This window comes from Ranitomeya imitator, chromosome 4 (assembly GCF_032444005.1).
Source record: "Ranitomeya imitator isolate aRanImi1 chromosome 4, aRanImi1.pri, whole genome shotgun sequence".
NCBI classification, from domain to species: Eukaryota; Metazoa; Chordata; class Amphibia; order Anura; family Dendrobatidae; genus Ranitomeya; species Ranitomeya imitator.
The window spans coordinates 687899003-687971091 of NC_091285.1; the positions used below are offsets into that span (position 1 = coordinate 687899003).

General features: G+C 45.8%; 2 protein-coding genes across 2 annotated transcripts in view; both read left to right on the forward strand.

Moving 5' to 3' along the window:
- Positions 1-3201: 3201 nt before the first annotated feature.
- Positions 3202-20894, forward strand: LOC138674716 (extracellular calcium-sensing receptor-like). Its single transcript, XM_069762533.1, has 9 exons — positions 3202-3328; positions 7001-7268; positions 10229-10352; positions 10913-11734; positions 11782-11868; positions 12798-13044; positions 18282-18481; positions 19754-19877; positions 19963-20894. The coding sequence occupies exons 1-9, from the start codon at positions 3202-3204 to the stop codon at positions 20892-20894; spliced, it is 2931 nt and encodes a 976-aa protein (XP_069618634.1).
- A 39223-nt stretch (positions 20895-60117) lies between these two features.
- LOC138674717 (extracellular calcium-sensing receptor-like) overlaps positions 60118-72089 on the forward strand; it is a 12064-nt gene continuing 92 nt past the window's right edge. The window contains exons 1-7 of the mRNA XM_069762534.1: positions 60118-60247; positions 62671-62755; positions 67844-68135; positions 68542-69363; positions 70045-70278; positions 71057-71180; positions 71262-72089. The exon at positions 71262-72089 is cut by the window's right edge and continues 92 nt beyond it. Coding sequence (XP_069618635.1) covers positions 60118-60247; positions 62671-62755; positions 67844-68135; positions 68542-69363; positions 70045-70278; positions 71057-71180; positions 71262-72089 — 2515 coding nt within the window. The remainder of the gene's footprint in view (positions 60248-62670; positions 62756-67843; positions 68136-68541; positions 69364-70044; positions 70279-71056; positions 71181-71261) is intronic.

Consider the following 72089-nt stretch of genomic DNA (forward strand, 5'->3'; position numbering starts at 1 on the left):
ACGATGGGAGGGTATGACAAATATGTCCCAGAACTTTGCCATTGTTCTCCTGCCTGAGCTGGATTGTAGTTCTGTATCTTTCGCTTGGACTCCTTGGTTGTAAAACAAACCCTGACGTCTGCTGCCAGCGTTTCCACGTGGGAATTTTCTAAGTAATTCCATTACAAGGGCCCTCTGGTACTGCAACATTTTAGTACACATCTCTGCCTCTGGTAGAAGAGATTGAAAGTCCTTCTTGTAGCGTGGATCTAGAAGTATCACAACCAGTAATGAGTGTCACCAAACATTTTTATAATGCGAGGACCACGTGAAACGCAACGCAACATAAAGTCAGCCATGCGTGCCAGACTGCTAACAGGTAAGACTTCCGTGTCCTCACCAACAGGACAACAGACCATGCTGTCCTGCTCCCCCTCATCCTCCTCCTCCCTGTCCTCAGGCCATCCCTACTGAACAGATGGTATGACAGCTGTGCTTGTAGTATCGTCTATAGCGCATGAAAGTAGCTCCTGTTCTTCCTCCTCCTCCTCCTCATTGCCTACCAATCCATGTTGGTAAGACATGAGGCTGGGCTGATCCTCTTTAATAGTGAGCAGAGAGATTTTCAGAATGCAGAGAAGTGGGATGGTGATGCTAATTATGGCATCATCGCCGCTCACCATCTTGGTGCAGTCCTCAAACTTTTGTAAGATGGTGCATATGTCTGACATCCATGTCCGCTCCTGAGGTCTTATGTCTGGAGTCTGAACTGAATATCGACCGCCTTGTTAATGTTGGTAGTCAACAACTGCACTCTTCTGCTCACAAATCATTTCCAACATATACAACATTGAGTTCCAAGGTGTGGGGACATCATACACCTGTCGGTGAGCCGGAAGCTGCAAACGCGGCTGAAGCACGGCAAGGGCGGATGAAGCTGTAGCTGAATTTCTAAAATGGGCAGACAGACGGCGTACTTTTACTAGCAGATCCAGCTGCTCCGGGTAGCTTTTCAGAAAATGTTTAACAACGAGGTTAAGCACAGGGGCCAGGGAAGGTATATACCATCCCTGCCCACAAACACTTGTGCACATGTCCGTGGTTAGGTGGACTTTCGCAGTAACAGCATTGTTGAGGGCACGGGTAATGTTGTAGGGCACATGCTGGTGTAATGCGGGGACAGCACACCGGGAGAAATAGTGGCGACTGGGGACCGAGTACCTTGGGACAGCTGCCACCATCAGGTTGCGGAAAGCCTCCGTCTCAACGAGCCTCAAAGGCAACATTTCAAGCAGAAGAGAAATGTTAGAATTTAATACTGCGGCCTGTGGGGCATTGGCTGGGTATTTCCGCTTGCGTTCCAATGACTGGGGTATAGACAACTGAAGACTGTGCTGGGACAAGGACGTAGACGGGCTGGATGATGGTGCTGCTTGACTGTGTGCAACAACAGGTGCAGGGCTAGAGGTATCTTCACATGCACAGTGGACTGGGGATTGGCTTCTATGCAAAACAGTGGAAGAAGCAGTGGTGTCACCTGCAGACAGTGTTCCTGGAGCCTGGGGATCGGCCAACAAAGTCGGGTGCTTTGCTGCCAGGTGCCTGATCATGCTGGTGGTGGTCAGGCTGGTTGTTTTGATACCCCTGCTGATGCGGTCATGGCAGGTGCTGCAAATGGCCTGTTTGGGGTTATCAGCAGAGTCTTTAAAAAATAACCAGACTCGGGAAGATCTAACAGTTGGAATGGCAACTTCCCTCATGTTGGTATTACGGGGAACGGATGCACACCTTCTGTCTGTGGCCACCACACTGCTTCTTCATGCCTGTTGGGGTGATATGCCTCCTTCCCCATATGTGCTGCTGTCCTCGCTCTGCATGTCCTCCTGCCAGGTTGGGTCAGTCACTATGTCATCCACCACCTCATCTTCCACATCCGCACCCTGCTCCTCCTCCTGACTTTCTGGCAATTGTGTCTCATCATCGTCCACCTCTTGTGACACTTTCTCACCATTGCATTCATGTGACCTTGGCTTTTCAAAGCTTTGAGCATCACTACATGCGATCTCATCTGGCCTCACTTCAAGTTGACCAGCCGAGTGTCTGGAATCTTGAAAGGAAAAACTTAACAGCTCTTCAGAGTGTCCAAGTGTGGGATCAGTTGTATCAGGGCACTCGGCATCGTGGGAGGATCAGGGTGAGGAATATCTATGATAATGTGTGCAAAACTGTAAAGCGCTGCGGAATATGTTAGCGCTATATAAAAATAAAGATTATTATTATTATATCTGGTCCACATTCACAGCTACTCAGACTTGACCGTGTGGAAGACATGGTGGTGGTTTTGGTGGCTAAGTGACTGGAAGCATTATCCACTATCCAACCAACAACCGTTTCACACTGCTTCAGTAGTGGTGTGTTGCGATCCCCTAGAAACTGGGACAGGAAGGTCGAGCAAGAAGATGTAGGTCTTTGTTGTGACCCACTTTTAGCTTGGCCAAGGCCTTGTCCTCTGCATGCACCATCAGCATCACGTCCACTTCCCCGTCCCTTGCCCCTTGCCTTGCCCATTTTAAATGGACTACTGAACTATTTTAAAAGCCCAACACAAATGTATTTATTTGGAGAAAAATTATATCTGATCAGTATGCCTTCAAAGCTATGATTTTTCCACCACAGATACTACAGGTTGCAGACACAGATAACAGACTGTATAATTATTTGTTCTGTTGTATGTGAAATTTTGAGAAAAAAAAAAGAGTAGAAGGCGGCTAGCACACAGAAGTATGCTACGTATGCCTGCAAGACTATGATTTTTCCACCACAGATATACCAGGCCTCAGCCTGACATAACAGACTGTATAAAAAAGACAGACAGGAGTGTCCACCTGGCTCGGAGAACATAGTCATCGTCTGCAGACACTACATCTGCTTGGTGCATCCAGAGACAGCTCCTCTTCGAGGGACAGCTCTCCAAGCCGGAGACCGAGTGTTGGTCCGAGATAAGCGTCCGAAGGACAAACTTGAATACCGGTGGGAAAAAATCCTGTATCGAGTGAAGCTCGGTGGGGCCTGTCTATGAAATCCAACCTGAAGAGGAAGAAGATGCCCCCACTCGAGTAGTCCACCAGAATATGCTGCGTCCCTGTTTATCTCGGACCAACACTGCGTTCCTGTTTGTCGAGAAATCCCGACCAAACTGAAGAGGAGAAAAGTGCTCCTGAAATGTCCCCTCTGCCCGTTGCTGATTGCGAAGACGAAGAGTCACCTGAGCTGCTGCCTGTAAATCTGGATGATGGACAGGTTCCTGAAGCTCCTGAGGTTCCCAAAGTGATAGCTCAGTTGGGAATGGGTGAATTCCCGCACTCGTCTGTTCAACCCGACTCGACTACCCAACCTGATTTGACTACCCCTTCTGACTTGAGGCGTTCTGAGCGGGCCACAGCTGGGATACCCCCCAACAGATAAAATCAGGACCATTTTCTTTTGCAACAAATCATTCAAAGCCTAGAAGAATGCCAAAGCAAACTACAAGAACTCTCGCCCGTGGAATGGCAAGCAAAAGGAGAGGGGGAGTGTAAGAAGTGAGACAGGGGGTACCTTTTTCGCGCCGGGGCCAAAACTGTCGGGACTGTCACCTTTGTTATCTGGGGAAAAGCTTAGTGACCCGATACGACCTTTACACTTGACAGCGGGGGGGCGTAGCTAGGACAAAAAGAGCAAAGCGCGTGAAACAGGAGGGAGACTTGGCAGAAACATGCAGCGCGCAGCAGGGGAAGTTTAGTACTCCATCCTCTGAGCACCGTGACAGTGCAGGTCCGCGCTACATTGTCCCTGCTGCCACTTACAAAGACTATGACCGAGAACCGTATTTTGCCCGTTGGCTCTCACTGCTCAAGGTACTCAACGCCATGGGCCAGTGTATAACGCACTCATGCCGCCTAACAGATACTGGGTGACTTACCGAGAACTTTACCCTTTCTCACCCGCATACTTCTGCTGAGCTCTGTCAAGCCCCGACAGTGTTAGAGACTGCTCTTCACTCTGCAACCCAGGACCCCGTGCCAGATGTTGAGGACTCATCATCACCATCAGGAACCGGACCATCAATGCCTGCAGGACGACACCGGATTCATCATGTGCTGACCGTGTCAGCACCACCGTGAGAATCTAAGACTCTGCCCTCGGGAAGCCATCAGACTAATAAGTTTACTCTTAGTGAACAGTTGTTATACATTTTGCCCTCATTACCTCTCTCAGCACACCTATTGTGCTAGTATCACCTGCCTATACTTTCCCTCCCTGCATGGAGTATACACCTATTTCAGTAAAGTTAAATTTAACCCTTGCTCTGCCTCTAGTGATGAGCAAGTAAACTCGTTGCTTGGGTTTTCCCGAGCACGCTCAGGTGGTCTCTGAGTATTTATGACTGCTTGGAGATTTAGTTTTCCTTGCCGCAGCTGGATGATTTACGGCTGCTACCCAGCCTGAGTACATGTGGGGTTGCCTGGAATCCCCACATGTAATCAAGCTGTCTAGTAGCCGCAAATCATCCAGCTGCTGCGATGAAAACTAAATCTCTGAGCAGTCATAAATACTTGGAGACCACCCAAGCAAGCTCGGGAATGCCTGAGCAACGAGTATACTCTCCGCAGTCAGGCACTGTTCAAATGAATATGCCTTGGGGATCACAGTCACACAGCTCGAGTTGTGGACAGCTAACCAGGGCGAGTTAGAGCAATGGCTGCATCCACTGAACATGGAGCCAGGGAAGCCCATGTGCAATAACGGTGCAAATCTGGTGCCGGCCCTACACCGGGGCAATCTGGAGGCACTGCAACCATGGGAGCAGGTTTAGGCCATGCAAGCTGCTCACAGGAGCATGAGTAACTCACAGACTGGAGTTCAAAAACGGATCCTGGGACACTTTAGAAAAATAGCTGAACCAATGGTGCCAGCACCAAATAAGTTTAACAGCGAGCTGTTAATGGACCTGGAATGAAGACAAGAAGGGTTCAGCTGCCATTCATTATAGCAAACCTCAACATAATCCCAAGGAGTAGGACCAACGTGATGTTCCCTTGCGAAGACACAAATGGCAGAAGTCAAGCAAGTAAAATGGGAAAAGCCTTGGTACAGGGATAACACATTGATGAAGTTGGTGTTGCTGAGACCTGGATGGACTCTTCTCACGAGGTCAAGATTATTACATTTAGCACGTTGGCCTTCCTCAGTGTTTGGGTGTCCTGTATGCTGGCATCAATCAGCTCACAGGAAAAGTATGAAATAGCCATGAAAATGTCACAAAAGAATGGCCATACAGAAAGCTGAAATGCCAAAGGCCACTGAGATGCTCTGATGGATTCGGCTATGATTTGATAGTGGATGCGTGCAAAAACAGTTCTTATGAAGTTTGACAGAATGAATGATGTAAGTAAAACAGATATATATTCACGCTGTGCGGGTGGAGGCTGGACCACCAGTCACTTCTCCTCTGGAGGTCTTGATGCAGTCTAGTCTGATCCCGGTATATTTGAAGAATTAATTCAAGAATTCTGGCAAAATTGTGGTTTAATTTATTTATAAGATTTACAATGACCAAGATCGTCTCCATCAAAAATGTTTCCATGATTCCAAGTTTGTTTTTTAAAAGATCTCACCTAATGCCTCCTAGCAGGTCAACATTTCTAATATTTGTTTTATTATAGTTGGACAGTTGCATTATGAACCAGCTGTAAATTGTATTAATGGAAGATGATGACAAGTCACTTGGGATGGTTAATTGTACTGAAATCGTCCTTTCCTTTTGCAGCCGGTTACAATAATTGCACTCCAGCCCCACTGGACTTAAGCATCCTTAAAGAATATAAACCCCCGTCCTGACTAATCCTCTCGCTATCTCTGAGATGGCATTGTGTGTGTGTCGTGGGTGCATGAAATACTTTTCCAAATGTGACTGAGACTGAGCTGCACTAAAGTGCCTGGGATTTGGGGTGTTATAGATATTTTCTAGATTAAAATATATTTTTGGAGGGATTAAATATTGGTGGAATATATGGTTCTCGGACAGTAAAAAAATAACACAAGGATTACTGACTTTTTGTGGCACTAAAAAGACATTTTGTGAGTGACCGGACATAGAGAATCTCATTGGTTTTGTGGCTCTAAGTTTTCCAAAACTGGTAAGAAGCAAAGAGAAGGGAGGAGAAGGGAAGGCGAGATAGAAAAGGAATGAAAGAAAAGGTTATGGAGATAGAAAAGGGGAATGAATGAAAAAGTGAAGGGGACATAAAAGGAAGAAAAGGGTAAGGGAGACAAAGGTAGAGAGGAGTGGAAAAGCTCAGAGAAGAAAGGGGAAGGGAAGGGACGGTAATGGCGTAACGAGTGAAGGAAGGGAGAAGAAGGGCAGAGGAGAACAAAAGACGAGGATAGGGGAAAGGGAGTGAGCAAAAGAGGAGAGGAGAAAAAGGAATAGTATGTAGGAAACAAAATCAGAGTTGGAGAAAGAAAGGGAAGGGAGACAAGAGTACACAAAGAAGGGGAAAGAAGGAAAGGGTGAGAAGAAAAAGTCAAAATAGGAAGGAGAAGAACAGTAGGAAGAGAGAGGAAAAAGGAAAGAAGAGAGATAGGGCGAGAAGGAAAAGGGAAGAGGATAGTAAGGAAAGGAAGGAAAGAGAAAAAGGAAAAGAGGAAAGAAAGATAAGGAAAAAAAAGGTGATGGGACTGGTGGTATAAGATAGTGCAAACAAAAGAGTAAATATAGAGGGAGAAAGAAGGGGAAAGAAGAAAAAAGGAAAAGGAAAGGATAAATTTACATGAATGTGCCTGGTTTCTCTAAGACAGATCTCTTACTATCTATTTCAGACTAAGACTAATCTCATACTGGAAGATTTTCCACCAATTGCGTAGATGATAGACCTGATTGTGGCTCTCTGGATGATCTGCTTCACCTTATCAACTTTCGAGTCCCATATCTCTATGTAAAACCCAATCATGACATATTATCTGACTGTTCATCTGCTAGATCTGATTGTAACCTTACGACATATGCAGTGCCTATATGAGATCACATCCCTGTTGCTTTGTGAAGTTTGGCTTCTGTCTACCTGCGCTGTGCAAGGATGTGAAGGTGTGACGTCCACTGTAGGCTGCCAAATACCTGGTGGCAATATCAGCGGGTATCTAGGTCAGTTTGGGGACCTGGTCATAGGAGGCACGTTTGCCATTCATGCGAAAAGGATTTATTCAGAAACTCATTTTACAAGCAAACCAGAAGATCTCAAATGTCAAATGTAAGTCTATCAAAATCTACAAGGCTTATATTTGTTTTGATTTGGCAGTAGGTAGATATCAAGTCCGGCACTGGTGTGGAGGGCTCATTAATACCTAATATCCGATACTAGGATGTTATATGATTGTAATTGTCACAGCGAAACCAGGACACAAGGACCAGGTATGGTTCCTCATAGTAGACACCGTATATATGGAAAGCACAATGACTTATGCCAATGGCCAATATGTAGACAATCTAAGGGAGAGCAGTAAATTATAGCATTGATGAATCATGGCACATAGACCGCTATACAGATATTCCATATGTGATCACTTTAGATTGTATGTATGCATGTCTTAATTTTTTACATAGTAAGTTTCATTGACCAAACAGTGGCCGAACGATCAGTTAATCTTGTACCACGGAGGCCATGTATCACTATTATTGTAAAGTGAAATGCCCTGCTAACCATAAAACCTGAGTAATCTGTGGGCAGTGCCAACTATGATACATAGGTCAGCATTACCAAATGTTGTGGTCTTAACATCGTTGGACACCAAGTAATCTCCTGCTTCACCAGGACGATAGAGATAAGCGGATATTTTGAAATTCGAAATTGCTGGCTTTGCCGAATTTTCCCAAAACATTACATTTGCGGAGAAAAAATTCTCATGAGTCTCAATCCTGGAAAGCTGGCAATAAAAAGAGAGAACCACTCTGACCAAAAGAGCTAACACTTTACAGGATAAAGAGGACCTCACTGACCATAAGAGCTTACACTCTACAGGAGAGAGAGGAACCCACTGACCATAAGAGCTTACACTCTACAGGAGAGAGAGGACCCCACTGACCATAAGAACTTACACTCTACAGGAGAGAGAGGAACCCACTGACCATAAGAGCTTACACTCTACAGGAGAGAGAGAGGACCCCACTGACCATAAGAGCTTACACTCTACAGGAGAGAGAGGAACCCACTGACCATAAGAGCTTACACTCTACAGGAGAGAGAGAGAGGACCCCACTGACCATAAGATCTTACACTCTACAGGAGAGAGAGGAATCCACTGACCATAAGTGCTTACACTCTACAGGAGAGAGAGGACCCCACTGACCATAAGAACTTACACTCTACAGGAGAGAGAGAAGACCCCACTGACCATAAGAGCTTACACTCTACAGTAGAATGAGGACCCCACTGACCATAAGAGCTTACACTCTACAGGAGAGAGAGGACCCCACTGACCATAAGTGCTTACACTCTACAGGAGATAGAGAGGACTCCACTGACCATAAGAGCTTACACTCTACAGGAGAGAGAGGACCCCACTGACCATAAGAGCTTACACTCTACAGGAGAGAGAGGACCCCACTGCCTATAAGTGCTTACACTCTACAGGAGAGAGAGGACCCCACTGACCTTAAGAGCTTACACTCTACAGGAGAGAGAGGAACCCACTGATCATAAGAGCTTACACTCTACAGGATAAAGAGGACCTCACTGACCATAAGAGCTTACACCCTACAGGAGAGAGAGGACTCCACTGACCATAAGAGCTTACATTCTACAGGAGGGAGAGGACCCCACTGACCATAAGAGCTTCTGATCATAAGAGCTTACACTCTACAGGAGAGAGAGAGGAGCTCACTGACCATAACAGCTCACACTCTACAGGAGAGAGAGAGGAGCCCACTGACCATAAGAGCTTACACTCTACAGGAGAGAGAGAAGACCCCACTGACCATAAGAGCTTACACTCTACAGAAGAGAGAGGACCCCACTGACCATAAGAGCTTACACTTTACAGGAGAGAGAGGACTCCACTGACCATAAGATCTTACACTCTACAGGAGAGAGATAACACCACTGACCATAAGAGCTTACACTCTACAGGAGAGAGAGGACCCCACTGACCATAAGAACTTACACTCTACAGGAGAGAGAGAGACTTACCCCATGACTAGAGATAGAAAACGTGGTATAGAAGATGTAAAGCACAGCCTAAGAGGGAGGTGCACAGTCAATAGGTGCCCAAACCTTGACGTGTAGATTATAAGTGACTAGCACACTCCAAGAGATTGTGATGCAAAAAAAGGGGGGTTTATTACATACAAAGATCACAAACGTTTCGGTCAACTCTGGACCTTCATCAGTGTGCTAAGTACACTTGTATGCTTGCATTAGCCCAGAATTGGATATTTTATTTTGCATCAATATAATGGATCTGGTAGAAATAAACCAGATTGGATAGCAGAAGGCTGTCCGAAAGCAGGTAAGCCAAAAAGTCTACGGCTGTAAAACATAAACAGCCAATCAGCGCACAGGAGAAGATGTGGGTATACGCGGTATCCACCGCAAGTAAGATGCATCTTACTTGCGGTGGATACCGCGTATACCCACATCTTCTCCTTTCGGACAGCCTTCTGCTATCCAATCTGGTTTATTTCTATCAGATCCATTATATTGATGCAAAATAAAATATCCAATTCTGGGGCTAATGCAAGCATACAAGTGTACTTAGCACACTGATGAAGGTCCAGAGTTGACCGAAACGTTTGTGATCTTTGTATGTAATAAACCCCCCTTTTTTTGCATCACAATCTCTTGGAGTGTGCTAGTCACTTATAATCTAGAGATAGAAAACGACTCAGCCATACAAAAACTGGGCTCCACAAGGAACCAGTAATCTGGGATGGCCCAGATACTGACCACCACTGTGCTAGGTGTGATAATCCGCTAGATGTCATAGCTGCAGAGCAATATAGAAGCCGTGCAGCCTTTTAAAAAGTTATTAGCCTTCTCTGTGTTGGAGTGAATGATTAATTTCCGAAATTTGAAATGAAAAGATCCATTGAAACAATATTTAAAATAGGCATTTTCTCGTAGCTCTATAAGTTTGGAGAGGGGGATTAAAGAACATAGATACAGATATATGGAGAGAAAAAAAACTTACAACCTTCTACATTTTACTCCATTAGACTTGAAGCTCGATCCTACCAGATCATGCAGGCCCTTATATTCGCTGTGGAGGAGATCAATAAAAATCCAGATCTTCTTCCCAATATCACTCTGGGATTCCAGATTTATGACGCTTGTAATGCCGTGAGAAGAGCAGCAGAAGGCACCTTGTGGATGTTATCGGGACGAGAACCGAGTGTCCCAAATTATCATTGTGGTGAAGGAACACTGGCTGGGATTGTTGGTGATTCTGGGTCTACATGCTCAATCCTCATGGCTCAAATCTTGGGTTTATACAGGTATCCTCAGGTACATTGCCCTATTTTTTGAGAAGTAGTTTATGCCCCAGAATTGTTATTTCTAGACTAAATAAGTCATTGTACACTTATCCCGCATTCCTCACCACATGTTGTATCTAAGCTACTATAATCTTTACACCTCTGAGTTTTTATATGAACATATATGAATTGATTCGCACATATTTCAAGAGCCAAATGACAACCTACATCTAGCAAAAATCAAATTTTTCCAGTGCCCGACAGTCCAGATTTGAATAGTTGATGTGACCATAGTCATTTATTAAGTAATCACTATGGCCATCATATTGAGCCAAGCCTGGACAAAACAAAATCTTGATGGTCCACAAGTATGAGCGGTCAACATTGCATTTATTAAGACAGTTCTCTTTTTCAATTTCTCTACAGATAAGTTATTTTGCTACCAGTCCGCTCCTCAGCAATAGGAACTTGTTCCCCTCATTTTTCCGCACAATACCAAGTGATATGTTCCAAACTAGAGGTCTAGCTGAGCTAATTTTGTACTTTGGATGGACATGGGTCGGGTTACTGGCTTCCGATAACGATTATGGTCAAATTGGCATTCAGATAATAACGCAAGAAATTGTCCAAGCTGGAGCTTGTGTGGCCTTCATTGAGAATATCATGACTGGACAACCCAACAGTGGTGCTCCACATATCGTTAATGTTATCAAAGACTCATCAGCCAAAGTGGTGCTAGTCTTGTCTTCAAATGCTGATTTCATGCCTGTGGTGGAAGAGTTGGTCAGAGAAAACATAACTGGGAAAATCTGGATATCTAGTGAATCATGGTCAACTTCTATCCTTCTTAACAAACAACACTTCCAACCAGTCTTGATGGGCACTATAGGTTTTGCTATTCACTGGGGGCAGATGGACGGATTTGTAGAACATCTAAACAGTTTACAACCATCAAGGTTTCCTAATGATCACTTTTTACTTGACTTTTGGGAGGAGACATTTTCTTGTAAGTGGATCGACTTCCATACTGAAACTGATATCATGCTCAACCAAACCATCAATGAATGTAACAGGAATGAAAAATTAGAAAGTGCCATGGCTAACGTGGACCTTAGAGTAACATTTAACGTCTACACAGCAGTTTATGCCTTTGCATGGGCCATACATAACTTGCTGCAATGTAAACCAGGAAAGGGACCTTTCCTTAATGGTACATGTGCCAACATCTCATCCTTACGTCCTTGGCAGGTAAAGAAGTTGTATATTTATATTTCTGACTTCTAACGACTTCTTAGCTCCAGCAAATGAGCAAAGATGAGCTCTCGCAATGGCGTGCTGTCATTCCAGAAGGTAGAGAAGGTATCGATTACACCCAGGCCCTGGTATATGGGGAGAAAGGTTTTGCATAAAATAAGAAGGCAAACAATGTTTTGGCATCTATATCAGTCACCACTCCAATACCAAGGAGAACCAAGTGTTCCAGTGTTTTCCATGAGAGAGATGTTTCCAGACATCTCTGGCAGCGGCGTATCTCTGGAGAACTTAAGTATGAAGAGTCCAAAATCAGATATGCCGGATAATTAACTCCACCAACAATCATCTGTCAGGGGCCCTCATACACATTAGCCTAAAAGCCAAACGCATTGATATCAGTAGGTTCAGACAACATTAGTCTAGCGTTATGGGTGTTTTTAGACATTTTCTACGGGAGCACAAGAGCTTCAGTTGTGCCTCCAGGATATTTGTAAGGTTTAGAGACTCCAGCAGAGACTTCTGACTCGGAGAGATGGAGAAAAGGTTGGGTAATCCTCTCTAGATATTTGCTTGAGCTCTTCTTTGTGGTACTTGCTTGAAGAGAAGATGATCTCAGGCTTTAAAAATGTTACGTTTGATGAAATAGAAAATAAATGTTTTGGGGGGCGTGGCCTGTCTGCCGATGGAGTAGGTCGCACAGAGCGGGAGCTCCTCAGCCAGGAACCTTAAAGCGGCACATTTCTACCTCTCCAGCGTCCTCGTTTGCCTCTACGACATCGGTACTGGTCCCCGGTGCGGCGGTGAGTGTATGGGGAAATCCAGAGCTGGCGCCCGTGACCCCACCAGGAGAATTCCTGACTTCTTTGCGGCCACCCCGCAGCCACCGCCGGAATCCAAGATGGCGCCGCCCTCCCCCAGACCTTCCCGCTCTTCACAACGCAATGCTCAGGCGTCGCATCCAGGCGGAGCAGCGTCACACTCAGGCGGAGCAGCGTTGAATTCATGCGGTACGGCGTCTGATTCGGCCGACGGTCCGGTGACCGCTTCTCTCCTCAAGGGTCTGCTTGGAGACCTCAGAACCTCCATCCAAGAGGATATGCGCACTATGCTAGCTGAATTAAGAGGGGAGGTGGCGGAGCTGGGTAATCGCACGGACCGCTTGGAACGCAAGATGGTGGAGCTGGTCTCTTCTCATAACGAGCTCTGGGACGCTCATGAGACCCTGCAAACCCTGGCCGCTAAAACTCACTCTAAAGCCCTGGACCTGGAAGATAGGTCCAGGAGAAATAACATCAAACTTAGAGGCATTGAGGAATCTGTCCTAGCAGGGGATTTGAAGCTGTTTCTGCAGGACTTTATGGCGGCAGCTCTACCGCAGTTCGCGCCAAAGGACTTCATAATTGACCGTGTGCACAGGATCCCTAAACCCTCTGGCCTGGGGCACTCCATCCCAAGAGATGTGCTGGCACACATACACTTTTTCGAAATGAAGGAGGATTTTCTACAGGCCCTAAGGAGGAACCCAGCTCTTCCTGAAAGATTTGCAAGCATCTCAGTCTTTCCGGATCTCTCCCCGGGGACTTTGGCCCTGCGGAGGGCTTTTGCCCCCTATACTACCATCCTCAGAGAGAAGGGCATCCTGTACCGCTGGGGGTTCCCTACCAAGCTGCTCATCCGTAAAGACGGATCAATCACCACCTGCCTAACTCCGTCCCACGCAGCTTCTGCTTTTTCTAAATGGGGACTCTCAACTCCAGACTCTTCGATCTCCGTGAACCTTCCTAAGCCTGGAGCTGGCGGAGGTCTCAGGGCCCGCATCACACCGGACTGGGAGGTGGCCTGAGCCCACTGCATCTATGGTTCCTGGTTATTTTCCCGCACGGATACACTTGGTTTTTCTTTTTTCTTTTTTAAGCTGCGTCGGTTCCTCTCTTGAGAGTACCCGCAGCATTTGCTTGCCCCATAGGTGAACTGTTTTTCTGATTCTCACCTTCTGGACTCAGGGTATCCCTGAATGGACCTCGGTCCACTGGTTTATTTGTCGTATGTCTTGTTTGTTTCCCTTTTTTTCTCTTCCCTGTTCCCGGTCTGTCCTTACTTATGCTCTAGCCTATTGGCCACATGTTTTCTACGCCTTTGCACAGGTTATCGGTGTCTAGAGGATTGTAAAACTGTTTTTATGCCTTTTCAATGAGTATCTCGCTGTATTCAATTAACGTTAATGGCCTCAATTCGCCGGGCAAGAGGTCTGTGGTGTGGCGTCAGCTGGGCAAATCCCGCCATGATATTTTGTGTCTTCAGGAAACACACTTGCTGGAATGTGATAATCCCAGAATGCAATCAGGTTTATACCCGCATCAGTTTTTCGCCAATGGCCCGTCAAAAAAGGCGGGAGTAGCCATTTTTTTCAGCAAGTCCAACTCCTTTCAGCTGGTTCGCTCTATAGCGGATCCGCTGGGTAGGTTCATTGTGGTTCTATGCCTTATTAATAATGCCCCCTATACCACTGCCTCGATCTACACCCCTAACGTAGGGCAGCTTAAGTTTCTGGAGGGGGTTTTCAAAACTTTACACGATATCCAACATGGTCACAAACTGATTGCTGGTGATTTCAATGCCCCAATGTCTAGAGTTCTTGAATGCTCTGCCTCTTCCCTGACTAGATGCGAGGTCGGGCCTCTAACTCACTCTTTCAACTTGCATGATGTCTGGAGGTATCTGCATTGCGGTGAGAGAGATTACACATTTTTGTCTCCCAGACACGGTTCCTATAGCAGGATTGATTTTGTGCTGGTGAATGACGTGGCTCTTCCTCACAGCATCTCAGCAGATATAGGCAGTATCACCTGGTCAGACCATGCCCCGGTGTCCCTTACCCTGAAAGACCCTTTGGCCATCAGACCCCCTGCGCACTGGCGTCTCAATGCCCATCTCCTTGCTGACCAATCCAACTCCCAATGTATAGAGGAGGCCTTGGGGGAATTTTTTGCCTCCAATGACACTCCTGACATAGGTGACGACACCCTCTGGTTTGCCCACAAGGCGGTAATTAGGGGTCATTTCATTAAGCTGGCGGCAAAGGCCAAGAGGAAGTACAATGCGGCCCTCCATTCAGCCTTAGACGAATTATCTCGTCTGGAGTCTGCTCACAAACTATCTCCTACTCCAGCGCTTCTCTCTGACCTTTCTAAAGCCCGCATGCATGTTCGCAATCTACTCCTCCATAAAGCTGAGAAGGCCCTGAGGAAAACTAGAGCCAAATTTAACACAATGGGGGATCGAGCGGGTGCTGTTCTGGCCAGACGTGTTAGGAAGAGAGAGGCTCAATCCAAGATCCCATTCTTGCTCAAGCCTGACGGCTCCCAGGTTCGCAACCCGATCCAGATTGCTGAGGAGTTTGCTTCTTATTATTCCTCGCTCTATGACCTCGGCTCCGACCTAGGGATTCCTCAGCCTTCGCGGGAGTCAATTTTGGCGTTCTTGGAGAGGGCTAATCTCCCCTCGGTCACCCAGGAGCAGCTCTCTTTCCTAAACGCTCCCATTGTCGAATCTGAACTCTCGCAGATTGTCAGAGAGGCCAATAAGGGTTCCTCCCTGCGGCCTGATGGCTTTTCTTTCCTTTACTATGCTCAGTTCTTCTCTGTCCTCTCCCCCTATCTTTTGCGCCTTTTTAATAATTGGTTGTCGGTGGGCAGTATTAGAGCTGAGGGGTTAGAGGCTTCCATTGCGACCCTCCCCAAACAAGGGAAACCCCCAACATCTCCGGGGAACTTCCGCCCGATAGCACTTTTAAACTGCGACGTTAAGATTTATGCAAAAGTCTGGGCCAATAGATTGTTCTCGGTTCTTCCTAGTCTCATCCACCCCGACCAAGTTGGGTTTGTTCCTGGCAGACAGACCAGGGATGGCACCAGGCGCCTGATAGATCTCTTGGATGTGGTGGAGAGGGGGGGCCTCCCCAGTGTATTTCTGTCGCTTGATGCCGAAAAGGCGTTCGACAGGGTGCACTGGGGTTATATTGAACTCACACTGGAGAGATTTGGGCTCACCGGGCAGATTGGCAAAGCGGTTATGGCATTATATTCCAATCCCTGCTCATCGGTTCGATCGGCGGGATTCAAGTCTCGGACATTTCCTATTCGGAATGGTACTCGTCAGGGCTGCCCCCTCTCCCCTATCATCTTTGCTCTGGTCATCGAGCCTTTGGCTGCAATGGTCAGGCAGAGTGCGGACATAAAGGGAATTGGGGTGGGGGGATCTGAGCACAAAATTGGTCTCTATGCCGACGACGTGGTCCTGACCTGCACCTCACCTTTAACTTCACTGAATGCGATCACCTCCATCCTAACTGATTTTTCGGCGGTTTCATATTATAAGCTTAATCTGACCAAATCCACAATTTTCCCCCTTTTCCTCCCGGCCCCCCTTCAAATTCAAATTCAATCTCAATATGCGTTTATTTGGGCTCCCTTGGGCTTTACGTACCTAGGCATCAGGATAACTAGGCTAGACAACATAGTTCGTGCAAATTGTGAAGAAACTCTTACGGAAGTCAGGAAGGGCATGGATCAATTATCAAGTGCGTCGCTCTCATGGATGGCCCGCATACAAACGGCGAAAATGCTATTCCTACCCAAAATAATGTACCTTTTTCGGTGCCTCCCCCTTTTTATCCCCTCGAAGTTTATTTCAGCTTTTCAATCTCTTATAGACCGGTTTATTTGGAATAAGAAGCCCCATAGGGTCAAGCGTCGGATTATGTCCCTACCGTATTCTGTGGGGGGGTTGGGAGCTCCTGCGGTGAGGTCTTACTATAGGGCGGCGATCCTTGAGCCCCTTAAATTATGGTGGGAGGGGAACTCATGTTTGCCCTGGTTTCTGATTGAATCTCATTTTGCCCCCAAAAACTCGCTTAGATTGCTCTTGGAGCTTCAACTTCTTCAAGTTCCCCTTGTGGGCCCCTGTCTCCGTTCTATTAGGAATGCTTCTAAACTATGGGCGCTGCTTAGTACTTCCCACCTAATGTTTATGTTTGACTATGTTTCTTTGCAGGCTCTGGAGTATGCCATCGGCCACATCTCTCTTTCCTCCTGGAAGAGGCGCGGGGTGCTCCGGGTGGCGGACCTTTTTGGCTCGGACAGCTTTTTGTCGTTTGAGGACCTCTCAGGGAGATTCTCCCTTACTAAGTCTGACTTCTTTCAATACCTGCAGATCCGCAGCTTTCTCAGGTCATGTCGGTCGTTCGGGGCGCCCCCGCCTGTGACAGAGGACCCGGCCCATAGATTCTTCAGACCGGCCACCATATTGCCACATGGCATCTCCATAATCTATAAAGCCCTCATTTCCTATTTCCTATGGTTCTACTGACAAGCTTCCTTTCATGTCTTCCTGGGAGTCCTCGCTGGGTTTTGAGGCCTCCCTGGAGGATTGGCAATTTGCTATGGTACACCCTTCCAGGTTCTCGTCTTTTCTTGGCCACTTGGAACAGGTGAAAAAAATTCAGCTCCACTGGTACCTCACCCCCGTCCTCCTGGCGAAGGTTTTCCCAGCTTCCTCCCCTCTCTGCTGGAGGAAGTGTGGCGCCTTAGGGTCCTCCTCTCATAAATAATCTTTATTTTTTTATATAGCGCTAACATATTCCGCAGCGCTTTACAGTTTTGCACACATTATCATCACTGTCCCCGATTGGGCTCACAATCTAGAATCCCTATCAGTATGTCTTTGGAATGTGGGAGGAAACCAGAGTGCCCGGAGGAAACCCACGCAAACACGGAGAGAACATACAAACTTTTTGCAGATGTTGTCCTGGGTGGGATTAGAACCCAGGACCCCAGCGCTGCAAGGCTGCTGTGCTAACCACTGCGCCACCGTGCTGCCCTATGTCTGGTGGTCGTGCCCGCAGATTCAGGTCTTCTGGCGCGAAGTGGAGGCTTTGATTGTTGATCTGACGAGTCTCCCCCTTGTGCTGAGTGGTCAGCTCGCTGTTCTAGGCATCTCCCTCATTGATCTCCCTTCCCCCCTTCGGCCCATAGTTTCTAATATCCTAGTTGCCGCTAGACAATGTATCGCGAAGCATTGGAAATCCTCGGATTTCCCTTCCAGAGCAGAGCTGATCTCCAGGATCGACTTACACTTCTGCTATGAGGTTATTATGGCTCAGGGTCTATCGAGGAGAACTAGGGTCCTCTCGTGGTGGGATCCCTGGATGTCCTCGGCATATATATCCCAGTCTGCTCTCTCCCTTATTTAAATTGTATGCTTCTCTAATTCCGTTTTTTTTTTTTGCTTCATCTGACACTGTATTTGGGTATTTTGTACTGATTACATTGTGGTCTTTAAAATGTTATGCATTGGACTTTTCCCCTTATCCCCCTTCCTCCCCCCCGACTTCCCCTTTCATCCTCCCTCTCCCTCTTCGCCCCGAAGTTTCTGATGTGTTGTTTAACATGTAAAATTTTCAATAAAAATTGATTGGTTAAAAAAAAATAAAAATAAATGTTTTGATCCTTTGTATTTCTTCAGCTCCTTCATTATATTAAAGCTGTAGATTTTGAGACAAAACACAAAACTCGTATATTTTTTGATGATAAAGGGGATCCTCCAGCCATCTACGACATTGTAAACTGGCAGCCAAGCCCCACCGGTTCCATGGAGCAGAAGATAGTGGGAAGTTATGATTCCAGATTGCCGGAAGGAATTCGAATGAAAATTAACAATGCAGATATTATATGGAGCACTGAGGTAGGACATTTGGCAAGTGGAGAGTTGTGGTACTTCCCATTCAGATATCTTTTGTTGTTATTTTAGGTTTAGACAGCAGCGGTACAAGTTGTCCTAATTCTGGGGGAATTTCAGATGTTCCCCCATATCTTCCTTTGATTCTTATTGTAAAGCTAGGTATCTGATTGTTTATAACATAGTTAGTAAGGCCGAAAAAAGACATTTGTCCATCCAGTTCAGCCTATATTCCATCATAATAAATCCCCAGATCTACGTCCTTCTACAGAACCTAATTGTATGATACAATATTGTTCTGCTCCAGGAAGACATCCAGGCCTCTCTTGAACCCCTCGACTGAGTTCGCCATCACCACCTCCTCAGGCAAGCAATTCCAGATTCTCACTGCCCTAACAGTAAAGAATCCTCTTCTATGTTGGTGGAAAAACCTTCTCTCCTCCAGACGCAAAGAATGCCCCCTTGTGCCCGTCACCTTCCTTGGTATAAACAGATCCTCAGCGAGATATTTGTATTGTCCCCTTATATACTTATACATGGTTATTAGATCGCCCCTCAGTCGTCTTTTTTCTAGACTAAATAATCCTAATTTCGCTAATCTATCTGGGTATTGTAGTTCTCCCATCCCCTTTATTAATTTTGTTGCCCTCCTTTGTACTCTCTCTAGTTCCATTATATCCTTCCTGAGCACCGGTGCCCAAAACTGGACACAGTACTCCATGTGTGGTCTAACTAGGGATTTGTACAGAGGCAGTATAATGCTCTCATCATGTGTATCCAGACCTCTTTTAATGCACCCCATGATCCTGTTTGCCTTGGCAATCGATAGCCACTGTCTCCCATCTTTTTCTCTATTAATTCCTACCATTCTTAGTTATAACACATATTCCATATTTCCTTTTACCCTGTACTCCTTCCACACGAGCAGTTTTCAATGAAGGGTCACTGGTCCATCTTGCCATAATGTTGCAATAGAGTCTACTGGCTCCTGCAGCTCCTCTCTACAGTATATATATTTTCTCTAAAGATGTAAGGTGGACAGTTATCTGAATTTTATGGCCAATCTTAGAGTTGCTTTAGTCCATAAATTTGGTTCCCCCACTTAAATGGAGTCCAAGGCACCTGCCTGTTCTGTTTTTATGTTGCACCTCCACCGTCTACATTCTTTAGCAGAAAACATTAAATATGAAATGTCAAGCTCTTCCTTATCTCTAATATCTTGCTCTCAAACTTTCAATATGTACAGTAAATGTCCATATGGTGAATTCTTCTATTTAGACTCCTCAATCAATATGCAGTCTAAGTTGCCCTTTAGGATTCCGAAAGGCAACAATTCCAGGAAAACCCACGTGCTGCTTCAAGTGTGTCCAGTGCCCAAAAGGAGAAATTGCAAATGTCACAGGTACCATAAACACAATCATAAGGTATCATGTATGTATCTTATATGTGTCATTTACAAACAACTTGACCCCCATGTTCTTCTCTAGATGCTGTGGAGTGCCAAAAATGCTCTTGGGATACTTGGCCCAATACCCAGCAGGACTTGTGCTTACCAAGAACCGTTGAATTTCTCTCCTATGATGAAGTCATGGGTATCAGCTTGGCAGCCCTGTCTATTGTTTCATCTCTCATCCCCATTGGAGCTCTGGGCATCTTTATTCACTGCAACACAACACCGATCGTCCGAGCCAATAACTGGTCCCTTAGCTGTCTTCTCCTCGTTGCCTTATTTTTCTGCTTCCTCAGTTCATTAGCTTTCATTGGATATCCACATCCTGAAAAGTGCATGCTGCGACAAGTAGCATTTGGCTTGGCTTTTACTCTCTGCATCTCTTGTGTCTTGGCCAAAACCATAACAGTGGTAATTGCTTTCAAGGCCACCAAGCCTGGGACTAGATTCCAACGATGGACTGGGGGGAAACTGTCTTACTCTGTTATTGTGATTTGTGTTCTCGTCCAGTTATCTGTCTGTGTGACTTGGCTTTCTTCCTCTCCTCCATTTCCCGAGTATGACACACAGACTGCATCCAGAGTCATCATTCTTAACTGTAATGAGGGGTCTCCTTTTGCATTTTGGATTATGTTGGGGTATTTGGGTGTTTTGGCCACTGTCAGCTTCATTGTGGCCTTCTTGGCTAGGAGACTTCCTGACAGTTTCAATGAGGCCAAGTACATTACATTTAGCATGTTGGCCTTCCTTTGTGTCTGGATTTCCTTCATCCCAGCAACTCTGAGTTCCCGTGGGAAGTACACAGTGGCCATGGAGATCTTCGCCATTATTTCCTCCAGTTGGGCCATAGTTGTTTGCATATTTTTACCCAAATGTTTCATCATATTGTTTCGACCTCACTTGAATGTGAGGCAAAATCTAATGAGAAAAGTATTTGACCAAAGAAGGACATCAGAGTTGAATCCTTAACTCAACCATATATGATCACTTCACCTCTACCAGCAAACACTACTAGACATTGCTTAAGAACAGACAAAAAATCATTAAATATTGAGCAATTCAACTATAAATATATGTCTAAAAGTGTAGTTATCTCACTTATTCTATACACTGTAAACAGGGCCATATTTGGCATATACACTGCCTTAGTCCCTTAAAATAATCAAGTCCCTACTAGTATGTCAGACCAAATGTGCTTATACCCTTTAGATAGTAGTTAAGGACGTAACATACATTGAACTAACATCTGCTTATTCAGTCATTACTGACTGGTTTGGCTAAAGGTACCTTCACACATAACGATTTCGTTAACGATATCGTTGCAACGTCACACTTTTTGTGACGTAGCAACGATCCCGCCAACGATCTCGTTATGTGTGACAGCGACCAACGATCAGGCCCCTGCTGGGAGATCGTTGGTCGCTGGGGAATGATCAGGACCTTTTTTTTGGTCGCTGATCACCCGCTGTCATCGCTGAATCGGCGTGTGTGACGCCGATCCAGCGATATGTTCACTTGTAACCAAGGTAAATATCGGGTTACTAAGTGCAGGGCCCGCTTAGTAACCCGATATTTACCCTGGTTACCATTGTAAAAGTTTAAAAAAAAACACTACATACTCACATTCCGATGTCTGTCACTTCCCCCGCCGTCAGCTTCCCGCACTGACTGTCAGCGCCGGCCGTAAAGCAGAGCACAGCAGTGACGTCACCGCTGTGCTCTGCTTTACGGCCGGCGCTGACACAGTCAGTGCGGGAAGCTGACGGCGGGGGAAGTGACAGACATCGGAATGTGAGTATGTAGTGTTTTGGTTTTTTTACTTTTACAATGGTAACCAGGGTAAATATCGGGTTACTAAGCGCGGCCCTGCACTTAGTAACCCGATGTTTACCCTGGTTATCCGGGGACTTTGGCATTGTTGAAGACAGTTTCAACGATGCCAAAGTCTTTCCCCTGATCGTTGGTCGCTGGAGAGAGCTGTCTGTGTGACAGCTCCCCAGCGACCACACAATGACTTACCAACGATCATGGCCAGGTCATATCGCTGGTCGTGATCATTGGTAAATCGTTTAGTGTAACGGTACCTTAATGTGCATTTAGACCATAAACAGAAGATCATTAGAAGAGATAAGGATACGGATGAATAACGATTAGACTGAAGATCTTTTTTTTCTCTAAGAGATAAGCTGCTGCTAAAGATGTCTGATAACTGCTCTCACAGAGCGCACAGATGTGCTCAGCATATCAGTCACTGTTGGTATTGGAGATTTTGGCGCGATAGCAGCCAGCCAAACAGTTGGTCAAGACATTGTTTGGCTGCCAGCTTGCTAAAGTGTTTGTTGACTTTAATGAAGTACTTTTTGAGACAACATATAACAGTAATACAGCACTAGGACTGCCAAAAGTACATTAATACACCACTAGAACCTTTATCAATACATGAATACAGCACCAGAACCACCATCAGTACATTTATACATCACCAGAACCACCATCAGTACAGTAATACATCAACAGAACCATCATTTGTTGTTTAGAAATCATGATTGCCCATTGTAATTGTACCCTTATATCCAAGTACCTCTGACTCAATTGGCTTTCATTTCCTTCTTCATCTTCTGGTCCTGACAACCTGATGACTTTTCAAATCCACAGCTCATCTCTGCAGACTTCCTCTTCTCCAGTCTTCTGCAGCACATCCTGGCACAGTGTCCTTAAAAATAATATTTTCATTATAATGTCCCCTCTGACTAAAATATCCCCCGCTTTGTGCATTTGAATAAATAATTGTCCCTCACTGTGCTGCACAAAAAATTACCCTTACACTGTTCCTCTTATGGTACATGGCTTCACAATTTTCCCTTCTATAGAATTTTGCCTCCACATTGTCCTCCCTCCCTTCATGTATTATGATCTACACTCTGTCCCCTTATGACTTACAACCCACCCAATCATCCTACTTTACAAATTTTGGATTCTACACTATCCATACGTCATGGACTCCTTATGTCCATGCTGCTCCCTCTCAATATTGTGCCCTTCCTTCATACTGTGCACTCTCTCCATACTCTGCCTCCACATACAGTGCCCTCATTCTGTCACTCCTGTTTACTGAGCCCCATAATGTACCCTCATTCTTCATACTGACCCCCATACAGTAGGTTCACTGTCTATATTGACCCCCATACTGTGCCCACATTCTTTATATTGATTTCCATGCAATGCCCCCACTTTCTATACTGATCCCCTCATAATTGTGCCCTCACTCTCTATACTGCTTCCACATACAGTGCTCTCACTCTATACTGACCCCCATACTGTGTTCTCAATACCTATACTGCCCTCCACACAGCGTCTCAGTCTCTGTTTGGACTTCCATAGTATGCACTCACTCTCTATACTGATATGCTGAACCCCAATACTATGCTGTCTATACTGACCCCCAACCCTCCAATACTGTGCCCTCAGTTCCTACACTGAGGTCCAACTTACAACGCCCTCAACCTCTATACTGATTCCCATACTGTACCCTCACTCCCTATACTAACCCCCATACTGTACCCTCATTCTCTATACTGACTCCCCATACTGTACCCTCACTCCCTATACTAACCCCCCATACTGTACCCTCACTCCCTATACTAACCCCCCATACTGTACCCTCATTCTCTATACTGACTCCCCATACTGTACCCTCACTCCCTATACTAACCCCCATACTGTACCCTCACTCCCTATACTAACCCCCATACTGTACCCTCATTCTCTATACTGACTCCCCATACTGTATCCTCACTCCCTATACTAACCCCCATACTGTACCCTCACTCCCTATACTAACCCCCATACTGTACCCTCATTCTCTATACTGACTCCCCATACTGTACCCTCACTCCCTATACTAACCCCCATACTGTACCCTCACTCCCTATACTAACCTCCCATACTGTACCCTCATTCTCTATACTGACTCCCCATACTGTACCCTCACTCCCTATACTAACCCCCCATACTGTACCCTCACTCCCTATACTAACCCCCCATACTGTACCCTCATTCTCTATACTGACTCCCCATACTGTACCCTCACTCCCTATACTAACCCCCATACTGTACCCTCACTCCCTATATTAACCCCCATACTGTACCCTCATTCTCTATACTGACTCCCCATACTGTACCCTCACTCCCTATACTAACCCCCATACTGTACCCTCACTCCCTATATTAACCCCCATACTGTACCCTCATTCTCTATACTGACTCCCCATACTGTACCCTCACTCCCTATACTAACCCCCATACTGTACCCTCACTCCCTATACTAACCCCCATACTGTACCCTCATTCTCTATACTGACCCATCATATTGTACCCTACTCTCTATACTGATCCCTTCCTGAGTCCTCACTCATTTTACTGTGCCCTTCCCTTATTATAGTAAAAGCCCCCATTATCTTCAGCTCTATGAGCACTTACTGCTCCCTATCCCAGCGACTTCTCCTCTGCGGTGCAGCAATAATGTCTGCAATGCGAAGAGGTGACCGCATCGTGCTGCAGTGATGTCAGTGGTATAGAAGGTTTAGTATTTTCCTCTATATTCTATGTTTTTTAGCATTTATTAGTGTCATATTTTGTTTAATATTTTTCATAAAGCGGTTGTCCAGTCTAAAATGATAAGTCTCCGTCACTCTGTGTGACTGCAGACTTTTGAATCCTCCCCACGCAGGCATTGTGCGCTTGGAAGGATTCTCCAATTTCTGAGCAGGGAATGGCGGTGATTTACGTAATTTGCGTACTCCCAGGCAGAAGACTTCTACTGGGTGCCGCCTAGCTCCATATAAGTGTATATAGCGAGGCCATGATCGGTAAGTAGATGCTGCCTTCCAGTGGGCACGGTCATCTGGTGGGCACGGCTTCTTCCATACACTTGTATGGAGCGAGGCCACGCACACTAGGAGTATGCATATCGCATATCTCACTGCTGTTTCCAGCTCAGAAACTGGCGAATTGTCGCCCCGCATAGTGCGTGCCCTGTGGGGATTTAAAAGTCTGCAGTCACACAGAATGAGGAGGAAAAAAACAAACCTGATGTTCCAGCTCCTTGTAGTAAAATATCAAAATTTATTCCATAATTTCAATAATGTAACATGCTCCGGGACCGCATTATGGTGCACATGAGGACAAAGAGCGACGCGTTTTGATCGCTATAGTGATCTTTATCAAAGATCATACACTTCTAAACTCCAAATCATTAAAAAGGACCTAGAACTAATCACCTGTCAGAATCATATCACATAATGTGAGATCCTGGTAAATAACATGCATGAAATAAGACAAACATTAGGCAATGGACAACAGACTTAAATAACCAACAACAATGCTTAGACATATGACATAAATAAATAAAAGAACATAACAGAAATAAAATAATATGATAATTGTATGTTAATAGTGAAACATGATCTGGTTCCGTTTGTTGAGACCATTCGGAAACCTAGTACCCAAGTTGTAGATCCAATAGGCTTCACGAGTGAGCAGGCGTCTCTTGATGTCCCCGCCTCATGGTGGTCTATTGATCCATTCTAACCCAACTACCTGGAGGGAAGCAATGCTGCACGAATGGTGAGAAATAAAATGTTTAGCTACTGATTAGATATTCCGATTGACATTCATCCTTGGGACATTAGATATGCCATATAAATGCTCTGAGATGTGTGGTTTTAATTTTCTGGTCGTGCATCCTACATAAGCTTTATTGCAAGTAGTGTAATCAATTTTATAAATGACAACGCACGTATTACAGTTGATAAATTATTTTATATTAAATGAAAGTGTGTTGTCATTATTGTTGAAAGATTCTGAATTATTCATTTGTTTGCAGGTTTTGCAGTTGGCAATGCCGCTGTAACAAGGTGGCACGGGGTGGGAGTCATGGCCGTGTTTACTAAGACACAGTCAGTGAGCACCCCGGTCCCTTGCACACAAACAGACAAGTGAAGTTCCAGTCCTGCAGTACAGTCATTTACCTTAATCACACGCTCACTTCAACCACTGGGGATGAGTATTCAGGAAAACACTACAGGCCACAGTTCTGGTCCAACGGGAAAACTTTACTGTAAACAACACAATGCTTCCTGCTCTGTCCCTGCAACTACTGGAGGCTGCTCAGCATCAATGGCTCACATCCAGATTTGGGAACAACAACAGTCCTTATGGAGACGTTCCCACAGTACCAGAGCCCGTCCACACTGCCCGACAGTCCAAGGCAGCGTGCATCCCCCCGACTGGGGTATCCTCTGTTCCTGGATGTGGAGAGCATCTTGCCCTGGGCAAGCCTGCCCGGGCACTGCTGTAGGGACAGGAAGTCCTTTCTTTAAGAGCCTGCTGTACAGCCTCTCTGCTAAACTCCTCCAAGTAAATTAACTAATTCTATCCCTAAGCTTGTGCATAACAAACACCACACATTACAATATACACAGTACAAGAACAGGCATAATAAACACAGCACATTAGGTTGGTAAAACAAAGCACATTAATACATGACATCACCATATAAAACATGAGTGAACCATTGGGGTGCCACATGGGCTCAGTGTGTAGGAGAGAGGAGGCAGTTGAGGGTCATCGCCACCTCCTTACACCACATTAGTAGCAACCCCTGCAATCCAACCATGTTTTGCAATGTGTTTTTGAAAGAAACAAACTAGGGGACAGCATGTTTCCCAGAGTGGGAGCTCTCCTTGCCACTATATGGCAACCTTGCCCTAATACCGACGCCAAAGTGGAATACTCATAAAGTATAGGTAAAAATGCATTAATAATATCTCTGATTTTATAAAATTGAGGACTATATTGGAGACATAAGAACGGTCCGTGCACCTTGCAAGTATCGGTGAGCTGGCTTTTTCTTTTTCTTTTCAGTCACACAGAATGACTGAACAGTGAACACTTATCATTTTAGAACTGACAACTAGGGTTGAGCGAAACGGGTCGTTCATTTTCAAAAGTCGCCGACTTTTGGCAAAGTCGGGTTTCATGAAACCCGATCTGACCCCTGTGCGGGGTCGGCCATGCGGTACGCGACTTTCGCGCCAAAGTCGCGTTTCAATGACGCGAAAAGCGCCATTTCTCAGCCAATGAAGGTAAACGCAGAGTGTGGGCAGCGTGATGACATAGGTCCTGGTCCCCACCATCTTTGAGAAGGGCATTGCAGTGATTGGCTTGCTGTCTGCGGCGTCACAGGGGCTATAAAGGGGCGTTCCCGCCGACCGCCATGTTACTGCTGCTGATCTGAGCTTAGGGAGAGGTTGCTGCCGCTTCGTCAGAAGCAGGGATAGCGTTAGGCAGGGTCCATTAACCACCAAACCGCTTGTGCTGTAGCGATTTCCACTGCCCAACACCACCTTCGGTGTGCAGGGACAGTGGAAGCTACATTTTTTTTTCCCCCTCAGCGCTGTAGCTCATTGGGCTGCCCTAGAAGGCTCCCTGATAGCTGCATTGCTGTGTGTACGCCGCTGTGCAAACCAACTGCTTTTTTCAAAGCACAAATCCTCTTGTTCCTTCCTTTCTGCACAGCTATCTTTTTGGTTTGTACACACTTTTTATTTAATTTGTGCATCAGTCCACTCCTTATTGCTGCCAGCCATACCTGGCTGAGATTACTGCAGGGAGATAGTAATTGAAGGACACTCCCTGTTTTTTTTTTTTTTTTGTGGGAGATTAAGATTGACATTTCTGCTAGAGTGCCATCCCTGTGTGTGCCATCTCTCACTCAGTGGGCCATAGAAAGCCCATTTTTCTTTTTTTTTTGCTTTATTTGGGTTCTAAATTCTACCTGAAAAAATCAATAAATCAATCAGTGGGAGATTAATATTGGCCTTTGGGCTTGTGTGCCAGTCCTAAGCGTGCCATCTCTCTCTCTCAGATAGTGGGCCATAGAAAGCCTATTTATTTTTATTTTTTTGGTTTTATAAATTCTCCCTGAAAAAAAAAGGGAGATTAATATTGGCCTTTGGGCTTGTGTGCCAGTCCTAAGCGTGCCATCTCTCTCTCTCTCTCAGATAGTGGGCCATAGAAAGCCTATTTATTATTTTTTTTATTGGGTTTATAAATTTTCCCTGGAACAAAAAAAAAAGTGGGAGATAAATATTGGCCTCTGGGCTTGTGTGCCACTCCTGACTCCTGTGTGCGTCATCTCTCACTCAGTGGGCCATAGAAAGCCTTTTTTTGTTTTATGTGTTTTCTAAATTCTCCCTGAAAAAATCATTTTATTTTATTTGGTTTCTAAATTCTTCCTGAAAAAATCATTTTATTCTATTATTTTTTTTTCCTAAAGTCTCCCTGAAAAAAAAAAAAAAACAAATCAGTGGGAGATTAATATTGCCCTTTCTGCTTGTGTGCCAGTCTTGACTCCTGGGTGTGCCATCTCTCTCTCTCTCTCCAATTGTGGGCCATAGAAAGCCTATTATTTTTTTAGCTTGATTTGGGTTCCAAAATCTACCTGAAAAAATCACTACATCAATCAGTGGGAGATAAATATTGGCCTCTGGGCTTGTGTGCCACTCCTGACTCCTGTGTGCGTCATCTCTCACTCAGTGGGCCATAGAAAGCCTTTTTTTGTTTTATTTGTTTTCTAAATTCTCCCTGAAAAAATCATTTTATTTTATTTGGTTTCTAAATTCTTCCTGAAAAAATCAGTTTATTCTATTATTTTTTTTTCTTAAAGTCTCCCTGAAAAAAAAAAAAAAACAAATCAGTGGGAGATTAATATTGCCCTTTCTGCTTGTGTGCCAGTCTTGACTCCTGGGTGTGCCATCTCTCTCTCTCTCTCCAATTGTGGGCCATAGAAAGCCTATTATTTTTTTAGCTTGATTTGGGTTCCAAAATCTACCTGAAAAAATCACTACATCAATCAGTGGGAGATAAATATTGGCCTCTGGGCTTGTGTGCCACTCCTGACTCCTGTGTGCGTCATCTCTCACTCAGTGGGCCATAGAAAGCCTTTTTTTGTTTTATTTGTTTTCTAAATTCTCCCTGAAAAAATCATTTTATTTTATTTGGTTTCTAAATTCTTCCTGAAAAAATCATTTTATTCTATTATTTTTTTTTCCTAAAGTCTCCCTGAAAAAAAAAAAAAAAAAAAATCAGTGGGAGATTAATATTGGCCTCTGGGCTTGTGTGCCAGTCCTGAGCGTGCCATCTCTCTCACAAATAGTGGGCCATAGAAAGCCTATTTATTTTTTTTTTTTTGGTTTTATAAATTCTCCCTGAAAAAAAAAGGGAGATTAATATTGGCCTTTGGGCTTGTGTGCCAGTCCTAAGCGTGCCATCTCTCTCTCTCTCTCAGATAGTGGGCCATAGAAAGCCTATTTATTATTTTTTTTATTGGGTTTATAAATTTTCCCTGGAACAAAAAAAAAAGTGGGAGATAAATATTGGCCCCTGGGCTTGTGTGCCACTCCTGACTCCTGTGTGCGTCATCTCTCACTCAGTGGGCCATAGAAAGCCTTTTTTTGTTTTATGTGTTTTCTAAATTCTCCCTGAAAAAATCATTTTATTTTATTTGGTTTCTAAATTCTTCCTGAAAAAATCATTTTATTCTATTTTTTTTTTTCCTAAAGTCTCCCTGAAAAAAAAACAAAAAACAAATCAGTGGGAGATTAATATTGCCCTTTCTGCTTGTGTGCCAGTCTTGACTCCTGGGTGTGCCATCTCTCTCTCTCTCTCCAATTGTGGGCCATAGAAAGCCTATTATTTTTTTAGCTTGATTTGGGTTCCAAAATCTACCTGAAAAAATCACTACATCAATCAGTGGGAGATAAATATTGGCCTCTGGGCTTGTGTGCCACTCCTGACTCCTGTGTGCGTCATCTCTCACTCAGTGGGCCATAGAAAGCCTTTTTTTGTTTTATTTGTTTTCTAAATTCTCCCTGAAAAAATCATTTTATTTTATTTGGTTTCTAAATTCTTCCTGAAAAAATCATTTTATTCTATTATTTTTTTTTCCTAAAGTCTCCCTGAAAAAAAAAAAAAAACAAATCAGTGGGAGATTAATATTGCCCTTTCTGCTTGTGTGCCAGTCTTGACTCCTGGGTGTGCCATCTCTCTCTCTCTCTCCAATTGTGGGCCATAGAAAGCCTATTATTTTTTTAGCTTGATTTGGGTTCCAAAATCTACCTGAAAAAATCACTACATCAATCAGTGGGAGATAAATATTGGCCTCTGGGCTTGTGTGCCACTCCTGACTCCTGTGTGCGTCATCTCTCACTCAGTGGGCCATAGAAAGCCTTTTTTTGTTTTATTTGTTTTCTAAATTCTCCCTGAAAAAATCATTTTATTTTATTTGGTTTCTAAATTCTTCCTGAAAAAATCATTTTATTCTATTATTTTTTTTTCCTAAAGTCTCCCTGAAAAAAAAAAAAAAAAAAATCAGTGGGAGATTAATATTGCCCTTTCTGCTTGTGTGCCAGTCTTGACTCCTGGGTGTGCCATCTCTCTCTCTCTCTCCAATTGTGGGCCATAGAAAGCCTATTATTTTTTTAGCTTGATTTGGGTTCCAAAATCTACCTGAAAAAATCACTACATCAATCAGTGGGAGATAAATATTGGCCTCTGGGCTTGTGTGCCACTCCTGACTCCTGTGTGCGTCATCTCTCACTCAGTGGGCCATAGAAAGCCTTTTTTTGTTTTATTTGTTTTCTAAATTCTCCCTGAAAAAATCATTTTATTTTATTTGGTTTCTAAATTCTTCCTGAAAAAATCATTTTATTCTATTAGTTTTTTTCCTAAAGTCTCCCTGAAAAAAAAAAAAATCAAATCAGTGGGAGATTAATATTGCCCTTTCTGCTTGTGTGCCAGTCTTGACTCCTGGGTGTGCCATCTCTCTCTCTCTCTCCAATTGTGGGCCATAGAAAGCCTATTATTTTTTTTAGCTTGATTTGGGTTTCCAAAATCTACCTGAAAAAATCACTACATCAATCAGTGGGAGATAAATATTGGCCTCTGGGCTTGTGTGCCACTCCTGACTCCTGTGTGCGTCATCTCTCACTCAGTGGGCCATAGAAAGCCTTTTTTTGTTTTATTTGTTTTCTAAATTCTCCCTGAAAAAATCATTTTATTTTATTTGGTTTCTAAATTCTTCCTGAAAAAATCATTTTATTCTATTATTTTTTTTTCCTAAAGTCTCCCTGAAAAAAAAAAAAAATCAAATCAGTGGGAGATTAATATTTACATTTGTGCTTCAGTGACAGTCCTGCGTGTGTGGCATCTCTCTCATTTGTTGCCACCAACAACAGAGTGTGTAACATTGTGCCTGATTTTCGTTGTGGTCTCACTCACCTGTAAAGGGGTAGCTAAATCATACTGAAGTTATAGCTCACCGTGTAATTTGTGTGACAGCAACAAATACCGTTAGTTTGTTTACGTTTTTAAAACAATGAGGAAGTCTGGTGGAAGAGGTCGTGGCCGGGGGCGTTCATTGTCAGCTGGTAATGAGGGTAGTGGTAGTGGTGGAGCATCAGCTGGTCGTGGGAAAAAAAATATTGCACCTAAGTCTGGAGCTGTGGAGCCAGGTTCGTCGTCTGGCTACACAAGGCCTCGAACGCTCCCTTTTCTGGGAGTAGGAAAACCGCTTTTAAAGCCGGAGCAGCAAGAGCAAGTTTTGGCTTATCTTGCTGACTCAGCCTCTAGCTCTTTTGCCTCCTCTCGTGAAAATGGTAAATGTCAAAGCAGCGCGTCGTTAGTGGATGCTCACGGTCAGGGACAAGTCGCTTCCTTGTCCTCTTCAGCAAAAACAACAACAGAGAAGAATGCAGCAGGCGACACAACGGGTTACTCCATGGAGCTCTTTACACATACCGTCCCTGGCTTAGAAAGTGAAGCAGTTAACAGTCCATGCCCATTACAAGTTGAATCTGACATGGAGTGCACTGATGCACAGCCACAGCCAGACTACTATGCTGGTCCTTTGACTCAGACCACAACATTGCCCTCGCAGGGTAATGATCAAGAATCAGACCCTGATGAGACTATGTTGCCCCATCACGAACGCTATACCACCGACCGACACGGTGACACAGACGAAGTTGCACAAGAGCTACAAGAAGAGGTAATAGATGACCCAGTTCTTGACCCCGATTGGCAGCCATTGGGGGAACAGGGTGCAGGCGGCAGCAGTTCTGAAGCGGAGGAGGAGGGGCCGCAGCAGGCATCAACATCGCAACAGGTTCCATCTGCCGGGCCCGTATCTTGCCCAAAACGCGTGGCAAAGCCAAAACCTGTTGGAGGACAGCGTGGCCATCCGGTTAAAGCTCAGTCTGCAATGCCTGAAAAGGTATCCGATGCTAGAAAGAGTGCAGTCTGGCATTTTTTTAAACAACATCCAATTGATTAGCGCAAAGTCATCTGTCAAAAATGTTCAACTACCTTAAGCAGAGGACAGAATCTGAAAAGTCTCAATACAAGTTGCATGCATAGACATTTAACCACCATGCATTTGCAAGCCTGGACTAACTACCAAACGTCCCTTAAGGTTGTAGCACCCTCAGCCAATGAAGCTAGTCAGCAACGCAACATCCCTTCCGGCAGTGTAGGGCCACCATTTTCCGCACCACCTGCAGTATCTGTGCAGGTTTCTTTGCCAGGCCAAAGCAGTCAGGGTCAGGGAATCACCAGTTTCGTAGTAGGAAACACTGCATCTAGGACACCGGCGGCAACAATACCATCTCCCACCGTCTCTCAGTCTCCCATGTCCACCGGCACCCCCGCTAGTTCCACGATCTCCAGCTCTCCAGTCCAGCTCACCCTACATGAGACTATGGTTAGAAAAAGGAAGTACTTAGCCTCGCATCCGCGTACACAGGGTTTGAACGCCCACATAGCTAGACTAATCTCGTTAGAGATGATGCCCTACCGGTTAGTTGAAAGCGAAGCTTTCAAAGCCCTGATGGACTATGCTGTACCACGCTACGAGCTACCCAGTTGACACTTTTTTTCCAGAAAAGCCATCCCAGCCCTCCACCAGCATGCTAAAGAGCGCATCGTCCATGCACTCAGGCAATCTGTGAGCACAAAGGTGCACCTGACAACAGATGCATGGACCAGTAGGCATGGCCAGGGACGTTACGTGTCCATCACGGCACACTGGGTAAATGTGGTGGATGCAGGGTCCACAGGGGACAGCAAGTTTGGGACAGTTCTGCCTAGCCCACGGTCTAGGAAACAGTTGGCTGTAGCCGTTCGCACCCCCTCCTCCTCCTCTTCATCCTCCTGCAGAAGCGAGAGCTCGTCAACAGACCGCAGTCGCACAACCACTCCATCCGCAGCTGCCACTGTTGCACACCAGGTCTCCCATTATGGGGCAGCTACTGGCAAACGTCAGCAGGCTGTATTGGCTATGAAGTGTTTGGGCGACAACAGACACACCGCGGAAGTTCTGTCCGAGTTCTTGCAGAAAGAAACGCAGTCGTGGCTGGGCACTATAGATCTTGAGGCAGGCAAGGTAGTGAGTGATAACGGAAGGAATTTCATGGCTGCCATCTCCCTTTCCCAACTGAAACACATTCCTTGCCTGGCTCACACCTTAAACCTGGTGGTGCAGTGCTTCCTGAAAAGATATCCGGGGTTATCCGACCTGCTCCTCAAAGTGCGTGGACTTTGCTCACATATCCGCCGTTCGCCCGTACACTCCAGCCGTATGCAGACCTATCAGCGTTCTTTGAACCTTCCCCAGAATCGCCTAATCATAGACGTTGCAACAAGGTGGAACTCAACACTGCACATGCTTCAGAGACTGTGCGAACAGAGGCGGGCTGTTATGTTTTTGTGGGAGGATACACATACACGGGCAGGCAGTAGGATGGCAGACATGGAGTTGTCAGGTGTGCAGTGGTCGAAGCATCAAGACATGTGTCAAGTCCTTCAGTGTTTTGAGGAATGCACACGGCTGGTTAGTGCAGACAACGCCATAATAAGCATGAGCATCCCCCTAATGCGTCTGCTGATGCAAAGTTTGACGCACATAAAGGATCAGGCGTCTGCAGCTGAGGAAGAGGAAAGCCTTGATGACAGTCAGCCATTGTCTGGCCAGGGCAGTGTACAGGACGAGTTAGCGGGCGAAGAGGAGGAGGAGGACGAGGAGGATGATGGGGATGATTATATTTGTAATGAGGAAGCTTTTCCGGGGCCACTGGAAATTGGGGGCGCGGCAAGGCCGGGTTCTGGTTTTTGGAGGGACACAAGTGACGTGGATTTGCCTGAAACTGCCCCTCAACCAAGCACAACCGGAGATTTGAGAACTGGAACTTTGGCCCACATGGCGGATTATGCCTTACGTATCCTCAAAAGGGACACACGCATAACTAAAATGATGAACGATGACGATTACTGGTTGGCCTGCCTCCTTGATCCTCGCTATAAAGGCAAATTGCAAAATATAATGCCACATGAGAACTTGGAACTAATATTAGCAACCAAACAATCAACTCTTGTTGACCGTTTGCTTCTGGCATTCCCTGCACACAGCGCCCGTGATCGTTCTCACACGAGCTGCAAGGGGCCAGCAGACCAGAGGAGTTAGAGGGGCAGAAATTAGAAGTGGCGTTGGCCAGAGGGGTTTTCTGACCAGGTTGTGGAGTGATTTTGCTATGACCGCAGACAGGACAGGTACTGCAGCATCAATTCAAAGTGACAGGAGACAACATTTGTCCAGTATGGTTACAAACTATTTTTCATCCCTTATCGATGTTCTCCCTCAACCGTCATTCCCATTTGATTACTGGGCATCAAAATTAGACACCTGGCCAGAATTGGCAGAATATGCATTGCAGGAGCTTGCTTGCCCGGCAGCTAGTGTGCTATCAGAAAGAGTATTCAGTGCTGCAGGTTCAATACTAACAGAAAAAAGGACTCGTCTGGCTACCCAAAATGTAGATGATCTAACCTTCATTAAAATGAACCACAACTGGATTTCGAAATCTTTTGCCCCACCTTGCCCGGCTGACACCTAGCTTTCCTATGTAAAGGTCTTGCCTGTGGACTATTCTGAACGACTTTTCCAATCTCGTAATTTGCAGCACCTGATTGTCCAGCATCCGACATGTTAACACCTCCCTAAATGGCCAAAGTCCCCACACGGGGCCGTGGTATCGCCACTTGGCGCCAGCACCCGTGAGAGTACTGTTTGTCTGAAGAGGTGGGTGTGCCCGCTTTTGGTCGACGGCACTGCCACTAGGTCCCTCATAGTACAATAAAGTGTCTGGCGGTGGTGGTGCGCACCCAACGTCAGACACACCGTTGTAATATGAGGGGCCCTGGGCCTGTACCGCCGGCCACAAGACAGTCCCCCCCCCAGGTCAAACAGTGCTCTACGACTTGCAAAATTTTCTCTCACAGCTCCACCAATGTTTAGTCTATGCGCTGACATCCTTCAATGCCTGGCACTGTCAATACCATTGTATTGACATTTTTCTTATGTTAGGCCTTCAAAGCCTGTCTGCGGTCACTCCTTCCACTAGGCCTCCACTGACCTGTCTACTGCTGCCCGTGTTCCCCTGGAACCAATTTTAAATTGCCTACAGCCAGCCCAATTTATTATGTTAGGGCTTCGAAGCCTGTCTGCGGTCCCTCCTTCCACTAGGCCTCCACTGACCTGTCTACTGCTGCCCGTGTTCCCCTGGAACCAATTTTAAATTGCCTACAGCCAGCCCAATTTATTATGTTAGGGCTTCGAAGCCTGTCTGCGGTCCCTCCTTCCACTAGGCCTCCACTGACCTGTCTACTGCTGCCCGTGTTCCCCTGGAACCAATTTTAAATTGCCTACAGCCAGCCCAATTTATTATGTTAGGGCTTCGAAGCCTGTCTGCGGTCCCTCCTTCCACTAGGCCTCCACTGACCTGTCTACTGCTGCCCGTGTTCCCCTGGAACCAATTTTAAATTGCCTACAGCCAGCCCAATTTATTATGTTAGGGCTTCGAAGCCTGTCTGCGGTCCCTCCTTCCACTAGGCCTCCACTGACCTGTCTACTGCTGCCCGTGTACCCCTTGAACCAACATCAGAAAATATAAAAATAAGTATTTTGCTTATAAAAAAGAAAATACTGGAGAGATGTCAAATGCAGACATTTTAACATTAAAAACAAACACATACAACAAAAATCTGGTACAGTACTAAAAATGGCCACCAGCTACAATAACGTTCTCCTGCAAGTAGTTAACTGAAAGTTTTTTTCAATTTAAAACACAGATATGGCATCCACCGAGTGTTGTCCTGTCGCGTCTTCTTTATATTATTGCCAAGAAGATGCAAAACAATGAAAATAATAAAATCATTATTTACCAAAAAAATAGAGTAAATCAAAACCACATTGCAAATAAACATTCATTACAAATAAAGAAGCAGGGCGCGTATATACCTAATAAGAATATAATCACCCTCGGACGCGCCCTGCTTCTTTCCGACAGCCTTCCTTCCTAAGAATCAGCCCTTCCGTGGTGTAGAGAGAGGGTTTGTTACACTCCGAGGTGTTCCCCAGGTTGATCGAGCTTCGATCTTCATGCTCTCGTTTAGTAGTTGTCGGAAAGTAGGCTGCATTAGGCCTACAAATTGGGTATGGGGTGGAGAGAGATGGTGTGTTACACTCCAAGGTGTTCCCCAGGTTTCCTTGCCATTGCTTCGGTCTTCCGACTCTCGTTTAGTAGTTGTAGAAAACTACACTGCATTAGGCCTACAAAATGGGTATCGGGTGGAGAGAGATGGTGTGTTACACTCCAAGGTGTTCCCCAGGTTGCCTTTCCTGAGCTTCGATCTTCCGGCTCTCGTTTAGTAGTTGTTGGAAACTACACTGCATTACGCCTACAAATTGGGTATGGGGTGTAGAGAGATGGTGTGTTCCACTCCAAGGTGTTCTCCAGGTTGCCTTTCCTGAGCTTCGATCTTCCGGCTCTCGTTTAGTAGTTGTTGGAAACTACGCTGCATTAGGCCTACAAATTGGGTAAGGGGTGTAGAGAGATGGTCTGTTCCACTCCAAGGTGTTCCCCAGGTTTCCTCGCCAATGCTTCGATCTTCATGCTCTCGTTTAGTAGTTGTTGGAAACTACGCTGCATTAGGCCTACAAATTGGGTATGGGGTGTAGAGAGATGGTGTGTTCCACTCCAAGGTGTTCTCCTGGTTGCCTTTCCTGAGCTTCGATCTTCCGGCTCTCGTTTAGTAGTTCTTGGAAACTACACTGCATTAGGCCTACAAATTGGGTATGGGGTGTAGAGAGATGGTGTGTTCCACTCCAAGGTGTTCTCCAGGTTGCCTTTCCTGAGCTTCGATCTTCCGGCTCTCGTTTAGTAGTTGTTGGAAACTACGCTGCATTAGGCCTACAAATTGGGTATGGAGTGTAGAGAGATGGTGTGTTCCACTCCAAGGTGTTCTCCAGGTTGCCTTTCCTGAGCTTCGATCTTCCGGCTCTCGTTTAGTAGTTCTTGGAAACTACACTGCATTAGGCCTACAAATTGGGTATGGGGTGTAGAGAGATGGTGTGTTCCACTCCAAGGTGTTCTCCAGGTTGCCTTTCCTGAGCTTCGATCTTCCGGCTCTCGTTTAGTAGTTGTTGGAAACTACGCTGCATTAGGCCTACAAATTGGGTATGGGGTGTAGAGAGATGGTGTGTTCCACTCCAAGGTGTTCCCCAGGTTTCCTCGCCAATGCTTCGATCTTCATGCTCTCGTTTAGTAGTTGTTGGAAACTACGCTGCATTAGGCCTACAAATTGGGTATGGGGTGTAGAGAGATGGTGTGTTCCACTCCAAGGTGTTCTCCAGGTTGCCTTTCCTGAGCTTCGATCTTCCGGCTCTCGTTTAGTAGTTCTTGGAAACTACACTGCATTAGGCCTACAAATTGGGTATGGGGTGTAGAGAGATGGTGTGTTCCACTCCAAGGTGTTCTCCAGGTTGCCTTTCCTGAGGTTCGATCTTCCGGCTCTCATTTAGTAGTTGTTGGAAACTACGCTGCATTAGGCCTACAAATTGGGTATGGGGTGTAGAGAGATGGTGTGTTCCACTCCAAGGTGTTCTCCAGGTTGCCTTTCCTGAGCTTCGATCTTCCGGCTCTCGTTTAGTAGTTGTTGGAAACTACACTGCATTAGGCCTACAAATTGGGTATGGGGTGTAGAGAGATGGTGTGTTCCACTCCAAGGTGTTCTCCAGGTTGCCTTTCCTGAGCTTCGATCTTCCGGCTCTCGTTTAGTAGTTCTTGGAAACTACACTGCATTAGGCCTACAAATTGGGTATGGGGTGTAGAGAGATGGTGTGTTCCACTCCAAGGTGTTCTCCAGGTTGCCTTTCCTGAACTTCTATCTTCAGGCTCTCATTAAATTGTGGTTAAACGGAACAACTGCATTTGGCGTACTAGTTGGTTTGGGGCCTACTATCGGTGTCTGCCACTCCTTGCTGTTCTCCTGGTTTCCTGTCCTGAAATTCCGTTTTCAGGCGCTCGTTAAGTAGTTGTTAATGTTAGACTGCATTTGGCCTACTAGTTGGGTTGGGGCCTACTATCGGTGTCTGCCACTCCTTGCTGTTCTCCTCCACTGAACAAAGCTGTGCCGCCTGTTTACTACGGTTGCCAATCTTGAACTGCATTTCGACTACTTACTGATTTGGGCCTACTCTCTGTGTCAGCCTCTCATTCCAGTTGTCCTCCACTGCAATGCCCCCTGGTTATTCCTGTGTTACCAATTTTGAACTGCATTTAGCCAACTTTATTCTTTGGGCCTATATCTGTGTTTCCTCCTCATCCTGCCCATTGCCCAGCCAGTGATAGATGAGTCTGCTGGTACATTGACCCATAACGCAACATTCCCCGTGCACGCTACACAACAACATTGTGACCCTGCTGAAAGTCAGGTTGCTCTTCCCGCATACCATACCACCTTACACGGGGACAAAGAGGAAGGTGCAGATGAAAGTGCAGGTTCCTTCATCAGGTGGGGGGAGGAATACTAGTTGGCGACGTCACTGGCACAGGGCCTCTCATAGTACGCAAAAGTGTTGCTGCCGGTGGGAGGCGCCCCCGCCGTGCAAACACACCGCTGTACTTTGAGGGGCCCTGTGCCAGTGCCAATGCCAACGAGTGGGCCCCCCCTGCTTGCTCAGGTTCACAGCACTTGCAAAGTTGAAATACTTACCTCTCCCTGCTCCACTGCCGTGACGTGGTCCAGATTTCCTGGGCCCACTAATTACTTGAACCAGCCCTACCCACCACAACTTTAGCCAAATGACCCCCAATTTCAAATGCCTTACAATTATTATAAGGTAAATTACGCTTGACAAGCTTCATTAAGAAGAATGGATGGATTTGACATTAAAATGGGCACTCTAGGTGTTTTCCTGGCCCCCACTCACTGCCGACTATGCTGCCCCATTGACTTGCATTGGGTTTCGTGTTTCGGTCGATCCCGACTTTACGTCATAATCGGCCGATTTCACTCGACCCGACTTTTGAGATAGTCGGGTTTCGCGAAACCCGGCTCGACTCTAAAAAGGTCAAGGTCGCTCAACTCTACTGACAACCCCTTTAAGATTTCATATTTGGTGTAATATTTTTCTATCTCATGTACAATGTTTTGAGAATACTGTGTGTTATTGGTAGTATACTGGGAAAGATGTTATAGCTAACACAATCTCATAACATGTTTGTGAGAAGAGGGCAGCTGATGGATTTTCCAATGGTATAAAAATCTTGTTCCCATGATAATAAACAGAATTACTTATGCTCACAGCGGTGTGCATTTCTTTTCTCCAAGTGCTCGTGACTGAGAGAGCCAGGTGCTGTAAAATGCTGCAGAGCGGTAGTTGCGACCGAGTTGCTGTCCGGTTGTGCTCCAGCTCTTTACAGGCAAAGGGTGACTCAGTCCCAGTGTTCTGTAGAGTATGAGATGCATCACACTCACTTGTAGGCCGCAGGCCTCTGCTGACTTCAGGCTTCCGTCTCAGGAGCCATTGCACAAACTGCTTCGGACACCAGGTTCTTTGTAGAGTCAAATGTTTACTAAACAGTCCAAGTTCATAAGATGGATACAGGCAGGATACGGCAAAGCAATTCGCACTTTGTTCCTCCTTAGCAGAACTCCTCTTCTTTTCTGCCACACATTCATTCTGGACTACCCCCAAGCCCGCTGACTTCACCAGCCCCAGGGATTCGTTGTCCACTCTGGCAGTACACCCAGCTCTAGCCACCTGACCCTCATATAACTCCATGTCCACCAATCTCGTGATGTTGGAAGATCACACCCGCTCCATGGCAACTGGTCTGAACCCTAGGCTCCAGACATTGTTGGAGTGATCATCAGGCAACTAAATTTGGCCGACCACTGCCCTGAATGTTTGGCCCATGCTGCCCCTAGCAACTGGCCCCACCTGAATTTGAACTCACTCCACAGTTCACTGGTGAACTTCCTTTCTTGTCAGCACTAGTGCCCACCCACTGGGTTAATCCTAACCTCAACCATTTCCTATCTACATGCCAACCTGTTCTATATCCTGTCCTGTCCTAAGCTTAACCTTAAGCTATATTCACATTAGGCTCTAACACTTTAAGTACTGTACATTACCATAATACGTTACAACACATTACATTAGATACACATTACTTTCACGTATAAAATCTCAAAACAGTATTCACACAGTGCATCTGTTGTCTTCAGGGGCAGGAACAGGGTAAGACAGTCCACATTCCTTCCCTCTTTAAACACGGTCATCCTCGACCATTCTGAGACCTGGAAGACAACACACAACATGCAAAAATCACATAAAACATTTAACTCCTTCACCCCCGAAGCTTTTTCCGTTTTTTCGTTTTTGTTTTTCTCTCCCCTCCTTCACACAGCCATAACTTTTTTATTTTTACGTCAATATGGCCAAGTGAGGGCTTATTTTTTGCGGGACGAGATGTATTTTTAAACGACATCTTTGCTTTTACCATGCCGTGTAACAGAAAACAGGAAAAATATTCCAAGTGTGATGAAATTGCAAAAAAAGTGCAATCTCACACTTGTTTTTTGTTTGGCTTTTTTGCCAGGTTCACTAAATGCTAAAACTGACCTGCCATTATGATTCTCCAGGTCATTACGAGTTCATAGACACCTAATATGTCTAGGTTATTTTTTATCTAAGTGATGAAAAAAAATTCCAAAGTTTGCTAAAAAAAAAAATAAAAAAAATTGCGGGATTTTCTGATACCCGTAGCGTCTCCAAATTTCGTGATCTGGGGTTAGGTGAGGGCTTATTTTTTGTGTGCCAAGCTGATGTTTTTAATGATACCATTTTGGTGCAGATACGTTCTTTTGATCGCCCGTCATTGCATTTTAATGCAATGTTGCGGCGACCAAAAAAACGTAATTTTGGCGTTTTGATTTTCTTTTCGCTACACCATTTAGCGATCAGGTTAATCCTTTGTTTTCATTGATAGATTGGGAGATTCTGAACGCGGCGATACCAAATATGTGTATTTTTGATTTTTTTTATTGTTTTATTTTGAATGGGGCGAAAGGGGGGTGATTTGAACTTTTATATATTTTTTATTTTTTTAATATTTTTAAACACTTTTTTTAATTTTTTTGGCATGCTTCAATAGCCTCCATAGGAGGCTAGAAGCATGCACTACACGATCGGCTCTGCTACATAGAGGTGAAGTACAGATCACCTCTACAGTCATGGCCAGAAGTTTTGAGAATGAGACAAATATTAATTTTTCCAAAGTCTACTGCTTCATTTTTTCTAATGGCAATTTACATATATTCCTGAATGTCAGAGTGATCAGCTTAACAGCAATTACTGTACTTGCAAAGTCAATATTTGCCCAGAAAATGAACTTTAACCCCCAAAACACATTCCAACATCATTGCAGTCCTGCCGCTAACATCGTTTTAGTGATTGATCCATTAACACAGGTGTGGGTGTTGATGAGGACAGGGCTGGCGATCAATCAGTCATGATTAAGTAAGAATGACATCACTGGACACTTTAAAAGGAGGCTGGTGCTTGGCATCATTGTTTCTCTTCAGTTAACCATGGTTATCTCTAAAGAAACACGTGCAGCCATCATTGCACTGCACAAAAATGGCCTAACAGGGAAGAGTATCGCAGCTACAAAGATTGCACCTCAGTCAACAATCTATCGCATCATCAAGAACTTCAAGGAGAGAGCTTCCATTGTTGTCAAAAAGGCTCCAGGGCGCCCAAGAAAGACCAGCAAGCGCCAGAACCGTATCCTAAAACTGTTTCAGCTGCGGGATCGGACTACCAGCAGTGCCGAGCTTGCTCAGGAATGGCAGCAGGCTGGTGTGAGTGCTTCTGCTCGCACTGTGAGGCGGAGACTCTTTGAGCAAGGCTTGGTTTCAAGGAGGGCAGCAAAGAACATAGTAACATAGTAACATAGTTAGTAAGGCCGAAAAAAGACATTTGTCCATCCAGTTCAGCCTATATTCCATCATAATAAATACCCAGATCTACGTCCTTCTACAGAACCTAATAATTGTATGATACAATATTGTTCTGCTCCAGGAAGACATCCAGGCCTCTCTTGAACCCCTCGACTGAGTTCGCCATCACCACCTCCTCAGGCAAGCAATTCCAGATTCTCACTGCCCTAACAGTAAAGAATCCTCTTCTATGTTGGTGGAAAAACCTTCTCTCCTCCAGACGCAAAGAATGCCCCCTTGTGCCCGTCACCTTCCTTGGTATAAACAGATCCTCAGCGAGATATTTGTATTGTCCCCTTATATACATATACATGGTTATTAGATCGCCCCTCAGTCGTCTTTTTTCTAGACTAAATAATCCTAATTTCGCTAATCTATCTGGGTATTGTAGTTCTCCCATCCCCTTTATTAATTTTGTTGCCCTCCTTTGTACTCTCTCTAGTTCCATTATATCCTTCCTGAGCACCGGTGCCCAAAACTGGACACAGTACTCCATGTGCGGTCTAACTAGGGATTTGTACAGAGGCAGTATAATGCTCTCATCATGTGTATCCAGACCTCTTTTAATGCACCCCATGATCCTGTTTGCCTTGGCAGCTGCTGCCTGGCACTGGCTGCTCCAGGTAAGTTTATCATTAACTAGGATCCCCAAGTCCTTCTCCCTGTCAGATTTACCCAGTGGTTTCCCGTTCAGTGTGTAATGGTGATATTGATTCCCTCTTCCCATGTGTATAACCTTACATTTATCATTGTTAAACCTCATCTGCCACCTTTCAGCCCAAGTTTCCAACTTATCCAGATCCATCTGTAGCAGAATACTATCTTCTCTTGTATTAACTGCTTTACATAGTTTTGTATCATCTGCAAATATCGATATTTTACTGTGTAAACCTTCTACCAGATCATTAATGAATATGTTGAAGAGAACAGGTCCCAATACTGACCCCTGCGGTACCCCACTGGTCACTTCGACCCAGTTAGAGACTATACCATTTATAACCACCCTCTGCTTTCTATCACTAAGCCAGTTACTAACCCATTTACACACATTTTCCCCCAGACCAAGCATTCTCATTTTGTGTACCAACCTCTTGTGCGGCACGGTATCAAACGCTTTGGAAAAATCGAGATATACCACATCCAATGACTCACCGTGGTCCAGCCTATAGCTTACCTCTTCATAAAAACTGATTAGATTGGTTTGACAGGAGCGATTTCTCATAAACCCATGCTGATATGGAGTTAAACAGTTATTCTCATTGAGATAATCCAGAATAACATCCCTCAGAAACCCTTCAAATATTTTACCAACAATAGAGGTTAGACTTACTGGCCTATAATTTCCAGGTTCACTTTTAGAGCCCTTTTTGAATATTGGCACCACATTTGCTATGCGCCAGTCCTGCGGAACAGACCCTGTTGCTATAGAGTCACTAAAAATAAGAAATAATGGTTTATCTATTACATTACTTAGTTCTCTTAGTACTCGTGGGTGTATGCCATCTGGACCCGGAGATTTATCTATTTTAATCTTATTTAGCCGGTTTCGCACCTCTTCTTGGGTTAGATTGGTGACCCTTAATATAGGGTTTTCATTGTTTCTTGGGATTTCACCTAGCATTTCATTTTCCACCGTGAATACCGTGGAGAAGAAGGTGTTTAATATGTTAGCTTTTTCCTCGTCATCTACAACCATTCTTTCCTCACTATTTTTTAAGGGGCCTACATTTTCAGTTTTTATTCTTTTACTATTGATATAGTTGAAGAACAGTTTGGGATTAGTTTTACTCTCCTTAGCAATGTGCTTCTCTGTTTCCTTTTTGGCAGCTTTAATTAGTTTTTTAGATAAAGTATTTTTCTCCCTATAGTTTTTTAGAGCTTCAATGGTGCCATCCTGCTTTAGTAGTGCAAATGCTTTCTTTTTACTGTTAATTGCCTGTCTTACTTCTTTGTTTAGCCACATTGGGTTTTTCCTATTTCTAGTCCTTTTATTCCCACAAGGTATAAACCGCTTACACTGCCTATTTAGGATGTTCTTAAACATTTCCCATTTATTATCTGTATTCTCATTTCTGAGGATATTGTCCCAGTCTACCAGATTAAGGGCATCTCTAAGCTGTTCAAACTTTGCCTTCCTAAAGTTCAATGTTTTTGTGACTCCCTGACAAGTCCCCCTAGTGAAAGACAGGTGAAACTGCACAATATTGTGGTCGCTATTTCCTAAATGCCCAACCACCTGCAGATTTGTTATTCTGTCAGGTCTATTAGATAGTATTAGGTCTAAAAGTGCTGCTCCTCTGGTTGGATTCTGCACCAATTGTGAAAGATAATTTTTCTTGGTTATTAGCAGAAACCTGTTGCCTTTATGGGTTTCACAGGTTTCTGTTTCCCAGTTAATATCCGGGTAGTTAAAGTCCCCCATAACCAGGACCTCATTATGGGTTGCAGCTTCATCTATCTGCTTTAGAAGTAGACTTTCCATGGTTTCTGTTATATTTGGGGGTTTGTAACAGACCCCAATGAGAATTTTGTTACCATTTTTCCCTCCATGAATTTCGACCCATATGGACTCGACATCCTCATTCCCTTCGCTAATATCCTCCCTTAAAGTGGACTTTAGACAAGACTTTACATAGAGACAAACCCCTCCTCCTCTCCGATTTTTACGATCCTTTCTAAACAGACTGTAACCCTGTAAGTTAACTGCCCAGTCATAGCTTTCATCTAACCATGTCTCGGTTATTCCCACTATGTCAAAGTTACCTGTAGATATTTCTGCTTCTAGTTCTTCCATCTTGTTTGTCAGGCTTCTGGCGTTTGCGAGCATGCAGTTTAGAGGATTTTGTTTTGTTCCAATCTCCTCACTGTGGATTGTTTTAGAAATGTTCTTACCTCCCTTCTGAGTATGTTTTCCTGGGTCGTCTTTGTTCGAGTCTAATGTTTTTCTTCCCGTCCCCTCTTCTTCTAGTTTAACGCCCTCCTGATGAGTGTAGCGAGTCTTCTGGCGAATGTGTGTTTCCCAGGTTTGTTGAGGTGTAGTCCGTCTCTGGCGAGGAGTCCATCATACCAGTAATTCACACCGTGGTCCAGGAATCCAAATCCTTGTTGTCTGCACCATCGTCTTAGCCAGTTGTTTGCATCAAGGATCCTGTTCCATCTCCTGGTGCCATGCCCGTCTACTGGAAGGATAGAAGAAAAAACTACCTGTGCATCCAGTTCCTTTACTTTCTTCCCCAACTCTTCAAAGTCCTTGCAGAGAAGCCACTTCTCTTCAGAAAAAACATCAGGACCAACTGATATTCTGCAAAAGGTACAGGGAGTGGACTGCTGAGGACTGGGGCAAAGTCATTTTCTCTGATGAATCTCCTTTTCGATTGTTTGGGACATCTGGAAAACAGCTTATTCGGAGAAGAAGAGGTGAGCGCTACCACCAGTCTTGTCTCATGCCAACTGTAAAGCATCCTGAAACCATTCATGTGTGGGGTTGCTTCTCAGCCAAGGGAATCGGCTCACTCACAGTCTTGCCTAAAAACACAGCCATGAATAAAGAATGGTACCAGAATGTCCTCCAAGAGCAACTTCTCCCAACCGTCCAAGAGCAGTTTGGCGCCCAACAATGCCTTTTCCAGCATGATGGAGCACCTTGCCATAAAGCAAAGGTGATAACTAAATGGCTCATGGAACAAAACATAGAGATTTTGGGTCCATGGCCTGGAAACTCCCCAGATCTTAATCCCATTGAGAACTTGTGGTCAATCATCAAGAGACGGATGGACAAACAAAAACCAACAAATTCTGGCAAAATGCAAGCATTGATTATGCAAGAATGGACTGCTATCAGTCAGGATTTGGTCCAGAAGTTGATTGAGAGCATGATTGAGAGCATGGCAGGGAGAATTGCAGAGGTCTTGAAGAAAAAGGGTAATGTTAGGAGTCGAGTTTCCTCTGCTGCACAGGGGGAATCTCGATCCGTCTCCGCTGCGGTCTCCCATTCTTCTCCAGCCGCAGTGGAGTCTGCTCAGCAGAGACGTCGATACCAGCGTCTCGCTCAGTCTGACTCTGTGCGAAGAGTTACTGCTGCTTTTCCTGCTTCTGCCATTGAAGCCAGTGCTGGGCAGCGGCGAGTGGACGTTTCTGGATCTAAGTCCTGCTTTTCTCTGTCTGAGCATGCCCAGGGCAGGATCTCCCGTTGGAGATCGAGGGTCACATGCTCAGGTACTGCAGCACATCCCATTGGTCCTTTTGGCAGGTCCTGAAAGGGCAAAACTTCTGTAGCTGTTTCCTGTGCTGCAGCTATATAAACTGCGCATGCCCGCATGGCCATGCACTAGTATTGTCTTGTAAATATGTGTGTGTGTTGTGAGTGAAAGTCGCTCTTTAAATAACCCTCCCTATTGAATGTCTGTTCGCGGAAGGTGTATGTTTGCTATCTAGCGCCCGACTTATCCAACAGCACGAAACACACATTACAGCTACCAGTTGCTGTGTCCGCCAGTACGGCGCTGTGCGCTTGCTCTGCGCTTTCCTGACCCAAGCCTGGGTGGTTAGTGGCGTCCGTCAGTGCGGCACCGCACGCACTCTTGTGCCTTAATATTATTATTTATGTTCCTCTGACACACCCAGTTGCGGTGTTGTGCCAGCAAGTGTCTAATCGGACTTCAATCCTGTGTAGGGGTTGAGTCCGCTGACTTCTTGCTCGCGCTTTATGTGAGGTACTGCGGTCCTGTGACGCAACAGGATCGCTTCCTTCACGCAGGATGAAGTTAACCCATGTGTGTATACTTAGTACCGCCATATAGTACGTCTTACTAGCAGCAGGGTCTTTTACCTGCACGGTGGACCTCGGACTGCGAACGCACCTAATACCATAACATCTGATTCTTGGTGCGTTCCGCCAGTCCCTAACAGAATACTAGCGCCAAGGTCTGGCTAGTAATGACGGACGATCAGCGTTCACAGCGGTACATCCAACAGCTGGGGGGTAGGTTGGCGGCTCTAGAGCGTGCAACCTCAGCTGTGGACGTTACTGCTGTCGCTGTTCAGGCTGCAAGTGCAGTTGCAGCCAGTTTGTCCGCTGCCACCCCTGCTCCGACCTTATCCCATCTCCCACTTCCAGACAAGTTTGCTGGTGACAGTAAGCTATGTCGGGGATTCGTGAGCCAGTGCTCCATACATCTCGAGCTGCTGGCTGCACGTTTTCCTACGGAATGGGCGAGGGTGGGATTCATCTTGTCTCTTTTGTCGGGCAGGGCGTTGGAGTGGGCAACGCCGCTTTGGGAACGTGGTGATCGTGTGGTACAGAGTGCTCCTATCTTCCTGGACGCTCTGAGGCAGGTCTTTTTGGGACCCCGTGTCACCCACGATACCGCGCTCCAATTGTTGGCAATTACTCAGGCTTCGTCCATGGTCAGCCAGTTCGCCATCCTATTCCGGACTCTAGCTTCTGAGCTGGAATGGCCGGATAAAGTCCTTATTCCGGTGTTCTGGAAAGGACTGGCAGATCATGTAAAGGACGCCTTGGCCACCAGGGAGATTCCCGCCACACTGGAGGAGCTTATTACTATAGCTACCCGCATCGATCTCCGTTTTAACGAGCGGAGGTTGGAGCGGACCCAGTGTAGGCAGAGGTTTCGGCTGGCTCCCACCTTTGCCAAACCTCTAGAATCTCCTGTTATGGCGTCTGACTCCCATGAGGCCATGGAGGTTTCTCGAGCGGGACCTAGGTCTCAGACCGCTCGAGTACCTGTGGTGTGTAAAAATTGCCAGCAACCAGGACATTACGCTAATAAATGTCCACGGCGGTCGGGAAAACGATCGCGTCTAGTGACCATTGGAGGAGGTTCACTGGACACAGCGGCATTTTCCTCCAAATTGTCCTTTAAAGGGACAATCCTGTTAGGCACATCCACTCTTACAGTAGAGCTTTGTGTGGATTCAGGAGCAGAAGGAAATTTTATGTCTTCTGCTTTTGCTCTGCGCCACGCAATACCTCTGGTTATGCTTGCCAAACCAGTAACCGTTAGAGTGGTGAATGGGTCAACACTTCCGCTACAGATCACACATCAGACTGTCCCTTTCACGTTAGCCATGTCCCCATCCCACCAGGAGATTATTTCTCTTCTTGTCCTTCCCGAGGGAATGGATGAGATTCTGCTGGGAATACCCTGGCTCCGTTTCCACTCCCCACATATTGAGTGGACCTCTGGGAGGATATGGGGTTGGAGTGAATCCTGTAAGGGCAGATGTGTGAAAGAGTGCGTTCAGGTTTCCACCACTGAGATGCCCGCAGATCTCTCTACTCTCCCCAAATACTATTGGTCTTATGCAGACGTCTTCTCCAAAAAGGCCGCGGAGACCCTTCCGCCTCACCGTCCCTATGACTGTCCTATAGATCTCTTGCCTGGAGCAGAACCTCCTCGGGGGCGTGTCTATCCCCTCTCTCTCCCGGAAACGGAGGCTATGTCCCAGTACATCTAGGAGAATTTGGCAAGAGGGTTTATTAGGAAGTCAGTGTCACCAGCAGGGGCAGGGTTCTTCTTCGTACAGAAGAAGAATGGAGAGTTGCGTCCTTGCATAGACTACAGGGGTCTTAACGCCATCACCGTTAAGAATAAGTACCCGCTGCCCCTGATTTCTGAGCTTTTGATAGGCTACGGGGAGCTAAGGTATTTACCAAATTAGACCTGTGGGGAGCTTATAACCTGATTCGCATCCGTGAGGGGGACGAATGGAAGACGGCGTTTAACACCAGAGATGGGCACTATGAGTACTGCCAGTTCATTCCCCATTTCTCAACTTTGGTAGCTCCCTTGGTAGCCCTCACCAAGAAGGGAGCAAATCCCAAAGTGTGGTCTGAAGAGGTCTCCAAGGCCTTTTCTTCTACTAAGTCTCATTTTGCTAGCGCTCCCATCCTACATCGTCCCGATGTCGATAAGCCGTTTATAATGGAGGTGGATGCCTCTTCCGTTGGTGCTGGAGCAGTCCTCTTCCAAAAGGATGCTCAAGGTCGGAAGCATCCATGCTTCTTCTTCTCCAAGACCTTCACACCAGCAGAGAGGAATTATTCCATCGGGGACATGGAGTTGCTAGCGATGAAATTGGCTTTCTCAGAGTGGAGACATCTCTTGGAGGGGGCTCGTTTTCCCTTTCAAGTTTTTACAGACCACAAAAATTTGCTCTATTTGCAAACAGCCCAGCGGCTAAATTCTCGCCAGGCCAGATGGTCCTTATTCTTCTCCCGATTCCACTTCACCCTCCATTATCTCGCTGGGGAGAAGAATATTCGAGCTGATGCTCTTTCTCGCTCTGTTGTGTCATCTGAGGAGGAGGAAGGAGAGCCTCGGCTTATTGTTCCTTCTGAGAGCTTGAGAACCATGGCTCCGGTGTCGCTTGAGTCTGTGCCTCCGGGCAAGACTTTTGTGCCCATAAATTTGCGACCGGAGGTTCTCTCTTGGGCTCATTCCTCCAGGGTGGGTGGACACTTTGGGACAAAAAGGACATCTGAGCTGCTGGCGAGGACGTACTGGTGGCCGCATATGCTCCGAGATGTCACAGATTACGTTCTGGCGTGTGTCTCATGCGCCAAAAATAAGTCTCCTCGACAACGGCCGTCTGGGTTACTCTATCCCTTGCCGGTGGCAGACAGGCCCTGGGAGATGGTCGGGATGGACTTTGTAGTGGGTTTGCCCAAGTCTCGCGGCTGTACCATCATTTGGGTTATTACTGATCATTTCTCGAAAATGGTGCATTTGGTGCCGCTCCCACGGTTACCTTCTGCACGGGCCTTGGCAGCGTTGTTCATAAGGCACATCTTCCGCCTACACGGCATGCCAGACAAAATTGTCAGTGACCGGGGTCCCCAGTTTGCATCTCGGTTCTGGAGAGAGCTTTGTCGTCTTCTCAGCATTGAGTTAAATCTCTCTTCCGCATATCATCCCGAGACGAATGGGTTGGTAGAGAGGGCCAATCAGACTGTGGTCACATATCTACGACATTTTGTTTCTGCCAGGCAGGATGACTGGGCATCTTTATTACCATGGGCAGAGTTCGCCCTTAATAACGCTGTAGCCGACTCCACCGGTCAGACTCCTTTCCTCCTTAATTACGGCCAGCATCCGCGGGTTCCTGTGCCTATGCCCGTGTCCTCTGCTGACTCCAGGGTGGCAGACTGGGCAGTGGAGGCACGGGACATTTGGGACCGCACTCAGGATGCCATTCGGGCCTCGAAGGAGAGAATGAAGTCCTCCGCCGATGCACATCGGCGCCCTGCCCCGACCTTTGCTCCTGGCGATTAAGTGTGGCTCTCCGCCCGTAACATCAGGCTGCGAGTTGAGTCCACTAAATTTGCTCCTCGCTACTTGGGCCCATTCAAGGTCCTCGAGCAGGTTAATCCTGTGGTCTATCGTTTGGCCCTTCCGCCACGCCTGGGTATCACCGACACCTTTCATGTGTCCCTCTTGAAACCCGTGTATATGTCCCGGTTTTCCGAGTCATCTGCTGGGACATCGGGTTCGTCTACGGACGATTATGAGGTGAACGCTATTTTGGGGTTCAAGGTGGTACGTGGCAAAAAATTTTATTTGGTGGACTGGAAGGGTTATGGCCCCGAGGACAGGTCCTGGGAGCCTGTTGAGCACATTCGGGCCCCGCAGCTCATTGCTGCCTTCGAACGTAGCGAGGCCCAAGGAGGGGGGGTAATGTTAGGAGTCGAGTTTCCTCTGCTGCACAGGGGGAATCTCGATCCGTCTCCGCTGCGGTCTCCCATTCTTCTCCAGCCGCAGTGGAGTCTGCTCAGCAGAGACATCGATCCCAGCGTCTCGCTTAGTCTGACTCTTTGCGAAGAGTTACTGCTGCTTTTCCTGCTTCTGCCATTGAAGCCAGTGCTGGGCAGCGGCGAGTGGACGTTTCTGGATCTAAGTCCTGCTTTTCTCCTTCTGAGCATGCCCAGGGCAGGATCTCCCGTTGGAGATCGAGGGTCACATGCTCAGGTACTGCAGCACACCCCATTGGTCCTTTTGGCAGGTCCTGGAAGGGCAAAACTTCTGTAGCTGTTTCCTGTGCTGCAGCTATATAAACTGCGCATGACCGCACGGCCATGCGCTAGTATTGTCTTGTAAATATGTGTGTGTGTTGTGAGTGAAAGTCGCTCTTTAAATAACCCTCCCTATTGAATGTCTGTTCGCGGAAGGTGTATGTTTGCTATCTAGCGCCCGACTTATCCAACAGCACGAAACACACATTACAGCTACCAGTTGCTGTGTCCGCCAGTACGGCGCTGTGCGCTTGCTCTGCGCTTTCCTGACCCAAGCCTGGGTGGTTAGTGGTGTCCGTCAGTGCGGCACCGCACGCACTCTTGTGCCTTAATATTATTATTTATGTTCCTCTGACACACCCAGTTGCGGTGTTGTGCCAGCAAGTGTCTAATCGGACTTCAATCCTGTGTAGGGGTTGAGTCCGCTGACTTCTTGCTCGCGCTTTATGTGCGGTACTGCGGTCCTGTGACGCAACAGGATCGCTTCCTTCACGCAGGATGAAGTTAACCCATGTGTGTATACTTAGTACCGCCATATAGTCCGTCTTACTAGCAGCAGGGTCTTTTACCTGCACGGTGGACCTCGGACTGCGAACGCACCTAATACCATAACATCTGATTCTTGGTGCGTTCCGCCAGTCCCTAACAGGTAAACACTGCAAATATTGACTTGCTGCATTAACTCATTCTAACTGTCAATATAACCTATTGGTACTCATAATATGATTGCAATTATATTTCTGTATGTGATATAAACATCAGACAAACACTAATATAAACCAGAGGGCAGCAGATCATGTGAAAATATAATTTTGGTGTCATTCTCAAAACTTCTGGCCATGAATGAATGTAGCAGAAAGGCAGGTGTACTTTGAACGCCGACCACAGGGTGGCGCTCAAAGCAATCGGCCATCAACAACCATAGAGATCTCAAGGAGACCTCTGGTTGTTATGGCAATGCACCGCTGACCCCCGATCATGTTAAGGGGCGGTCAGCGGTGCGAGCATACCCGGCCGCGCGGCCGGGAGTGCTAGTTAAATGTCGCTGTCAGAGCTTGACGGCGGCATTTAACTAGTTAATGGGCGTGATCGGATCGCGATTCCGCTCGCGCTCATTGCGCGCACATGTCAGCTGTACAAAACAGCTGACATGTCGCGGCTTTGAGGTGGGCTCACCGCTGGAGCCCACCTCAAAGCGGGGGATCTGCCAGCTGACGTACTATTCTGTCAGCTGGCAGAAAGGGGTTAAACCATTAGTCTTCTCTCTTCTGTGGAATAGAGAGTCCCCTGCCAGTAAGTGTACTGACCCCAAAATCAAAGAGCACAAGTTCCTGGGCCCCCTCAGGCCAACTTAACAGCTCTGGGTGCATAACATGTCCTTTTCCTGTAAAAAAAACTTTAAGTAAGCAGTCCTCTTGGTCAGAACACAGATCAATGTCCATCCGAGTCCATGTTCCAGAAAACAACAGCACTTAGGTTCACACATTAACAGTTGCCTGACAGTCCATGGGTATAATCCAGTTCCTTCGTGGGTCTGCATGACCCTTATCTCAGCAACTTGGAGACACTGACACCGCATTTCTAAGTTCTTTGTACTTACAGGCCTGTTGGCCAACACAGCAACAGCTCCAGTAGTTCTGGAGCACAGTCCATACAATTCCTCAACTGTCTTTTAAGACAGTCCTGACCTGGTTCGATGCTCAGGTCGTCCATTTCTATGTCTCCACCTTTTGTGAACAGCATTTCCTTTCAGTTACACAGTCCATAGTGACAGAAAAGTGTTTCTGGCTCTTTAAGAGTTCAAAGTCCCACAATCCAGAAGGGGGGTATGCAACGTGTGTAACACAAACTTGGAGGGGGGGAACAAAACACTTTGGCCATGGGCCAGCATTAGGGGCTTCCCGACACTCTTTAGGGCATCCTGCACTCATGAATCCAGAACAGTTCCTTCTGAGTGACGCTTCTTTGGTGCGATGACCAAACTGAGCCCTACAGAGCGGAATCCTCTTCAGGTGTACGCATTTTCTCCCTCGGGAAACTGTGAAGACTGCCACCACCTGCTTTCCCGAGCCAGATTCCCAGCCACCTGGGCCGCAAGGGACACAGCTTCAGGTACTGTTGGAGCCCCCGACATGTATAAATGGTCTTCAGCCCCCTGCATCACCTGTACTGTTGCCTGCTTTCGTGTGGGAGGAGGGGACCCCAAGGGACCAACTCAAGCCACCTCAATGTCTCTCTCCCAGGCTCTTTCATTCTGCAGGAAAGGCTCATCCTGCTCTCTGCCTTCCCGGATCATGCCGACGGCGTGCCACCTCTGCTGGCCTTCCATCTTCAGGCAGGTGATCATGGTACCGGTCACTAGTTCCTGAAGCCTTCGGGTCTGGTGTTCGGTCTCGAACACTCTTTGATCAAAGAGGACATTATGGTGGGTGCCGTATTCCTTGATAAACCTCTGCCTGTGGTGACTGTCATAGGCAATCACTACCCCAGGAAGCCAGTTAACAGCACCTTGAGGCTACCGGTCCCACTAGCATGTCCCTGGCCCTGGTTCTGGCTCATTTCCTCTTCGCTTCTGACCAGCCCAGCCCCCTCAGATGGCTCACCAGTTGCTGGATCCTGGATCTTCTGTAGTCAGTCCTCAGGAACCCCAGTGGTGAAAGCCAAGGTCTGTATTCGAGACTTGGTGGCTACATGAAGTCGGCTAGTTGTGGGCTGCAAGCTCCAGGCACCTCTGCTGATGCAACAGCTTGCTCTAATTCCAGTATTCCAGTGTGTTTCACCTTAAGTCTCCATCCCTCCACGGGTAGAGCTACTTCTGGTTCACCTGCCCAATTCCTGTCAGTTTCCGTCCATTATAACATAGTAACATAGTAACATAGTTAGTAAGGCCGAAAAAAGACATTTGTCCATCCAGTTCAGCCTATATTCCATCATAATAAATAAATACCCAGATCTACGTCCTTCTACAGAACCTAATAATTGTATGATACAATATTGTTCTGCTCCAGGAAGACATCCAGGCCTCTCTTGAACCCCTCGACTGAGTTCGCCATCACCACCTCCTCAGGCAAGCAATTCCAGATTCTCACTGCCCTAACAGTAAAGAATCCTCTTCTATGTTGGTGGAAAAACCTTCTCTCCTCCAGACGCAAAGAATGCCCCCTTGTGCCCGTCACCTTCCTTGGTATAAACAGATCCTCAGCGAGATATTTGTATTGTCCCCTTATATACTTATACATGGTTATTAGATCGCCCCTCAGTCGTCTTTTTTCTAGACTAAATAATCCTAATTTCGCTAATCTATCTGGGTATTGTAGTTCTCCCATCCCCTTTATTAATTTTGTTGCCCTCCTTTGTACTCTCTCTAGTTCCATTATATCCTTCCTGAGCACCGGTGCCCAAAACTGGACACAGTACTCCATGTGCGGTCTAACTAGGGATTTGTACAGAGGCAGTATAATGCTCTCATCATGTGTATCCAGACCTCTTTTAATGCACCCCATGATCCTGTTTGCCTTGGCAGCTGCTGCCTGGCACTGGCTGCTCCAGGTAAGTTTATCATTAACTAGGATCCCCAAGTCCTTCTCCCTGTCAGATTTACCCAGTGGTTTCCCGTTCCCAATTATCTATTGACTCGCTGCAATGGGCATGGTTTCTTTTTTTTTCATTGAGCCCATTGGGGGCAGCGCTGCTCACCACGGATTGGCCTTTCTAGACAAGTCTCTTCCTAGGCTCGACAGACTATCGTGCCCTTTCTCTTGGGGTACAACGACAATGGGAGGGTCCATCTAGCCATTTTGTGACACTCAACACCATCTTGTTGTTGGTGTTCAGAGTCATCTTTGTTTCAGCTAGATCCTTCCCTGCATCTATCAAGTTTTCTGGATGCATGGATCACTCCTGCCAACTATGCCAAATGTAAACTGCTGCAGAGTGGTAGTTGGGGCCAAGTTGCTGTCCGATTGTGCTCTGGTGCTGCTTCAGGTGCAGTCTGTTGGGGAAAGATCAGGACGTGTACTACGATGGCTTGGTTTACCTGTCTCCATGCCTGGGGAAAGTCTCCAAGAATGGTATGGCTTTTCTTTTTCTTCTCTTCTATGGGTTGAGGGGTATCTTTGTCTTTCTCTCTGTCTCTCTGTTGGTCAGGGCATACCTTCAGATGATCTCTTAATACTGCTTTTGAGGTTTCTCCTCCATCTTGACTGATGAAGCACACCTTGGTGTTATCAAAGTTTGAGGGCATGACGGTGTATGATTAAGCCTCCCACTGATCATCTAGTTTGTGCATTCTCCTTTTTCATTTGAGAACTTATTCTCCAGGTGACAAGGGAATTGCAGGGGCATGCTGATTATAGTTTCTCTCTGTCTTGCTTGGGACAAACTTCTTTCCACGCATTCCTGTACTTTGCGGTATTGCTGTTGCTGCTCTGTATCCCAGTCTGCATCTGGTGATGTGGTTTCAGGTGTTAGGACTCCCATGTTCAAGTCAATAGGTAACTTGCCAGGTCTCCCTCTCATTAGGTAGGCTGGCATGCAGTTGGTGGAGTTCACCGGAATATGGTTGTATAAGTCTACCAAGTCCGGCAACTTCTTTGGCCACAGGTTTCTCTCTTCCAGGGTCAAGGTCTTCAACAAGTCAATTACCACCTGGCTCATTTTCTCACACATGTCATTTGTCTGTGGATGATATGGCATTGTCCTGATTTTCTTGCATCTGTGCAGGTTACAGAACTCCTGGAACACTTCTGCCTCAAAGGCTGGGCCTTGGTCGGTGAGCACCTATTCAGGGTAACCATGTGGTCAACAAAAGTGTTGTTGAAATGCCTTGGCTGCCATCTTTGCTGTTTGGTCCTTGACAGGCACGACTACCAGGAACCTTGAGTAATGGTCCACTATGGTCAGGGCGTAGACATAGCCTGAATGGCTTGGGGTCAGCTTCACGTGGTCCAAGGCTACCAGATCAAGCGGTTGTTTGGTGACTATGGGCTGTAGGGGAGCCCTCTGGCTGTTACAGTCTTTCCTGCACAGGTTGCAGAGGCCACATTCTCGGCACCACGTCTCAATGGCTTTACTCATGCCAATCCAGTAGAATCTTTCACAAAGTAGAACTGCCAACTTCTTCCATCTGAAGTGTCCTGCTCCATCGTGATATGCTTCCAAGACCAGTGGCGGATCCCACCTCGGGACTACCACCTGCTAGTTCGTGAGTGCATGGGTTGATGTTCCTCCGACACAGCTAACCCTCATAGATAAACAGCTTTCCCTTCTCCTTCCAAAACTGTTGGGTCTCTTGTGGAGCATCTGGACCAGAGTCAGCTTGTGTCAGTAGCTCCTTTACTAGGTGGACTGCTGGATCACTATCCTGCATTTCTGCCCATCCATGGTGGGGCAATGGGTTCAGCGTGGCTTCTCACCTGTCATTGCACTTGTTCCTCACACAATGAGAGTACTGGGCCGCCCTGGGGAGGTGGAAAGCTGGTAACTCGATCTCTTCGAGTGTTTCCAGATCTTCTCCCTCTTCTGGTAAATTGGGCATCCTCGACAGTGCATCAGCATTAGCATTCTTATGCCCTGCTCGGTACTTGATGGTAAACTCATAGTTAGACAACCGGGCCATCCATCGCTGTTCCAATGCACCTAGCCTTGCTATTTTACAGTGAGTGGATTGTTATCCGTGAAAACGGTGAACTTTGCTGAAGTCAGGTAGTGCTTGAAGCGCTCCGTTACAACCCAGACTATGGCAAGAAACTCCAACTTAAAGGAACTATAGTTGTTGGGGTTCTTTTCGGTGGGACAAAGCTTCCTGGTGGCGTAAGCAATCACACTCTCTCTGCCTTTCTACACCTTGGACAGCACTGCTCCCAATCCCATGTTGCTGGCGTCTGTGTAGAGTACAAACAATTTGTCATGGTCAGGATAGGCCAGGACTTCATCTCCTATGAGAGCCAACTTCAAACGATGAAAGATTCTTCCAACCTGTCATTCCATTTGAACGGAGGATTCTTCCTCTTGGCCTTCTTAGATTGGCCCACTAGCAAGTCTTGCAGGGGTGCGGCTAGCTTGCAGAAGTCCTTGATGAATCTTCAGTAGTAGCCTACCAACCCGAGGAACTGCCGTACTTCATGAATGTTGCTGGGTTTTGGCCAGTCCCCGATCACGGTGACTTTCTCAGGATCCGGTGCCACACCTTCGGCGCTTACCATGTGACCTAGCTACTGCACCTTGAGCTTCAGCAGGTGGCATTTGGACGGCTTCAGCTTCAGGCCAAAGTTGGACAGGGTTTCAAACACCTCAGCCAGGTGCTTTCAGTGGTCTTCATAGGTTTTGGAGAAGACAATGACATCATCCAGGTACAGCAGAACGGTCTCAACGTTCTTGTGCCCGTGGCAACACTCCATCATCCTCTGAAACGTACCTGGTGTGTTGCACAGCCCGAATGGCATGCAGTTGAACTTGGAGAGCCCATAGGTGTCATGAAGATGGTCTTCTCTTTATCTGCCTTTGCCACAGGAACCTGCCAATTCCCACAAGTGAAATCTAAGGTGGAGAAATAGTTAGCGGATCTCAGTGCAGTTAGTGACTCCTCAATTCCAGGTAATGGGTAGGCGTCCTTGTGTGTAATGCGGTTAATTCGCCTGTAGTCAACACACATTCTCATGGTACCATCTTTCTAACGAGGACTAACGGAGCTGCCCAGGGGCTACAACTATCTCTGATCACCCCAGCCTCCTTCATCTCCCGTAACATATCTTTGACACATTAATAGTGAGCTGGGGGTACAGGCCGGTACCTTTCTTTAATGGGCAGATGATCTCCAGTGGGGATATGGTGTTGGACCCCTTTTACCTGCCCAAAGTCTAGTGGGTGCTTGTTGAATACCCGCTCATATTCCTGGACCACTCGGCAAGCCCCATGCTTTTGGTGCAACGGAGTGAAATCAATGCCTACGTGCAATTTCTGACACCAATCCCCCGGCTGTCCTGCAGAGCCATTGTCCTCCTCCTGGTTGGACGGGACCAAGGGTTCTGCTGTTTGTATGGCATTGTTACTGACATTGAACAGTTTAGCAAGGGTGGCATATCTGGGTAAATGGACCTCTTTTTCCCTACAATTTAGGATGCGTATCGGTACCCTCCCCTTGCGGACCCCCCTGGCTGTCAGGACAGTGGGCCTACTATCAGAGTACATCGGTTCTACCAGAGGCTGGAAATCTTGGCCCCTGAGGCCTATGGCTGCCCAACACCAAATTAACATTTCACTCCTTGGGGGTACTGCAATGGGGATCGGATCACTCACTCAGACACTGCCGACTTCTCCACCAGATAGTTCTACCTGTTGTCTCTGCATCAGTGCTTTGATCTCCTTCTGCAGGACCCATTGCTCACTGGAACCAGCAGTTTCGCTCACCTGTTGCAACATCACAATAACCTTGCCAAACAGTTTTCTATTACATTAGTACCTAAGGTCATCATTGGGTTACATTCTCGTCGATCAATATCTACAATTATCACACCTTGGGCTTTCAGCTCTACCCGCCCCACCTTAATGGTCACCTCCTTGTACCCCACTTGTGGCAAAGGCTGACCATTGCTGGCAACTATTGTTAGGTCATTATCAGGGCCACGGGTAATACCAGAGTCAGCCCAGTACTGTTTGTAAAGAATATATGGCATAGTCGTCACCTGAGAGTCGGTGTCCAGTAAAGCGTTCATCAATCACAACTGGGAGGACCGGTCATCCTCCAACGTACTTGGCTCGCCAGCTTTGTGGGCCTGGTCATCTTACTCCTGGGGGTTGGCCCTCTGCCCCAGGGGTTGCTCATGTAAATTGCAGAATCTTGCGATGTGTCCTGCCCTGCTGCAGCGACGGCAAATGGGTTGTCCATCCTGCTCGTAGCGGTCATTGTCTCTCCCTCTGGTCACTGGGATCCTCTTCTGCCATCTCCACGGGACATCATCTGGACTGGAGGCCAGCTGGATCTTCCCCTTTGAGGAAATCTGCATAGACTGCATGGTTTTAGCTAATGCAACCACACTTTTGGTCAGCTCCTGGACCTGGAGACGCAGTCCTGCATCAGAGTCATGAACCAGGATCTGTACGTCGGCCTCAACGGGGTCCTGAAGAAAAGATGCCGCCTCCTGGTGGTATGTAATTGCTGGGCGCCTAGGGGATGCCGTGCGGCTGGAATTTGGTTCACGCAACACCCAGATGGCCCTATCTCTAAAGTGTGCAAAGTCCAGGTCAGGGTTTTGTAGGGCCAAGATGCGCAGCTGTGTCCTGTCGGTGCTACACAGAAGTCCCTCAATAATTTGCTCCTTTAACAATTTGTCCCCATTCTGCACGCTGTCAGGGTCAACCTGCTTAATGGCCCGCAGTGCCTCCTGGAGATTAAGGACATAGTCCCGTATACTGTCCTGCACCCTTTGTTTGCACCCAAAGAATCTCATCTTTATTTCTGCTGCGGTGTTGGTGTCAAAGGTCTCCTTTAAACTGGCCATGATTTGTTTGACAGTCTTTTTATCAGTGTCCAGCCAGGACTTTACTTCCTTCTGAGCTGCACCAATTAACTGGCCAGTGAGGATGCTGACTTTCTGATGTTCGTACATGGTGTACACTTCAAACAAACTGCAAAGTCTCTCCGTAAAATCGCTCAGAGTATGTGATTCCCCTGAGTACTGCAGTAACCAGGCGGCTCCCGGTATGTATGGCATCGATAGCGGCAGTATACAAGCTGTAGCTGCGGCTGTATCCGGCTGGTCTACAGAGGCTGCGACCACCACGGGATCTGGTAGCAACTTGGGGGCTGCGGCTGCAGCTGGATCTCCACCCGGTTGGACATATTCCCCCCGCCCTAGTTAACCTCAGCCAGGCCCGACGTTTTGTTACCGCAGTCTGCGGCTGCTCCACCGGCGGTATGGACGGTGTTCCTTCCAGTTCTCTAGTCCGGGGCTTCTTTTGTCCACGCACAGCAGGGCCCAGAGTGCAGCTTCCTTCGTGCTCTTTTTCTTAGGCTCCACCCACGAAGACACACCTCCTCTGTTCCTGATGCACCACGCGGCATGGCAAAGGCAGCGCTCAGTTTAACAAAGTCTATGGCACACAGCAATCACTGATGCCGGGGTATGAATGTTTGTGACGCCAAGTTTGAAGCTCCCGCTAGAGCCATGGGGTACTCGTGCCTGGTCCGGTGGTACTTAAAGGGGTCTTCACAGTGGCAGTGACCCGGTCCGTGGCCCTGGGCAGCCAGTAAATGGGGATGAGTGAAAGTGGAGAATAAGTCTGGATAATTTGTGATGCCACCTGTGGTATTCGGCCAGGGATGGCCGATGCTGCTTAAAGGGGTCCACTGGGGCTGATGGAGTTGCAGCAGACTTGGTATAGTTCCCCACAGGTAGAGCTTAGTCCCCAGTTCTACCGGAACAGTTGGTAAGATGGATGATTGACGGTGGGGTGCAGGACTGAGGGTGCAGGAAATAATTGAAGGGCACAGGGATAGCAGTTTCCTTTACCTTTTAGTGACAAAATGCAGGAACAGTCCAGAGTACAGGTGGCAGTTGGTGATGGGGTTTGAGCAGGCTGGAAACAGCTTGGGATCCACCTAACCAGGTGGGTTCGGAGGCCTTCCTTCTTTGTACTCTGACCCTTGCTGTCTGAAGCTCTGCACAAGTCCTCTCAGTGTTTGTACTTCCAAAATGTATGGCTGACAGGCTGAGCCTGCCTTGGACACTGCCTTCTCACTGGCAGCCCCAGGCTCCTGACCTGCTGTGTTGCCTCCGGATGTCAGTTGGGGCTAAGAGACTTGTAATCTCCTGCCCTCCAGATTCGGTGGTTGAGTATGCAATGCTCTCACCACCACGGACTCCGGTGTCCGGTCTCTTTGCGCTTTATCTTGGGGTGAGCCCAATCGCAGCTCCAGACCCCCAGCTCCTCTCTCTTGCCTACTTTCCCTTCAGTGTCTCACACACAACTCACTAACCCCGCCTCCAGACTAGAACTTAGAGGGAAGCTACCCTGAAACCGGGTTAGGGTATGTGCACACGATGCAGATTTAGTGCAGAACTGCAGCAGATTTTTCTGCAGCAGAAACGCTGCAGAACTGCACTGTGATCACAGTACAATGTAAATCAATGTGAAAAAAAAAAAGTTGTGCACATGGTGCAGAAAAATCTGCGCAGAAACGCTGCAGATTTCAAAGAAGTGCATGTCACTTCTTTTGTGCAGTTCTGCAGCGTTTCTGCACCCCTCCATAATAGAAATCTGCAGGTGCGTTTTTGATGCGTTTTTTATGCGTTTTTTATGCGTTTTTTGTGCAGATTTGTGCTCAAAAAACGCATCAAAAACGCATAAAAAACGCACCTGCAGATTCTGCCAGGAGATGCAGATTTAGTGCAGAACTGCAGCAGATTTTTCTGCACCAAATCTGCATCGTGTGCACACAGCCTTAAGAGCTCCCCCTTCTGGCCTGGAGTTAGGAAGGTGTATGTTTGTATTACCCGATTAGGGAATCCCTCCTTGCGTCCAGGCATGACATTACACCCCATGAGGAAGGCAATGCCATTGTGGCATCCGGACTCCTGGGGTGCCACATGGAGGCTGGACCACCAGTCACTTCTCTGGAGGTCTCAATGCAGTCTAGTCTAACCCTGGTATATTTAAAGAGTTAATTCAAGAATTCTGGCAAAAGTGTGGTAAAATTTAATTTATTTATAAGATTTACAGTAACCAAGATCATCTCCATCAAAAATGTTTCCATGATTCCAACTTTGTTTTTTAGAAGATCTCACCTAATGCCTCCTAGCAGGGCAGCATTTATAATGTTTACTTTATTTCAGGTGGTTGGTTGTATTATGAGCGGTCTGTAAATTGCATTAATAAAAAATGATGACAAGTCACTTGGGAGTTGTAGCCAGTTACAATAATTGCACTCCAGCCCCCCCAGGACTAATCCATATTTTAAGTATATAAACCCATGTACTGACAAATCCTCTCGCTATCTCTGAGATGGCATTATGTGTGTGCCGTGGGTACATGAAATACTTTTCCAAATGTGACTGAGACTCAGCTGCCCTAAAGTGCCTGGGTTTGGCTGTGTTATAGATATTTTCTAGACTAAAATATATTTTTGGAGGAAGATTTTGTATTGGCGGAGTATATTGTTCACTGCCAGTGAAAAACAATACTAGGATTATTGACTTTTTATGGCACTAAAAAGACATTTTGTGAGTGACCAGACGTAGAGAATCTGATTTTTAGGTGGCGCTAAGTTTCCCAGAAAGGATAAGAAGCAAAAGGAAGGGAGGAAAACGCCAGAGGAGATAGAAAAGGAAGGAAAGAAAAGGTAAGGGAGATAGAAAAGGGGAATGAATGAAAAAGTGAAGGGAGACGAAGATAAAGATAAAGAGGAGGGTAAAAGAGGAGAAAGGGGGAAGGAGGGAAAGGTAAAGGAGACGCTAAAAGGGGGTAAGGAGTGAAGGAAGGGAGAAGAAGGGTAGAGGAGAACAAAAGAGGAGAAGAGGGGAAAGGGAGTGAGGGGAAGACGAGAAGGGAAAAAGGATAGGTATGAAGTACAGAAAATCAAAGTAGGAGAAAGAATAGTAAGGGAGACGAGAGTACAAAAGGAAGGTAAAAGAAGGAAAGGGTGAGAGGAAAAAGGCAAAAAAGAAAGGAGAGGAACAGTAGAAAGAGAGGAAAAAGGGAAGGAGAGAGGACAAGAAGGAAAAAGGAAGAGGAGAGTAAGGCAGGGAAAGGAAGAAAAGAGAAAGGAAAGAAGTATAAAGAAAAAGAAAGGAGGAGACTGGATGTAAACAAAGGGCAAACAGAAGAGAAAATATAGAGAGAGAAAGATGGAGAAGGAAGAAAATAGTGAAAAAGGAAGAATAATGGATACATTTACTTGAATGTGCCTGGTTTTTCTATTACAGATCTCTTACTATCTACAGTATGTCAGGCTAAGACTTCTCATATTGGAAGATTTCCCACTATTTTAGTAGAAGATAGAATTAGTTGAGGCTCTTTGGGTGGTCTTCCTCACCTTACTAACTTTCTAGTCCCATGTCTCTATGGAAAACCCAATCATGATATATTATCTGACTGTTCATCTGCTAGATCTGATTGTAACCTTACGACATATGCAGTGTCTATATAAGATCACATCCCTGTTGCTTTGTGAGGTTTGGCTTTTGTCTACCTGCGCTGTGCAAGGATGTGAAGGCGTGACGTCCACTGTAGGCTGCCAAATACCTGGTGGCAATATCAGCGGGTATCTAAGTCAGTTTGGGGACCTGGTCATAGGAGGCACTTTCCCCATTCATGTGAAAACAATTTATGCAGAAACTCATTTTGCCAGAAAACCAGAAGATCTTAAATGTCAACTGTAAGTCTATCGAAATCTATAAGGGTTATATTTGTTTTGATTGGGCAGTAGGTAGATCTCAAGTCCAGCACTGGTGTGGAGGGCTCAACAATACCAAATATCCGATACTAGGATGTTATATGATCACAATTGTCATAGCAAAGCCAGGACACAAGGACCAGGTATGGTTCTTCAAAGCAGATATATGGAAAGCACAATGACCTATGCCAATTCCCGGCATTTGGTCTTTCTAAGGGACAGCAGCAAATTAAGTTTTTGAAGGATCATGATTCCTGGACCACTATACGATATAGTTATCTCATATGTGACCACTTTAGATTGTATGTATGAATTCCTTCCACAATAAGTTTCAATGTCCAACCACTGATCGAACGATCAGTTAACCTCTTGCCACGGAGGTAATGTACCACCATTATTGTAAAATGCAATTCTCAGCTAACCTTAAACCCTAAATAGTCTATTTGCACAATGATAAATAGGTCAACAATTCCAAAGGCTTTGGTCTTAACGTCCTTGGAGATCAAGTGTTGCGTTACCCAGAAATTAAGATTCAGTGGATCTTTTAGAACTCAATATCTCAAACTTTGCCAACGTTTCTCAAAGCATTAGATTCACAGAACATAAAGTCTGATGAATCTCAATACTGTAATTGTTTGAAAAGGAAGGAGAGAGGAGAAAGAGAGAGATAGAGAATCCTCGTGACCATTAGAGCTTACACTTTACGGGAAAGAGAGACTTACTCCGTAACTCTGGAGATAGAGAACAATTTTGCCATGTAAGTTGTGCTCCACTGGGAACTGATGATCTGTGGTTGCCCATGTACTGACCAACACTAGATCCTTCATGGATTGATTAACTCATCACTACTAGAAATCCAATAATAAAAACAACAATGTGGAAGAGAAACCTTCTAACTTGTTCCAGTCCTACTGGAGATAAGGAGCTGCCTTCTTATGGGAGCAAATACCAATTCTATATCTGGCTTTTCTCAGTTCGGAAGTAAGTTACCAGTGAAAATAAAGAATAGCCAATGCCTTCCTTTTTAAGAAAGAAGAATGTTACTGTGGTCATCAAAACTACACGAGTTCCGGTCATATCCTCAAATCAATACAAATCAATCAATCAAATCAATACAGCCTAAAATGTTTTAGAAAAGGAAGTGGGCTAAAAATGGAAGAAAAGCTACAGATACCAAGTACAGTCACAGCCAAACGTGTTGGCACCCTAGAAGCTGTTCCAGAAAATGAAGTATTTTTCCCATAAAATTACTGCAATTACACATGTTTTGTTATATACATGTTTATTTCCTTCCTGTATTTTAGAACAACACAAAAAACACTGGACATAATTTCACACAAAACCTCCAAAATGGGTCAGACAAAACTGTTGGCACACCTAAGTTTTGTATTTGGTTGCACACCCTTTGGAATAAATTCCGCAACTGCAGTCAATCGCTGCCTATTACAATCAACAAGCTTCTTACACCTCTCAGCTGGAATTTTGGATCACTTTTCTTTTGCAAACTGGTGTCTCCTATGTGAAGGTGCCTTCTCATAACAGCAATTTTAAGATCTTTTTTTAAGCTATTTTAATAGCTGTCTACAAATATCTGAAGGGATGTCAGGGAAGAGGCATCATCATTATTCTCATTTACACACGGAAACAGGAGAAGCAATGGAATGAAACTGAAGAAAAAGGGAGAAGAAAAACTTTTTGGCAGCGAGGGTGATCAATGAGTGGAACAGGTGGCCACAAGAGGTGATGAGTTCTCCTTCAATGGAAGTCTTCAGAGGTTAGACAGACATCTGTCTGAGAAGGTTTAGTGAATCCTGCATTGAGCAGGGGGTTGAACACGATGACCCTGGTGGTCCCTTCTAACACTAACATTCTATGGTTCTATGATTCTATGATTCTAAGATCTCTGCACAGGTGATCAATGGTATATAGATTTGTAACTCATTGCTGGCCACTTCAGAACTCTCCAGCACTTTCCATCCAATTCTTTTTAAAGTATCTTTGGGTCATTGTCCTGCTGGAAGACCCATGACCTAGGAGACAAATCCAGGTTTCTGACAGTGGCACTACATTGTGATCCAAAAATCCTTTGGTAATTTTCAGATTTCATGATATTAGAATTGGCGGAACGCACCGAATATATTTATTAAATGAGATAGGTGCGTTCGCAACCTGGGATCAACCGTGAAGGAAGGAACCTGCTGCTAAGCAAAGCGGCTAAGCAAATTAGTATAAACGAACTCTGTTAATTCACAGAGCCCGTAATAAAGAGAACGCTGTGCCCTATTTAGCTCACAGGGGACACAGCTACTGTGTAGAGCTGGCAGTGGTCATGCAGTCCAACCAACACACAGCTCCTCTCCGATGGAGCCGGAATTCTAATGGCTATTAGCCAGCCCTGAATTCAGACATAAACTCCTCGCCGGAGGTGCCAGCATACTAGGGGCTTATTTCATCCGGGTCCCAGACTGCATACACAAAACTCCTCGCCGGAGGTGCCAGCATTCTAGGGGCTTATTTCAGCCGGGTCCCTGACCACACACACACGACCACACTGGCGCTGAGCTCGTACATATTTGATAGTAGCGCATGGCCAAGTGGTCATGAGAACCCTTTATAGGTGTAGCACCTACAGGACCTTCCAAGAAGGACCAATGGAAGGCTGCCACAGAACTTGATCAGGTACAGGACCTTCCTGGAGAACCAATGGAAGTTGCTGCAGTACCTGAGCATGTGACCCTTGATCTCCACTGAGAGATCTTACCCTGAGCATGCTCAGTGTGTGCAAAGCAGGACTTAGTCCCAGAAAAGCCTGCTCGCCGCAGACCAGTGCAGGGTACAATAGCGGTAACTCTTTGCACAGTATCAGATTCAGTGAGACGCTGCGACCGACGTCTCCGCTGAGCAGGCTCCACTGCGGCCGATGCAGAATGGGAGACCGCAGCAGACATGGTTCGAGATTCCCCCTGTGCAGCGGTGGGAACTTGACTCCTAACACATGATGCCTTATACACAGTCAAGGCACCCAGTGCAAGAGGCAGCAAAACAACCCCAAAACATTTTTGAATCACCACCATATTTGACTGAAGGTACAGTGTTCTTTTCTTGGTAGGCCTCATTCCATTTTTGGTAAACATTAGAATGATATGCTTTAACAAAATGCTCTTGCTTGGTCTCATCTGTCAACCAGAGGCTTTCCCAGAAAGATTTTGGCTTACTCACGTACATTTTGGCAAACTGAAGTCTACCTTTTTCATGTCTTTGTCAGCAGCGGAGTACCCTGGGTCTCCTGCCAAAGCGTTTCATTTCAATCAAATGTAAACAGAGACTTAGCACTGACCCTGATGCACCCTGAGCCTGCAGGACAGCTTGAATTTCTTTTATACTTGATACATACTTATCCACCATACGGACTATCCTGCGTTGCAACTTTTTATCGATTTTTCTCTGGCGTCCATGTCCTTCGAGATTAGCTACAGTGACATGGGTTGTAAACTTGTTGATTATGTTGCGCACTGTGGACAAAGGGACATCAAGATCCCTGTAGATGGACTTGTAACATTGAGCTTGTTGATATTTTTCACAAATTTTGATTCTCATGTCCTCAGACAGGTTTTTCTCTACTTTCTATTTTCTGCGCTTAGTGTGGGACACACAGACACAATGCAAAGATTGAGTCAACTTCTTCCCTTTCTATCTGGGGTCAGGTATGATTTTCATATTGCCCACACCTGTTACTTCCCACAGGTGCGTTTGAACAAGCATCCCATGCTTGAAACAAAGTTGTTTAAGCACATTTTTGGAAAGGTGGCCATTTTCGGGATTTTATGTGAAATTTGCCTTTTTTTCTCACATTTTTTTGTGTTCTTAAAATACACACAAAGTAAATACACATGGGTATAAGAAACCATGTGTAATTGCAATAATTTAGTGGGAGAAATACTTCATTTCTAGAACAATTTCAAGGGTGCCAACACTTTTGGTCATGACTGTATGTGCAAAAAAAAACCTTCAACCCTTTACATTTTACTCCTATAGACTTGAAGTTCGATCCTTCCAGAGCATGCAAGCCCTTATATTTGCCGTTGAGGAGATCAATAAAAATCCAGATCTTCTTCCCAATATCACTCTGGGATTCCAGATTTATGACACTTGCACGGTCGTGAGGAGAGCAGCAGAAGGCACCTTGTGGATGTTATCTGGAGGGGAAACAAGTGTCCCAAATTATCAATGTGGTGACGAAGGAACACTGGCTGGGATTGTTGGCGATTCTGCATCTACACGCTCAATCCTCATGGCTCAGATCTTGGGTCTATACAGTTATCCACAGGTAAGGTGAACATGGCCTTCCTCGTTTGAGGAGCTGATAATGCCACTGAGCTGTTGTTCCTAGCCTAAATAATTCTCTATGCAAATATCACTTTCCATCATCACATCTTGTACATACATTACTACAATCTTTATTCCTCTATATATTTATCTGATCTTGCTTAAATTGGTTCACACATACAGCAAAAGCCAGATGTAACGAAAATCAAGATTTGTCAAGTCATATTTTCTAGGTGCTTCACTCCATAGATTTGATTACCTGATGTGTCCCATGTCACTGTTTACGTAGTCAATATGTTCACCATATTGATCCACACCGGGACAAAACAAAATCCTAATGGTCTTCAGGTAGGAGAAGGCTACATTGTACTTGCTTATAAAGTTATTTTTCTTTCATTTGTCTACAGATAAGTTACTTCTCCACCAGTTCACTTCTCAGCAATAAGAACGTATTCCCCTCGTTTTTCCGTACAATACCAAGTGATACGTTTCAATCTCAAGGTCTAGCTGAGCTAATCCTGTACTATGGTTGGAAATGGGTCGGGTTACTGGCTGCTGACAATGAGTATGGTCAGTTTGCCATTCAGGTAGTAAAGCAAGAAATAGTCCAAGCTGGAGTTTGTGTGGCCTTCATTGAGAATATCATGACTGGACAACCCAACAGAGGTGCTCCACGTATTGTTAATGTTATCAAAGACTCATCAGCCAAGGTGGTGCTAGTCATGTCTTTAGACATTCATTTCATGCCTGTGGTGGAAGAGTTGGCCAAGCAAAATATAACTGGGAACTTCTGGATAGCCAGTGAATCATGGTCAACTTCTATATTTCTTAACAAAGAAAAGTTCCAACCAGTGTTAATGGGCACTATAGGTTTTGCTATTCACCGAGAGCAGATGACTGGATTTGTAGAACATCTAAACAACATGCATCCATCTAATTCTCCTAGTGATCACTTTTTACTTGAGTTTTGGGAAGAGATATTCTCTTGCAAGTGGGCCAACCTCCATACTAGAGCTGAAGCCATGCTCAACCAAACCATCAATGAATGTATCGGGGATGAAAAATTAGAAAGTCCCATGGCTAACGTGGACCTTAGAATAACATTTAATGTCTACACAGCAGTTTATGCCTTTGCATGGGCTATACAAAACTTGTTGAAATGTCAACCAGGAAAAGGACCTTTCCTTAATGGTACTTGCGGCAACATCTCATCCTTACAACCTTGGCAGGTAAAGATGTTGCAATTTTACATATTTCTGACCACTAAAAGCTTCTGGTCTCCAGCAGCTGACCAGAGTTGAGTTCTTGCAAGGACATAAAAGTCTCAAAAAAGTCTGTGAGCCTTCTACATGTCACATGGCAGATAAGAGCCATGTTATAGCTGTTCAGCAGCTATATCACCAACTGTCCAATACGCAGAAACAGTTGCTCAGCCAAGTGTTTCTGTGTTGTCTATGAAAGAGATGTTTCCAGACATCTCTGGCAGCAACTTTTCTTAAAAGAATGTAATTATCTACAGTCCAATATCAGATATGCTGGAAAACAAACTCCCCCGACAATCATCTGGGGGCCCCCATACATATTAGACTGGCGGCCAAATTCGTCGATATCGACAGGATTATCTAATGTGTATTGGGGTTTTTAGGCCTTTTGCATTGGAGCCCAATAGCTTCAAGTTAAGCCACCGGGTCTGGATAATTATCCATAAACTTAAGAGACACGAGCAGAGACTTGAGGAGAACATTCTTGGGAATTCTCTCATTCTGTTGAAAGCTTACAGTAGACAATATTTGAGTGAGCTCTTCTTTGTAATACTTGGTTGAATAAAAAATGACTTCTGGCTCTAAAATTGTTACATTTGTGAATTTGTTAATTAGAAAGTAATTGAATTATCCTTTGTATTTCTTCAGCTACTTCATTATATTAAGACTGTAGATTTTGAGACTGAAGACAAAACTCGTATATTTTTTGACAATAAAGGAGATCCTCCTGCCCTCTACGACATTGTAAACTGGCAGATGAGTGCCACTGGTTCCATGGAGCAGAAGATAGTGGGAACTTATGATTCCAGATTGCCGGAAGGAGTTCAAATGAAAATTAACAATAGAGATATTATATGGAGCCCTGATGTAGGACATACCGAGGTAAGACATGATATTCTGCACAGGTTTAATCTCACATGCAGGTAGACTGGGGTCAGGGTGAGAGAGATTTGGCAAGTGGATCTTTGTGGTACTTTCCTTATGGTCATAATTTTTTTATCATTTTGTATTTAGGCAGTGGTGGGACAAGCTTCATCTCCCTAGATCCTTATTGTAATGTTTAATAATCCTTACAATTCTTAGTAATAGCACATACTCCCTCAACAGCAAATCCCTTTTGCACATGTGAAGTTCTCGATACATGGTCACATGTCCATCAAGCCATTACTTTGTAAAAGATTCCATGGGCTAAAGCAGCTTTTCTCCTGGCAGCCGCCCTCACCTTCTTACTTCACATATCTGAAAGTGGCCCTACACCTTTGATTGTTGTCAGAAGACCATATTTGAGGGTGTTTCAAACTTCACCGATGGTAAATACCATGCGAAATAAGAACTGGGTTGTAGGATTTTAGCATGCCGAATTCTGAGGGAAAATAAACTGCTGCTAGAGTTTACTGCTAGTGGCTTTGTCCCATATCCAAATTCAGAACCCGTGCAAACAAAACCAAAGCCAATTTTAGAGTTTTTTCCATCCATATCTTTGGTCTACTCACTCAAACAGAGCATCTGCCTATTCTGTCTAGTTGTTGCACCCTCACCTTCTACAAGCTTTGGCAGAATACGTACAGGTGAAATATAAGGCTCTCTCTTGTACCTATATAATACCTTGTTATCAAGTTTTCAATGTGGAAATGTTTATATTGTGAAAACGTATATTTAGACTCCTCAATCAAAATGTAGTCCGAGTTGCCCTTTTGGATTCCGAAAGATGACAATTCCAGGAAAGCCAACGTGCTGCTTCAAGTGTGTCCAATGCCCAAAAGGAGAGATTTCAAATGAGACAGGTACCATTAAAATGGTAGGAAGTTATAATACAGCTTATAAGGGGAATGTACAAACAGTTTGACTCTCATATTCTTCTCTAGATGCTGTGGAGTGCCGAAAATGCTCTTGGGATACTTGGCCCAATACCCAGCAGGACTTATGCTTACGAAGAACCATTGAATTTCTTTCCTTTGATGAATCCATGGGTATCAGCTTGGCAGCCCTGTCTATTGTTTCATCTCTCATCCCAATTGGAGCTCTAGGCATCTTTATTCATTACAAGACAACACCGATCGTCCGAGCCAATAACTGGTCCCTTAGTTGTCTTCTCCTCGTTGCCTTATTTTCCTGCTTCCTTAGTTCATTAGCTTTTATTGGATATCCACATCCTGAGAAGTGCATGTTGCGTCAGGTGGCATTTGGCTTGGCATTTACTCTCTGCATCTCTTGTGTCTTGGCCAAAACCATAACAGTACTTATTGCTTTCAAGGCCACCAAGCCTATTACTAGATTGCGACAATGGACTGGGGGAAAATTGTCCTACTATTTTATTGCGATTTGTGTTCTGATCCAGATATCGGTCTGTGTGACTTGGCTTTCTTACGCTCCTCCATTTCCTGAGTATGACACACAGACTCCATCCAGTGTCATCATTCTTAACTGTAATGAGGGGTCTCCTGTTGCTTTTTGGGTTATGTTGGGTTATTTGGGTCTTCTGGCCACAGTCAGCTTCATTGTGGCCTTCTTGGCTAGGAGACTTCCTAACAGTTTCAATGAGGCCAAGCACATTACATTTAGCATGTTGGCCTTCCTTTGTGTCTGGATTTCCTACATCCCAGCAACTCTGAGTTCCCGTGGGAAGTACACAGTGGCCATGGAGATCTTTGCCATTCTTTCCTCCAGTTGGGCCATTGTTGTTTGTATATTTT

Excerpts from the sequence above, each read along its gene's own strand:
- LOC138674716 (XM_069762533.1), top strand. The coding sequence starts at position 3,202 with ATGTCCCCTCTGCCCGTTGCTGATTGCGAAGACGAAGAGTCACCTGAG. Across the intron at positions 10,353-10,912 it reads TTTATGACGCTTGTAATGCC|ATAAGTTATTTTGCTACCAG; the intron begins GTGAGAAGAGCA and ends ATTTCTCTACAG. Across the intron at positions 19,878-19,962 it reads AGAAATTGCAAATGTCACAG|ATGCTGTGGAGTGCCAAAAA; the intron begins GTACCATAAACA and ends GTTCTTCTCTAG.